At 41.9% G+C, this 72,089-nt stretch overlaps 3 protein-coding genes across 5 annotated transcripts in view; all 3 read right to left on the bottom strand.

Moving 5' to 3' along the window:
* Window positions 1-1,959: 1,959 nt before the first annotated feature.
* On the bottom strand, window positions 1,960-31,207 carry mapkapk2a (MAPK activated protein kinase 2a). Its single transcript, XM_084348760.1, has 10 exons — window positions 30,351-31,207; window positions 12,782-12,921; window positions 6,507-6,571; window positions 6,200-6,279; window positions 5,931-6,057; window positions 5,751-5,826; window positions 5,531-5,655; window positions 4,788-4,873; window positions 4,587-4,667; window positions 1,960-3,816 (listed from the first exon to the last, which is right to left on the bottom strand). Exons 1-10 carry the CDS (start codon window positions 30,588-30,590, stop codon window positions 3,667-3,669), a joined length of 1,170 nt encoding a protein of 389 aa, XP_084204886.1. The 5' UTR covers window positions 30,591-31,207; the 3' UTR covers window positions 1,960-3,666.
* Window positions 31,208-52,165: 20,958 nt separating this feature from the next.
* Window positions 52,166-62,242, bottom strand: dyrk3 (dual specificity tyrosine phosphorylation regulated kinase 3). Of its 3 annotated transcripts, none has more exons than XM_084348420.1 (6): window positions 62,094-62,242; window positions 59,205-59,314; window positions 55,950-56,155; window positions 55,548-55,851; window positions 55,017-55,433; window positions 52,166-54,923 (listed from the first exon to the last, which is right to left on the bottom strand). In XM_084348420.1, exons 2-6 carry the CDS (start codon window positions 59,280-59,282, stop codon window positions 54,192-54,194), a joined length of 1,737 nt encoding a protein of 578 aa, XP_084204546.1. In that variant the 5' UTR covers window positions 59,283-59,314; window positions 62,094-62,242; the 3' UTR covers window positions 52,166-54,191. The 3 variants fall into 3 exon arrangements, with proteins under 3 accessions (XP_084204546.1, XP_084204545.1, XP_084204547.1); XM_084348419.1 differs by having other exon boundaries at window positions 61,294-62,242; XM_084348421.1 differs by lacking the exon at window positions 62,094-62,242 and adding an exon at window positions 59,509-59,865.
* A 3,330-nt stretch (window positions 62,243-65,572) lies between these two features.
* rassf5 (Ras association domain family member 5) overlaps window positions 65,573-72,089 on the bottom strand; it is a 28,879-nt gene continuing 22,362 nt past the window's right edge. Inside the window, exons 3-6 of the mRNA XM_084348767.1 lie at window positions 69,615-69,728; window positions 68,780-69,116; window positions 68,568-68,683; window positions 65,573-67,969 (exon numbers count right to left, since the gene is read on the bottom strand). Of these exons, the coding sequence (XP_084204893.1) occupies window positions 67,826-67,969; window positions 68,568-68,683; window positions 68,780-69,116; window positions 69,615-69,728 (711 nt within the window). The 3' untranslated portion in view covers window positions 65,573-67,825. The remainder of the gene's footprint in view (window positions 67,970-68,567; window positions 68,684-68,779; window positions 69,117-69,614; window positions 69,729-72,089) is intronic.

Consider the following 72,089-nt stretch of genomic DNA (forward strand, 5'->3'; position numbering starts at 1 on the left):
TGAAGAGGGGCGTACATGGTAATGACATGCTGGCATGTTTACGCTGACATGCTTCAGTTTCCGACCAAGAGAAATGAATTCATCACTTGTTTTCATGTTTGTGAATTATTGAATATTTTCTCCATGATGATGGAAATCCTCTGATGATGCTGAACTTTTGAGTCGATGACATGATTGCGATTACATCACTATCTTAAGCTTTTACCTCTAACCTTTCTGAGGTTTTTACCATGCATTGTTACCCACCTATATGACAATAAAATGCCCAAGGGTTCCTTTTGAGAAGAACATGTTGGGTGGGTGCACTGAGGTTTGCTGTAGGCGGGGTAAGGGGGTAGAACCTCCAAGAGACTATGATGAGAAACTCCCCCTTGGACCCATTTTAAACCCTGTCTCACTTACCTGCCAGACGAGAGAGATGACTGTAGTGTTTCGTGACACTCAAAGCTGGAAGCCCAGGGCCGCCTGATACCTGAAGAGAAATAACCTTGTGCGATGGTGGGAAATTGCTCTAAACACCCCAGTGTTGGCAAATGTCCATGTTGACTCAGTGCCACCACTGTTTTGCGACGCAAATTCGTATATTCCAGGAGTCACTCATGCTAGCAAGTATGCTCATCACGAGTTGAGTCTGTGCACTCCGTGTCGAAGCCACAAATCCCAAAACATCCTGACAACCTGAGTCATAGTTGGAGACATGACTGACGAGACAGATTTTCTAAATGTGAAGGCAGAGGTCAAAAATGGAGGAAATAATTAAAATTTTAGATTTGTCTCTTTTGGAGTTTAAACAAGATATTAAGTTAATGAGAAACTGGACCAACAACCCAGAACAGTAACACACATGTAATAAGTGGACAAGTTGGCTATTAAAAGCCAAGCGCTTGCTTTGCAATACAGATCCATAACAGCCAGACAACTTTCACAAATGATCAGTCAAAAGAGATATGACTGCTAATAAATGTCACTTTAATTCATACTACATTAATTTGCTTTCCTTATACAGTAGAAATGCTGAATTGTCTTGGTTTTAACTATTTAAAGAATATAGGTCAATGAGACAGCTCTACCAAATGCTTAAAGTTAAACAAAATTCTATAATAAGAGTTTCTGAAATCTTTGAGCCCATTTGATAGAAAATCACATTCATCACATTGTTTACATGATAGTACCAAGTGCTACTGAAGTCCTGGACTTTGTTTCTTTTTAAATATAATCCACTAAAATACTTTGAGAGCTTTAGATCAACACCCCAGTAATGAGAATTAGTGAACAGGTAATAAAGGCCTTATAAAGTCCTTAATAGTTGCTTATTAAAAATATGTGTGGATAAAACTGGCTTAAAAATAGCATCATAAATACATTTATTGTTAGATTATGATTTATAAGCACTTAATAAGTTTCAGTTTATGTGTACTGTTCAAGAACTTTAATAAAGGTGTTACAAGTTTCTTATAATTGTTCATAATACTATTATAAACAAAATTTGAGTTTAACTAGCTTACCTATTACTGTTAAACCTTTACTAAGCTTTCTTTTAATTATTTATTAAGATTGATACTTACATCATTATGCATTAGCAGTTAAACAAGCACCTAATAACAGTTAACTATGATTTTGGCAGGTACTGGATATAAAGCGAGAACAGTACCTGAACAAAGAAAACAATTAAAAGAAACATTTATAACATTATATCAGGTTTCTTGCAATTGCTTACAAATGTCTTGTATAATCCAACAATAAATATGTTTATGATGCTATTATTAAAACTAAGGTCATATTACAATATATTAATGAGCATCTTATATCGACGTATAAAGGCCTTGTCACCTACTAACTAATGCTAAACACAATCTAATGCTTATTACAAACATCTTTTATTGTCTGTTTTTCCTATACTGTTAAAAGTTTTTTAGTATTAAAAAAAAATGGACAAGAGAGCTTTTTTTTTTTATGTGTTTTTTAATCCAAAGCTGAAGCAGACAAAAGTACGGCGGGTGGAGCTGAACAGACTCAATGACAAGAAAAAAAAGACATACACATCTGTGCTTCCACTACAAAAAGTGTCAAGAGGGACAAAAAGAAAAAAAAACATTGTCACAAACATTCAATGAACATTTTTACAGTGAGAGATTTATAGGTGCCATGTGATGGGTAATGTGGATGTGATTTTACAAAGTGAAGTGGACCAAATTGACAACAAAATTAACACAATCATTTCCCATAATCCCAAGTGAGCTGGGAAGTGTCCTGTTGCATAAACAGAACATTGAAGAGGAACCAACCATCACACTCTGTATAAATGTGATGACAGCTTGCTGGTGGTATGTCAGATTCTGCTCCGGGACCAGGAGCAGCTCTTAAGTACTTTCTACTTCTTATCAATCCTCCAGGAAGTGTGGAGGACAAGTGTTGGAGAATACTGGCAATTCACCAGATCAGGCCCAATAAGCCTCCTGACAGTTACAGTAAGCTGGTGCAACCAACAGTGATGCAAAGTGATCGTTTCAGAAAGACCTCCAGAGCTCAACCAGTCTGTCCAAACCATGCATTCCTTAGAGGGTGTTACTGCTTACACAAAAACACACACAAACGATCCCTATAGTTGCTCAACATCTCTCCCAACACACTTGCAAACAGAAATCAACACTAAAAGGTCCTAGCGGTACTTCATGCTGACAAACACATCTGCATAGCATTAACCTGAAATATAATCTGGCAATGTTATAAATTCTGAAGCATAACATTGGTAAAAGCCTGAACAGAATGGTAGGTAGGGGTTAAAAGTAATTGGCTGCTTTAGCAACACTCAGTAAGGCCTATGCTAACATGTTCATAAAATCCATGAAAAAATACAGTATCCGTTGGCTCCTACTCTCCTATTAGCTACATGCAGGAGAAAGGTGGAGCCAGTTTTATGTTGCATGGCATCCGTCTCTGCCCTAAACCTACATACCTGAAACACAAGCGTAGATCAAAGGTAGGAGAGAGGGGCCAAGAGTGAGGTGCTCTGTCAGAATGGCACACGGCCCTTGTGAGTGCATAGGCCTCTGTTCGACATTCACAAAGACAAACTGAGCTGACAGACACTCCCAGGTCATGTCCCAGAAATGAGCGACTATCTCCAGCTACTTCCAACAGGCAGGGACAGAGTCCTTACATTCCACTCGTCAGTTCAAAATACATCTGCTTACTTTGCATTAACGTTAATAGAAACCTTCCCTTGCTTTTATTTTTGGGATTTAGCCATTTGATTTAACATTCACAGGTTTGGGGCTAGAGCTAGAACAGGGCTGTGGGGTGAAACAGAACTACTGCTAATGCTAAGGCTTCATGTCCTATCCCACCGTTTGAACCCCTCTGAATACACAACCTGATATTTGGGAAAGGAGAGGAGGGAGATCTCACCGATTCCCTCTCCTCTCCTTTTCTAGAATTCATAATCTCTTCACTGGTGTAAAAACACAGATAAACACCCTCTCTGTCAGAACAGAGTGGTGTGCTTGTTAAAATGGTAGAGTAATAAAAACAAACACTTCTACAAAACATTAGAATTTGCCATGAAAAATAAAACACTGAGAAAATCCATGCAATGCGACTCGTGTCGACAAATTATTGCTTCCTTTTTACAACCTGTGTTTGTATGTGCATGCATACGTGCATCTTTCAGTGGGCAGCAGACTGCGGGTCGTCCATGGTGTTATTGGCTTTCTTCCTCCGTTTCGTTAGCAGTGGATTGGACGAGTCCTCAATGGTCTTGATCTTGATTTGCTCATAGTCAACCCTCATTGTTGCCAAGGCACTGGTCATTTCCTCCTAAAAACAAATGACAAAAAGAAGCTCATTAGAGTTTGCTGTTTTTATATAGACGTAATTAGGCCTGGCACAGTTATTTGAGCTAACCATGATCATTTCACATAATCGCTTCCATTCATCTGTATAAAAACAGCTGGATAAAAAAGAACAGAACATAGAAATGTCATGTTTACGTCACTACTATAATGTTCCACCATTTGAAGTTTGACTAGTGCTCCCCATCCTCTGCTATGGTTTAATGGCACCTGAGTGAAGAACTATCATCACCAACTCTTCAGCTCATGTTAGACCATATATTTTTTGCTCTAGAGCTGCATAAAATGATCATGACAGCCAAAAACATCATGAACGTTTGCTCGGCAAGCAAAGCAGGTGCCAGATTGTAACTTCTGTCCAAAGGGAAGCTAATCAGGTTAATTTCAATTAAGAAGTTCTATGGCATAAGCAAAACCTCAGATATTTCTACAGGGAAATTGTTGATGACAGAAAAGATAAATTAACACCAACCTTATCCTTTTAAGAGTAAATAACAAATCAGTAAATGTAGTCACTAACCAGCATGGCATATGTAATGTGATTTCTGAAGTTAATGAAAGGTATTTTTTCTGATATAATTGGCTGGATTCATTTATCAATCAAGCATCAAGGATTAAAGCATGATAAGTGAAAGGTGAGAACTAACAATTAATGTAGCCATGATACAGGCACAGCGGTCTTTTCCAATATTTTCAGGCGAGCAAAACTGATGCAAAGTGAACCAGGCGTCTAACCTTGACATCCTCCCATGCATCCTTCTCTTCCTTTAGCACCCGGCTGGTGTGAAGTGGGGTCTGGGGAACCTCCATCGATTGCTTCAGGGAGACACGCAGATACACATCAACATCTTACTCCAATAGAAGGATTGTCAGCTAAAACAACTGAGTTGAAAGATGGCGAGAAAGTGAGCTAGAAATATGCCTGACTGTGCTTACATTGATCCATGGATGATTCATGAACTCTGTGATGGTCATCCTTTGTGTCGGCTCGGTCTTAAGGAGGGTCCTAATCAGTTGTTTAGCTGCAAAAACAATTATTATTTAAATCATTAAAAAGAAAAAAAGGCTCAACTATTACAGCCGCTAAACTTAAATTTAAAATCACACACTAAGAAAACACAGGTTGGTCCTGAGTGATGGTGCCAGATTTATTTAATATACTTTTGTTATATTTAGATTGACTGGCATATCATGAGGCATATAAAGTGTGTGTAAGTATAAGGAAGTGTGTCACGCAGAGTACAACCAATGCTTCCACACCCTTCTGTTACAGTTAGATATTGGTTAGCTATCAGTCGTCATGTTAGCTTCTCTTTTCTCTCTTAAACCTTTATATTACTCAGGAAATACATCATCACTTTCAATTGTAGTGAATCTGACTGCTGGTATCAAATAGGAGGTGAAACACCTGCATCAGTTTCAATTTCTTGATAAGACAAAAAAGCTTGTTTGACACGTTTGAGCAGATGTTTTATGAAGCGTGCATGAGAGAAACTGTGAAACTATGCTGACATGATATGAAGCAGGTGCTCCTTGGTTTGTCAAGCAGATAACTGACGTTTGAATTTTGTATGTATTACTCTTAAAGAGTAATACATTTCTCTATAAATTATATAATCCTTCACATAACTTGGGTTTTGAATCTCACACAATTGTCCAAGTTTACTCTTTTTACTGACCTTCCTCTGATACATCAGACCATTCAGGGTTGGGAAACTCATACTGGCCCATCCTGATCCTCTTCTTCATCCCCGGAGAGATGGCTAGACCATGGTTAGAATAAAAAGGAGGGTACCCACACAACCTGTTGAAGGTTAAAAAAGGCAACATTAGTTACAGCAACCAAAAAATAATCTTATGTGATAAAGGCTTTAGAAATACTAGAAAAAACAGGCTTACAGGATATACATAATGACACCCAACGACCACATGTCACATGACTTGTCATATTTCTCTGGGCCCAGAACCTCTGGAGCTGCAGACAGAAAAGTGAGGGTCAGAAGAGATAGTAGAGAAATGCGTCATGTGTGTTTATCAATACGAAACAAGTGTAGAAAATGAGAGAGTACAGATCCTTACCAACATAGTAGGGTGTATAGCAGGGAGTAGCTAAAGAGTTATGTGAAGTGGTCTCCTTGGCAAAGCCAAAGTCTGTGAGTTTAAGCAGGGCACTGGACCTCTTCGTGGAATAAAGTAAATTCTCTGGCTGCAGGGAGGAAATGGGAGGAGAACCACAAGAAATTACAGCAAGGCGTTATTTATCATCCTTTAAACCCTTCTAGCAGAGTGCTGAAATTTCACAAGAAAGAGCAAGAAAATGTGTCATCATAGGAAGTTATTGCACAAACCTTGACGTCTCTGTGTGCAATGTTGATCGCATGCAGGAACTGGATGGCCTCTCCTATGCTCTTCATGATGTCAGATGCCTCTAAAGTAAAGACATATAGGGCTGTGTCAGGAGCAGCAAATGTACAAAAATCACTTATAGGGGTTGCTTGATGTGGATCTTAGGGTGTCTGCTGCTTTATACGGTATTCAACAGGTGCCTGGATTTGTATGTGGATGCAGTGGTATATCCGAACCAGTGTTATGTAATGGTGTAATACAGTGCAGCAGTAGCAAGACTAAGAAAGGAAGTCAACAAAAGCTTATTACCTCTCTCTGTGAAGGCCTGGTCTCCTCTGTCCTGGATTCGACTAAAAAGCTCACCACCGTCCATGCTGCAAAAAAATAACATTTTAGGAACTGTTTTTTGTAGGCAGATCAACTTCGGATGTTCTCATTACTAACCTCAACCTTGATTCTTTTCTAGTGATGCACGATCTGTTATGACCCTGGGTCATTATTTTGTGTATACTGTGTATACTGATATGTCCCTCCTCCTCCTAAGGTGTGAGCAGTCTCCTCTGAGTGTGTGTGTGTGTGTGTGTGTGTGGGTGGGTGTTTGTGTGTGATTGATAGCAGGTTGGACCTGCTGATTGGCTAGATCTGGCTGATTGCCGACCCAGGATTGGTCAGAGACAGGAGAGGAGCCTTTTTGAAGCACCGGCTGACTGCAGTCTTCCCTCTCTCCACCTATTCGCCCACATCCAACTTGGACTGGTGTCTAGCTTGCCTGTTAGTTTTTTGTGAGATCCAGTATAAGTCAATCATCTGACTGTTGAAAATGTTGTACATAGAGAACTGTGTGTGGTAGCCGAGTAGGAGGGAGAAGCCTTTTATTTAACCCTTTTTCTCCTTCTTTAGGAGTTAGGTAAGAATTTGTCTTTTTGTTACTATTTTTGATTTGTGTTAGGAAGGTAGGGAGATAGACTCTTTTGTTTGTTGTGTTGGCTTTTGTCTCCCTCTGAAGCAGAATAAAAATGCTATCTTAAACATAAATGACCTGTGACACTGGCCTTCTTGGGAGTGGGAAGAATGGGGGAGAAGCACTTCATGTTATGTCTCTGTTTCCCCTAGACCAGGGGTGTAACAGATCACATTACATATTGACCCATCAACCTGATAATAGTAAATTGATATTAACAGTTATATATTGGCATCGGTTAAAAGTATTGCTGATAAATGGACATAATAATATGAAGCCAAATTGCTCTCAACAACTTAACAAGCACAGCATTTACAAACTTTGATACGGTGGCACGTTGAGTAGACTAGAGAGCCAAATAATATTAAATCATCCGTTTTTGCTCACTTTATCCGACCCCTCCTCACCCTCAGGTGTAAATAAGCTACAGGTTAATAACTTTGTGTTCACTCATTCTGTTAACATTTGAGGCTGTTTCTAGACCTACCATTTATGAAGTGCTTTTGAGGATAAAAAATCTGATATTATTTAAAGGCCATGTCGCCTAGTCTCAACAGGCCAATCGAGGATCAGAAACAACCAACAAACACACATTTGCATTAACATGCCACTGACTCATGTCTGGGCTATATGAGGCGCTGTCATGTGTGGTTGGGCTACAGTGACCCGGTCAGCCAGACACACTCATGGTCAATTGCAGGAAAGAAGACAGAAATAATGTGACTGAAGTCAATTTTTCCCCTTCTTCTGAGTGTGAGAACTAAAATTAGCGGAAAAAGGCTCTGGGTGCAACATAAATATCACTATACTGTAACCACCGGAACTACTGTAAGATCAAATGCGAAGGCAACATGACGTACTAAGCAAAAATAACTGTATGCCATGATGTAAGATCTTGCCTAATTGTGCAGCAGCTGTATGAAACACATCCGCCCTGCCAGTTGATTCAATGCAAGGAGGATGCACACTTTTATCTCTCTATGACTGGTTGCTGGTAAGCCGTATGTTTTCTTTTGGTTGACCAACACAGGTGATAGCTGTGCGAAACCAATTGAATGACTGGTTCATACCTTTGGCCCACTAACACGACTATGTCACAGGCCAGGTCAGCAATCTGCTTGCCATTTTAAAAAGCTACACAGAACAAAGTCACACCTTTTTTAAAGGGGGTTCTTAGTGGTGATTAATCAGCATCAGTATGCTAGTACAGTTCAGTAAAGACTGCACTACAATCAACCTGCTGCACACAAGTTCACGCTTTCACCAGGCGCATGACACATTATGTCGTCTGTATTTTGATGACTAAAGCTTGGTAATTCGCACTGCTACTCAGTTTTTCCAACAGTACTGAAAATTTGATGTGTGATGCAACTGATGGTTTGTGGGCGTGTTTTTGTGTGTGTGGAGAGACACATCAGCGTTAATTAAAGTAAATATGTTTTGGACATGAGAGAATGTGAAGAGTACAATTCTGAATATGTTTAAAAGCAAAGCGTGGGTATTTGTTGGCCTGAGAATAAGACTAAAAAATAAACCAACCATTTCAGATTCGCTTTCAAAGTTTGCCGACATGGTGTTGCTTTATTTGTCCGCTTTAATGCACAGTCACTAGCTTGCTTCACCTTTCTGTTTCTCTCTCTCTGTATGTCCACTCTGCTGACTTTCTTCTTCAGCAGTATGCTGTACAAAGTCACTGAAAAAACACACCTCGCATTTTTTATTTTTCCATACATGTTTTCGTTTTCACAACAGCAGATGAGACGCAAGTGGAGAAACCTTGTCATTAATTATGCAGCCTATCGAAACTTCTGAACCCAATGTGTTAGCGAAAGACATCGCAACAACCGGGCACGCTTACAAGCTGCAACGGCATAAGTAGTCCTACATTAAATAGGAGAGGTCACATCACAATCATTGTGTTTACAGGAGCGATGTTACAACAGAGAACAACTCTCTCTGTGTTTCTTTGCAGAGCATGTGCTAATGTGCGTAGACACGAAGGGTAGAGCAAAGGTGGATTGTCCACTAGTTTACTGACTGGGGAAGGCTTTGTTCTCTTGAACAGATAAATAAATTAAAGTAAAAAATGCTAAAATATTCTTGGGTGGCCATTCATGATCGACCTGCCAGAGTAAAGTCTATGTGTGGGAAACACAGAGGCACCTTTGGGAGAAAGGGCAACCACAGAAAAAGTTTTGAGTGCAAGTGTTTGTTTATGTTCTTTCTTTCTTTCTTTCTTGTAAGGACGACAGTATCACAACCATGTAAGATACAGTTGTGAAACTTTATAGGTGTGTAGTTGAGAGTGAAATGAAGGCCAGGTTTGAGGATGATTGTGGCCTCATGAGCTAATGTAAAAATGAATACTGAGTTATCATGGGTCAGAACGTACCTATCTTAAAAGGTCATTGCAGTTGATGTGATCCAAGCTTTCAGGGGGCGCGCCAGGTTTTGAAGCCAACTTTCATAGTGGCCAAACCGCGTAAAGGTCACGTGATGCACTGGGGCCCAAAAAATACTTTTTGCCATAAGCTTACATTGTGAAAGAAGGGTCTGTAAAGTTGTGTCAAAACCTCCATGAAATGACTCGTTTGACTATCGTATAGGAAGCCGCTCGGTCCAATGAAATTTGCAAAGTCTAGAAGAGTCACAAGATCAAATCATTTTATTTCTAGCAGGGCACTAAACCAGAGGTTAGCTGGCTTTGTCGGCGGAAGTCTCTAGTGCTCATGCTCTACGGACCCCACAATGTGGAAGATCTAGGTCATTTTAAAGCTGAGAAGTCGAGCCATTTTGGCTTAAAATGCCACTGAGCAGCTTTCATAGGAATGAATGGGGCTTTGCCTTCATAGCCATGTCAAGATCTTAATGCAACATCCTTGATGTGATCACATCGCAAGATGGTGTCTAGTTAATTTTTCAATTTTGACCTCAAAAAATGCACAAGTTGCATTTTTTGAATGCCATGTTTTAAGATGTAAACAAACCAGTATATAGCAAATTAAGAGCACACAACCTTTAGTTACAGTTAAGAGAAGACAGAATGGCTCATTATTGTAATTCTAGGATTAATATCCAGTATTCCCTCGATCCACTAAAAGCGTTTATTTGTAGCCAGATATTTACTAACATAGCACATAAACAACGAGTTACAGAAAAAATTCAAAGTCAAACAAAAAACTAATGGTTGTTCAGTGGAGTAACAGAGTTCAACTGAGTATGAGAAAATTCATACTCGATGCACTTCTTAAGTTTCATTTAATCCGTTTGCTCAGTATGACTGTGAGTTTCAATCATCAATGCCAATTTTGTGCGTGCGTGTGTGCGCATGAAAGCACAGACCGATTCTTCAGGCATACGAACGTTAAGGACCCGCCGACTCAGAGGCACGGGACGGCCCTGCTAAACCACAGCACACTTCAACTTCTCTAGATCACTCACTCACATGTTGAATTCTGCTGACAACGGACAGCACTTCGAGCCATATCTTTTGATTTTATGATGATCACGTGTGAGAAACCGCCAGCAGTGAGAAAACCCTCAGTTGTGCACACACTTCCTCACACTGGTCCCACAGTTTTTCTTCAGTGGTTGAAGGTAGAGAGGAACTTGAGGTCTCTTGACCCCACCCTCGCCCTCTTTGTTTCTGAAAATGCCTTGAGGTTGAGTGTGCATTCGCAGCAGAATAGATACTTAATGGAAGTGCTAAGAGTGCTCATCTAACACCATCACAGCAGAAACTCTGTAACACCCTGTCTTTCACATCTCAAGTACAGTGCGGAAACGACTCATGGGGAGGAAGGATGTAATGTGCTCACTGGACCGCTTAGAAAAAAAAACAATACACGAGGTGTTTTTGTATTTCGAAACCAACTGTTGTTCAATCTAATTTGTGAAATGTAACTACTGTTGCTCTCATTAGTAGAGCAGAGAGAGGCACTAAGATGAAGCACTAGAGAACATGCATCAAGTGACATCTTTCGGACTGTCGCGGAAAATCTGAACCGAGTCCTTCTCAAAGAAATTCATAGTCCAGCAGCTGCCCTATCATATTACTGAATTTCCTAAATTACAAAGGTGTCTTGACATAATGACATGGTGACCCTTTACACAATGTGGGAGAATACTTGAACAGCAGAATATAGGTCATCACTGGTCTCGATTTATGCAGTGTCAAAAGGAAAGGAGCTTGAATAGTTAAATCTCAAATTTGCTGTGTTTCCTCATGCAAAGTTCTACGAAATGTTTTAGTTTCAACAGAACTACTTGTTTCTTTATTGGCATTTCATGCTGAGTTTTCTCAAGGAAATTACTCATCAGCTGCAGCATTTCTGCAGGAGTGTGGAGGCAGATAGGTCAACTACCTCTGCAATGTAAAAGGTAACCACAAACCCTTAATGCCTGCACGTGTGTGAAGTTGATGCAGCTAAACGGAAATATAGCAGCAAGGAAAGGACTCATTTAGAAGAAATGGGTCATTTTCTCTTACAATAATCAACATGGCTGAAATGTGTATAGAACTATTGAGAAGGCAGGATACTCATCATTTAACCTTTGCTCAGGATAAGAGAGGCTTTCTCGCACGTGCCTTCCCAAGTCTGGGAACTGCACACTAATTACCAAAATATTTGATTCAATGTAGAGTTTTGTAAAACGAAAATGTACTGATTTAAATATTTGAATCTAAATAATGGTTTTAGCTCTATGCAAGTCCCTGCACTTTTTGGAACAACACGGTCAATTCAAACCATATAGACTAACCCAGGTTGAGGGTTTAAGTAAAGCCGTAACAGCTGTGGTATCTCACTTGTAAGCCAGCACAGTAACACTGATATATGTAAAGGATTTTACTTTTTGAAACAGTTGTGTTGTGGGTTTTAAGCCAAAAAATATGTCTAGGACATCCTTAACAGCCCTTCACATGTCAAAAATATAGCAATTAAAATGTTGTTTAACATTTTGTATACTTAAAAACAGACAACTAGGCACCTTTAACATGAAAATCATAAAAAACCACACTGAATGGGTTCTGCGGTTATCAGATGCTCCAACAGTGAACTTTGGAATTAAAAAGGGAAGCAAAATCCACAAGCCTCCACCATAGATCAGTATGCCAGCTGGAAAGGGGCACTCTGCATATGAATTGGACGTAATTACAACACAAGAAATCCGACACTTGGTGCTTTTCAGTCATGAGCGAGCAAGAAAATGCCAGCTGGGGTCAATAACTTACAACTTCAACATCCAGACTGTGGCGTGTGGACAAAAGTAGCACATTCCTTTTAAGCCCCTGTCCAACTAATTGCTCACTACTGTTACGAGGCTGAACTTCCACATCCACAAGAGCATTTCCAACTGTGACCAAACAAACTACATCTGCTCTTAATTCCAGTGAAATGCCCCAAAACCAGCAAGAGAATAATCAGCTGCATTCATTTATGCTAATATTATTCATCATTATTTGTGATGTGTGTACGTGTGTAAGTGTGTGTGTTTGTGTGTGTCTGGAGAGACACACATCTGTACACAAGTTAATTTGTTTTGGAAAGGAGTGTGTGTGTGTGTGTGTGTGTGTGTGTGTGTGTGTGTGTGTGTGTGTGTGTGTGTGTGTGTGTTCACTCACCACTCCATGACAATAAGCAGACACTTCCTGCCCTGATAGAGGTTCTCATACACATCAATGATGCGCACAATGTTGGAACAAGGTGACGCCCTCCAGTGGAGCTCCACTTCTCTACGGGCCTTGGTACAATCCTGCAGCATCTGGAAGGAAGGACAGGGACAAGGAGGGTGAGGCTGATTAACAATCATGGTTAACATCATCATCAGCTGTTCCATCATAAAAGATAGTACAGGTTAACATTATTAAGGTGAACAAGTGACATGAAACCTATTACAGACCAACTGGATACCACTACTTATTCACATCAGTAGTTAACACATAAGGCAAAGGTGCAGTGCTGCCATCAGCTGGTTGAAAACATGTTAAGTTTTTACACTCCAGTTTTGTGTGAATGTAGCACCCTCTCTGTGTCACTTGGTTATTGCACCATTCAACAAAAGCACCTGCAATTTCGATGATTTTGTGTCATAAGAAAACAGTTTAGCTACTCATTGCTGCTAAATTATTAATCCATGACAACAAAATGTTACTCTGACTCACCGCCTTACACCAGGAAGTCAAACTAGAGTGTCAGTGTAAGTGTTTGAACACTTATCTGCAGGAGAAGTGTTTCTCAAACACTTACAAATTCAGCATGCTGCTCAAGGACACTCAGGATCCCTGGCCTTATGGTACCTGGCATGACTCAGGCCTTATGGCAAGGTGTAATTAGATTCAGCATCCCGCTTCTTGCAATACTGAATTTTAAACAAGCAATTTTCAGGTGTGCACATTGTTTATTACCCCAGTAGAATCTAAAATTATTATATTCATCAACATAAAGCCGTGGTCATCTTAGGACAGTCATTTCCACAGCTGTCTTTTCTATAAAATATGATCCGAGGGTGCACACAAATCAATTTCTTTGTTTGATGTAAGAGGTATGATTATTGAATACACATTTAATTTTATATTTCGCCATAATCCCTATTTGCTCCTTTTCTTTTTCTTTTTTTTTGGTGAAGCACTTTGAGCTGCAAGGTTTTTTTTTCCTTTAAGGTCATGAGACAAAACAGAATAAGCAAGGATTTCATGCCATATCTTGACTATAACTACAGACATTCTGTGCACAAAACCAGCCATTAATATGCAGGGGGTAAGCTGTCTTTTATACAAATAAATGTTTAAGCTGTCATTTATACAAATGACAGCTTAGGACATGTTTAGGGCATGTATGACATGTATATAACATAATTACAAAATTCGATACCTAATAATGTTCATGTCAGTAAAAACAGTCAACAAGTTACTAAGAATGAGTTTTCAAATTGGTACCCCTTTTCAGTAAGCAGAAGAACTTACTCATGACAGGGTCACGAATTATTGCCAGTTGTAAATAACACAGCTAATGCCATGTAGACTGTTACGGGAAACTAGCAGACTCCTTTTCAGTAGTAAAAAGAGTGGCTCGGTCAAATGTAGGCTTGAACATCTGAACCATTAGCTCCAGCCCGTCTCAAAGAGTAAATACAAGATAATCATCAGGAGGCAGCATTGATTACACAGCTAAACCTTAAAAACAAGACTGAAATGAGATTGTATCTGAATTGAAAAACTATAATGCAACGAATCTGGCATGCAATTTTCCATATATTTTTTTGTAAAATGTTTTCCCTATTTTTTGGTGTTGTTTAGATCACCAGCAGAAAGCAGCAGCCAGAGGTTTTCTTTCCTAAACTACATATCAAAACACAAAAGAAACCAGAATTTTGACACCAAGTATGAAGAAAGTGATTTTTTACAACTTTTCAATCATACAACTGCTTAAAGTAAAAGTTAAATATAAAGTTAAATAAGCGCTAGTGTTTGTTTACAGATTTAATTATAGGATATACAATAGTGCAAGTAAAACCCTAAAATATCCTTGTCAGTCAATGGAAAGAATTTGGCCTTCTGTAGCTTCGACAATGAGCCATCGTCTGTCCATCTCATGCTGGATTACATTCCAGCCATGCCCACGATCACAACACAACAGTGGGCTTCGTTCCAGCGGGCAATAAGAGTCGGGAGAGACAGACTCTCCAGACTGCTGTCTGACCTGGCACACAAGACTGTCAGGTTACACAAAAAAATTGCACAATACACACAGTACAGTGTTGTAGCCTGGTTACTGTGATGCAGCAGGTCAGTAATATGAGAGTTCTGGCAAACCTCCAACCTCATTTTTGAAAGAATTACTTTTTTATTTAATCAAAACTGTATTAGTGAAAAAGATACTGCTTCCTGATTTTGTTTGTTATGTGTGTGTGCGGTGGGCTAACAGCGCAGTAAGAGGACTCTGAATCAAATGCTCAGTGGTGCAACATAAGTTAATACTCAAATTCTAGAGGCTAAAACCCTGCGTATACAGCAGAAAAATCGTTTTTCTCAAGGAGAAATCTAACTGGGAATAGCAGGTTTCCCAATGAAGGTATTATCTAGACCTGGATATGACCGTACTGCACAGCCTTGCTTCTTTTTTTGCCCAGTGGCCAGACATCTGTAAAATTTTAGTCAGGACACCTCAAATGACAAATAAGGCCAATAATGACTCTATTACCGATTTCGAAGGTTTTATACATGTAAACCTCTCCTTGAGAGGAGAAAAGCGACTCAAAAATATGTGACATCATCATAATGTGAACTCTATGGGCAGAACAGGAACTTGTGGGCAGGGCCAGCAGTAGAAACACTACCGCTTATATTCACTGGGTCGCACGTCGGGAATTAAACCTAGAAGCTAGAAACTTTTTTGCAGTACATACTGAGCAAGCAATTTTCATTAGACTGAATAAACGCCCTCTTTGGGTCCAGTATCTAGTCCTATTGTAAATCTATGGGTTTTCCTGACCTCGATTACAGAAACCAGGTTTTTTTACAACACATTATTTAAGAAATCAGGTGACTGCAGAAAGCCCTGTAGCCTGGTTGTCCATGTAAATGCAAATGACTGTTCTGGGCCGACTCCTCTACCCAGCACCAGTTATTGTCAGATCATGTTCTTCTACTCAGTTGACTGAAAGCACTCCACCCAGTTCAACCAGGACACACTTCAACCTACAAAGTACCTGACCTCAAACCCACTTTAGCTGAAACTAGAAAGTCAACACAAGACATAAAACCCTCAAGTTCTCTGTTCTCATTTGTGTTTGTGTACCTGTTCTAATATAAAACAAACAAATACGGCTACAGCCTGTTTGTTTAAATTTAACTTAAACGCAAATAGATGACATCGATGTGAATGTGAACAACAAGTTATTGAAAAATATATTGAGATTAAAGCAGCGCATTATCATAACTGCTCAGCTCAAAACAGACAGGCCACATTAGGATACATCTGTGAGATTATTGCTTTTCAAGCAATTATTTTGAAAGATATTATGATTGTAATATGACTCCAGACTAGTGGGAATGATCATTTTTGGATCACAATTTTCTATTTTCACTGAAAAAACTATTAAAGTCATGGTTTGATATTTGTTGACTTTTGTACGAAAAAAACATGTTTTCTAACATCTAGAGAACAAGATTTTAGGACCAGGGCATCTCTGCAGCATTAAAGTACTTCATTATAATTCTGTTTAGACACATTTTACCTTTATTTAAAAATGTAAGCAGTTGCGATTTGGATATTGTGATTGTATTTCGATTAACTTTGCAGCCCCAATTTGAGAGAACAAACAATTCTGACCTATACATCAGAGTACTCTTGAACATTTTTGAAAGAATACTGGCTGCGGCTATATATAGGAGTATTGATCACTATGATTGATCAGTGTTATCTTTCCAATATAAAAGTAAAACAAGGCAAGGAGAGGGACATGTTTTTGACTAGCATATTTACATCTGAAGTATTAACTTCAGACTCCTAACCTCAGCTTCAGAGTTTCAGCAGACCTTTATGAAGCCTAAAATTAAGCCAGCAGGATCGACAGTAAAACTACAAATAAAACAAAGTTCTTAGGTTATTGAAGCTTCTGCTATAAACTAACTTCATCTTCACTACATTAATATTTGATGCAAGTGATTTTCACTGTTGCTCTGACCCAATTCCAAATTTTCATGACAATTATTCCATTTCAAGGCGAGTGAATGACACTTTACAGCTCTTTTAATGAAGCAAAGAGCATTTTTAAGTCTTTAAGTTTAAAAGACCGACGCCTCAATTCTCCAGCCTCTCTCACAGCAGTGTGAAACTCAAGCACATGTAAAGTCCAGCCAAGTTTATTTTCACATGCTTTGTTTTTACATTTATATAAAGGGCTACAAAAAGGGTCAACTCTTTGTTCCCGTCTGTCACTCTTGAATACCAGATGTTTTGAATGCTTTATCGCTTTGGCTACATTTGGTTTACGGAGTTCACAACAGGCAACACTGATCAGCTACCAAGTTGAGACAGTCAGCTTATGAACAGCATTTTTTTTTATCTCAAAAAGCCACCAAAGTGTTACTGTCCTTATGTTGGTATCCATGTTTGTTCTCAAGGTTTGATATTATGACAACTAGTGACAATAAGCTCTGCATCTCGAAGAAGTAAAATAGATACTGTTTGCTCTTTGGATGTGACCGAATACTTTATTTTGTAGTAATTTCTGTCCTTGTGCAGCTGTTAACACCTGAACTTCCCCTCTGGGTGATCAACAGAGAAAGGAAAAAACTATGACAGGAAATTACCAAAAAAGGAAATTAACTACCCATGAATGATAAGACAGGTGGACAGACAAGAAAGACAAGATTTCACAGACAAAAGATTACTTCCAGATTTGTACTTTCGTCTTTCGTCGATGAGGCTTCAGTCTAACACACATACTTCTAATCTGAGTCAGAACATCCCGTTTTACTTAATATTTAATCAATAAATGAGGTTTCTACTTATGCACTGGCATGTTGCATAATAGCTTAATTGACATTAAAACCAATGGTTTGAGGGGCGAGTGACTGACCAATAATAAGTGACTGTCTTTGTTACCAGGAAGAGTTGGCATGGCGTAGTTGAGTATTACTCTGCTTTATCTCAACAGTGAACACACAGCAGCACAGTTCAACCACCCTTTGGGACAAAACAAACAAGGGCGGGTCTTTACTTTCTGCGTCACAGCGGACTGAAAAAAACTCAAATAAACACGTGACCTTATGGACACAAACAAAGGAGGCATAGGACGGACCTGAAGGACTGTGATCCAGTCACACTTTCACCCTCTGTGATGTTTTGACATAACTTCAAGTGCCACTAGTTGGCGTATGATTATTTAAAAAAAGTTTTTTAAAGAAATAGGTCATTTAAAATTATTTTTAAAATCATAAAATCTAAATGTGATAATCCACTATAACAACATATTTTTTAACTGAAAAGATAATCATTCTGTTTAGTTGGACCTATTCAAAGTATGCTAAATCCATCATCATCACACTTACAAAACCTAAATTTATATAGTCACACAGGCATATGTAAAATTGATTAAAATATAAAAAAGAGGCTCAGTTTAACTTTTGATACAAAATTAATTTAATAATAATGGACCAACAATAGCATACTGTTTGTTTTATCTCAATCTGGTATGTAGTAGTAGTCCTTTCTTCTGAATATGCTTCTCCTGGACAGCATACGGTTTATACTTTCCGCCCCAGATCGCATTCTTTTCTCAGTCATTTGGGTTATTGATTGAGTCAATTGATTTTTAGGATCAATGCTGTCAGACTATTTTTGCGCTTCATCTATTTCAGGAAACATCTTTATCGAAATCTTATTTCGAGAAATGACAAATTGCCAGTTTTATTATATTGCCTTCAAATTTTGGCGACAGAGCGATTAAACACCAGTGTAGACATTTCCACGTCTCTCTCAGGCATTAGGGTAAAATGTCAGTATAAAAACATGCAGCTGGTATCATCTCCAGAGCGTCTAGCCTTAGGCAAAAAAAACATGTTTCAGCACACTGGTCAAAACCACAGATGCACCATGAAATAATTCAAAGGAAAATTCTAAAATCAGACTTTTGCTCATTGCAGATATACAAATCTCTGATGCATCCAATGACTCACCAAAGTTCATGTCAATTTTTCTCCTCTAAAAGGTCTGTAATTGCTCTACCTCATAGCTTGCTATCACAGGCTCATATTTGTTCAACACTTGAAGTAGTCAACAGCACCACATCAGGTCCATGTGGGGGTAGGTACCCAGACAAACTCCCTTAAACATCTGTGTGGTTAGAAGGATGGGTAGCAATGGCAAAAATACTGTTCAGATGTCTAATTGCACATTGGGTTTCTTTGACTCATGAATTAAGGCCATAAATCAACATGCTTTCGTTGAGTATCATTTGATTCAAAGTGGCTTCCAATCAATCAATGCAATGCTATTGACTCCTAATCATTGCTAGCTAATAGCCTTGTGGTCTCTGAACCAACTGTAATACTGTCTAAATAGACGTGTGACTAATAAGTAACTGTATCGTATTAATTTTGGATTTGCTGAGTTACACACGGGACGGTTTATGTTTGGAGATTCATTTGTGACCCTGATGTCAAAGAAGAACTAAAAGATAGATATATGTGCTTGCATTCACTGGAAACAAGAATCATGTGTCGGAACCAATATTAGCGCATCTAAATTTAGCAGACTTCCCTCCACAAACAAAGACTTCACACTGTCGACTCAACACATGCGCAATCGTATACGCACACGAGAAACACACCCCCGTCACCTCTCTGCTGGTGCTAGTGTGACTGCATGGCCCCCATCTGCTGTTGGCCCTTTGAGGCTAAACAGTGAAGCTTGTGGAGAAGGAGGGAGACAAGGGGGGCAGATGGGCACACAATACGCTTCCTCTAGGAAACACAAAAGCTCCCAAGCCCGGGGCAGGACAGGGGGAGGCGGGATGGGGATGGGGGTAAGCTGAAGGAGCACCCATCCTCCACCTGCCACTCGTGAGCCAAGGAAAAGTCCAGGGTTGATGTAGTAAAACTAGAAAAAAACAAAAAACAACAATCACACAGAGGGTGATAGGGCATCGAAACTCTGAGGATAGAGATTATAGTGGGGTGACAGGTTAAGCTTGGCTCAATCAGAAAAGCCTCTTAACGTGACAAAAAGGGTTAAACAACAACCTACCAGATGAGGTATCACTGTATGTGTGTGTCAATGCGAACTGATCTGATTAAAGACATCTGCTAGGCCTCACAAGACCTCCACATATACATATGTGAGTGTGTGTATACTGTGAATCAATCACATTGTGTGTGTCAGTAATGTACACAAACAACTGCAACTTTTGTCTGGTTCGATTACTGAAATTAAAATGTAATTGTGACCTTGGCTAACATGATATCTGTGTGTTCAGTTGTGCCAATCAGGCCCCTGTAGTGAAACTGTTGCACGTGGGTGCAAAATGATGAGGTTAGACAGTGCAAAAATTTAACATGAATGGAATTTTTGAGGGGGCAAGATTTCATTTATAGCTGATGCAAAGATTTAAATTCAACCTGAACTAGTCTATGCATATTAGGTATCCTGCATGTCCTCTATGATTCTATGCATGCTATGTGCTTTGGCCAGTAATTCAATTTTCTGATAGTATTTATTGCCCTACTGATCCAAAATTTGTTTCTAGTTGAGCTTCTAGTTTTACAAATGCTTTTAAATCTTATTATGGTATAATCATTGCCATTAAATTCCGCTTTATTTCTCTTGCAGTGGCAGTGCTTTCCTTGCTGTAACAGCACACTGTTAGATAAATATAGAACAACCCTGATTTCACTTCATGAACATACAGAAACAAAAGGAAAATGGAGTGAGAGGGGAGGGACTGAAGTTTCTGGTAAGTTCTGATGTCAGTCAGTCTCAGCCTACACAAACACAAACAGCTACTCTCCACACATACAGCACAGGTGGTGCTTACGCTCCTACAAAAACACTCCAGTTATTAGTTGTGCCACTAATCCTAGGTAAAATTTAGTTCCCAGCCATTTGAACACACCTTAGAGACACAAAATCATTGTATTATAAATGACCACTGCATGCTTTGAAAATATCCTGTCAGAAACAAGATCTGTTCAAGTTTTGTGAGTCCTAGCTCTCAAGACAGACAGATGTCTAGTTTGCAGGTGAGTATCTTCAGCCAGCAGGTGTCCTGGCACACAACATACATTCTTAAAAAATGAGTGTCTGACAGGGGAGTGGAAATGAGAGTGTGACATCTGTATGACACAGAAACAGCTGTCTCACTTCCTGACAAAGGCTGGAAGATTTGCTTGAAAACAAAGAAGAAGATGGAGTAGGGTCTTTTCAGAGAAACAGCAGAGAGACAAAGACAGATGAACATAATTAACTACATAAGTGAACTGGAGAGTAGAGACTAAAGGCGTTTGTCATATTTTTGACAGCCTTTACCTATCTCTGTCCCTTTGAGCTGACTTCACTAACTTCTCCCTTTTGACACCTTATGATTCATGGTGTGAATCCCCTACAGGCCCGATGCAACAGATAATGCTAGTGGCTTTACTGCAATAAATACAAGCAGACTGGTTTGTTATCAGCTGCATTGAAATGACAGGGGGTTCACACAGAGATTTGGCCTTTTGATTAGTCGTGTGTCTGTGTACAAGTACAGATTTACATAGTATGTTTTCAGACAGACTAAATACAACTGGTCTGTTACATCTACCAGGCAACCAGGTAAGAGTTCAGGAGGCTACTAGGCTGACTCATAAATTTGTCATTTTCACACTTCAGTTTTTGTCCTGATTAAACAAACAAGATAAAACAAGTTTAATTGGTAAAGGTCCGTCATACCATATGTAATATTGTCTCATCTAACTCTGGGAAAGAAAGCAAGTGAGCTTTTTTCCCAAAATGTCAAACTATTTCTTTCATGTAAAAATGTGTTCAATTGTCTTTTCCACAATCTTAGAAGCTAAGGACACGTCTGTTTTTCATACAACCAACTAAATCAATTAGGTGATCAAAGGACAATTTCAATGATCAAGTTTTGATCACACAGAGAAAACATCAAACTTTTGCTGACCACAGCTGCCAAAAAGTGAGGATTTGCTCGCTTTTCTATGCACCAACCATCAAATTTTGCTTCAAATTAGCTTACTTTTGCAGTCTAATGTTCATACAAGAGCAACAGGAGTGTAGCATGTTAAATGAATGAACTTTGGAAGAGAGAAAAACTTTCACTTCCCTTAACCGTTAACACCATTCAGCACATTGCTTCCTTATAAAGGAACAGATCATGAGACCCAGGCAAAAAAAACATACAAACAAAAAAAAAGCTGGAGTTGCTGTCCACCATATATAAAATCATGATAATATACTGTAGTTATGTCTTTTTAAACCCATTAAGGAAGTATTCTCAACCATTCATAAATAAGTGTGACAGAGTATGACAGAGTGCTGCATCCGCTTGGAAACTACTCTGTATCACAGATATAGTTGGCTGGCTAGTTCTGGGTCCATCTATCACAACCACAATACCACATCCTTCCAAATACACTACACCCAGCAAAACAGGGAGGTAACAGAGAGAGAAAAGGTCGAGGTGGGGGTGGGTGGCTAACTGCACCCAATCACAGACGATATAAATTGCAATCCAGTAACTCATATTAAGTCAAAGGAGCTTACAACACCAAGATAAATGTTTGTCAAAGGAGCTTTAACGTCAGCTAATCTGTTTGTTTGTGACAAATGTCACAAATATTTTCACAGTAATCTGAAGGGAGAAATAAGATCTTATGGCAGAAAGTGATTTGTCACAGTCTTGTCATAACAATTTAAAAAATACAGACCTGACAAGCTGTAATAGTATAATAATAATTCACTGGTCATTTAATTATAGCCAGTCCAACATGTACCAACTATAAGCACTGCAACCACTGGACAACAGAAGAAATACAGAAAGAAGACGAAAACACATAAGTAAAATGGCTTGATGGTCTCAGTCTGTATATGGCTGTAACTGTGCGCCAAATAACAAATAAGTAGTCCAGTCACTGAAGATAAGGCAAACTTTCCTCTATAAACAGACACTAAGACATGGTTGTGTAACACCTAGCCAATCAATGTGGCACTCCTTGTTCAGACATTCACATATGAAAACTGTAGTGAAAGTCTTAAGGACAATTACTGATTTTATTTCAGCTTCATACCACATCCATGTAGAAGTTCCAGTTGACCAAAGTGTTTTGTAATTTGGAAAATCATATTTGTGGTCTTTGGTTCAAATACAAACTTCGATAAGTGTATGAACTTTAAGACTTGTCCTCAGGGCAGGTGGCAAGGAACACGCTAATCCATAGTAGCCTTAAATCCATTAAACATAGTGAAGTACAATGTTAGACATTCTGTAACCGATGTTTATTTACATTATCATTGGATAATCAACTAATTATTTTCCCCAAATAATCATTTTGTCTGGAAAATATCAGAAAAAAAAGTTAGAATTTCCAACATCCAGTTGTCAAAACCCCAAAGATTCAGTTCAATCACTCACATGACAAGGAAAAGCATCAAATCGTCGCATTTGAGAGGGTGCAAATTTTGGCATTTTGCTTGAAAACACCCCAACGGCTAAACGATACCGATACTATACTACTATACGATACTAATTTGCAACTGATCTCCACATGGAGCTTCCGTACCCTGCAGAAAAGGTGTGGAAATGCATCTTGGTCTTATTGAGATATAGAAGAGTTACATATTTCGCTTTAGAGTAGGGCAGTTGTTCAAAAGTACTTTCTCTTCTATCTAAATGCTGTACCTAAAGTTCTCAATAGTGGAACATAAGTTTGTAACATATAAACTGCCACTAGTATTGCCAGTATTTTTAGGTCAAAAAACCCATTGGTCACCTACCAACATCTTTTACATCTGATTGCACACCAAATGAAAACGGGTAAAGGGCATTATGTAATAAAATTCTGAGTGGGAGCATTTCTCATGAGGGTGTAAGTACAAGCGTAGCAGAGATAACTGGTTACACAAGTGGCAAAGACCACATTAGTGAGGCAAAAACTTACTTTCCACAACAGGGTGAGATGACTGATTATCAATGAATTTTGTGATGAAAGCAGGGGGAATTTGGATCTTGCTCAAGTGGGTAATCAGTGGCATAGTGAAATAATGAGTAGGTACACTTAGAGCAATGAACAAAAGGCATCTTATGAAAAGTAAAGTTAGAAGAGAAAGAAGTCAAAGAGGGCCACCAGAGAGAGAACCTCTTCCTTCCTCCCTCCCTCCTTTTCCTTCCTTTGTCACACGATCTCATGATTAAAGCATGGGCCTGGCTCTTCCTCTGTATCTTCCTTGTAACCTTTGATCAGACATGCTGACATTTTCATTGGATTATTCTGTTCTCTAGTAGTGCAACAGGAAATTTTAGAAATCCAACTAACATGAACAAAATCCTCCACTGGAACTGGTTAATGGTTCCAGTTCCTCTTTTCTCAGCCAACCCCTGACAGGTGTGTTTACTTCACCATAGTGACTTCCACATCTTTCCAAATTTCAGGAAGCGCAACTTCAACGACTCACAAAATGTGGCCAAAGAATTTGGTCATTCTGTTTAATATTACATCACCTTAACGACACACATTTCACTGAGTTCCTTTCTGGATGAAGCAGAAACAGGCTTAAGGAGTCAGTGGTAAACCTTTACTCTTAAACAAAGACTAGAATTTGTTTTTTAAACATCTTGTTTAGTCATCACTTCAACATGTGTTTGTTTGTAAGGCAGTATCACTGCAACTTCTTTGCCTGTTGATTAGCTTTACATGTACAGTAAGCTGGTTATTGTTAGATTTTCACAGTAACTACATCATGAAAACAAGGGACTTTTTCTTAATTGAGGTAAGGGATAAGGATAAGATGAGCAATATGCTTAATTACATCCAAGTATTCAAGTTCAAAGCCTGACTAAAACTTTAAGTTTATAAGTCTTAACAGCAGCTTGTTCACATAATTAAGACACATGGAGCAAAATGAGAACTGTGGTCGCACTACAGAGTAGAGGTGTAAAGGACATGAAAAAATGATTTAGAATTTAGAGACAGATAGTTTTTACGGTAGCTGTGGGACCAATGTACAAACACTAGGAGGTCCAACTGCATAATACCTCTTTTCCACCAAAATTAGTGGGTCTACGCAGGTTTTTTAAACCCCGGTCAACCCACTAAGAATTGCCTATTGACCCTATTAACCACTACCCACAGGCAAGGCAGCCTCTGTGATTACTCCCATATGCGCCGGAAAAAGTTGTAACACGTCCCAAATTCCTTCCTTATTTACACGCCACCACCGGATGTTGAAAACGCACCATCACTGTGCATTGCGGAATTTAGCACGTTCACCCAGGTCTTACGTTAAAATCAAAGGTGAGCCGAGATGATAAAACCAGGGTCTACTGCAGGGTCAACGGACCCTGGTGTAAATGCTTTGTCATCAAGTAGTGCATGATGACAAAAAAATAACACCACTGCATCTCATCACAGAGGTTTACTCAGTATTCATTTCCAACTTAAAGGGGAATTGCCGTTTTTTTACAACCTGGTATCAACATCCAGGGTCTGTAGGTTGCTTCCACTTGAGTATTTGGGTCCATTTTCAGCGCAACTAGCCAGAGCTTGAGTAAGTCCAGGTTACGGAGAGGAAGCCTGTGGAAGCTGAACTTCGTCCAATTGGTCATTTTGTTGGGACAATTTGGAAATACGCAGTAATGAACCATAGCAGTGCCAAATTGCAGCTAAACGAGCCGACCGCTGCAGAGTGGCTGTGCTGTGGCTGCGCGCGGCGCTCAAAGATGACATCATCCAGGTCAGAGGTTAGTAGGTCAACCTACAGACCCCGGATGTTGATAACAGGCAACCCCGGACTCAGAGGGGAATAGCACTAGCGTATCATCACAAAATATTGGTGAAATGAACTAGTTTCGCGGCAGATAATGCGTTATATAGAGGCTGCGCTTTGGTGCCCGGATCACTCGCATTATATGGATATACGCGGCGCTCCACTGGATCTAATTTCGTCCAAACGACTCCAAATGACACCAAAGTTATCTGGGTGAGTAAATGATCATATTTTTATGCTAGAAATAAGGTCCAGGTTGTAAAAAACGGCAATTCCCCTTTAACTTGACAGTTCAGTCATAATGTTCAAGTAATGCTCCATGCACAATCACAGCTCATGTTGCTGTAATGAAAAAGTCTTGCAAATCTCCCTTTAAGCTGTTATTCAACAGGTACCTCCGCAGACTAATGCAAGGCATGGGCGAAAGAGACAAAAAGAGAGAGAACATGTTTTGCAATACATCATTTATCTTTCCTGAGCCCAAATATTTGCAAAACTAAACAACCCAATGTCTTCTCCACCTTCCTCAGCTACCTTTTTGCATTGATATTTGCAGCCTCCTCATTTACTGCAATGGGACCACTGTGTTGGCAAAGTGGGGGGTCCTGACACTGAGGGTTGTCACAAAAAAATGCAGTGCTGTCTGGCGAAAAAAGTTGACCACACACAGTGCTCAACACGATGCAACATTATCCATCAACGGTGTGTTGCGTTCAAGTGCAGATCCAAGGTAGAATACCTTGTAACGTGACCTGCATACCTCTACTGTTCTACTGTTTTGTCTGCCACCCAAAACTACTGCCGAGAAGATCCAAAATGAAAGGTGCAAAATCATGCAGTGATTTGGCATCTGGTAAGCCTTCAAACTTATACACATATAGTTCAAACTGGACTATATATGCATATAATGTAGCAACAGGGCCACAAAAACACACGCTTTTGTATTTATTTTTTGTATGCTATTTTCAGTCAGGATGTGGACTTAACCTGATTGCTCCAGGTAACCTGGTTTCTCACATGCATATAAATGTAGTCACTGTAAGACGATATCTGCAGATGCCTCACACCCTTTGAGAGTGTGCGTGTGGCAGGACACTTTAAAGGCAGACCAATCAACACAGTAGGGACCGTACAGCTTTGTCTCAGACAAAAGCCACAAAGTCAAAAGGTATCGATCCCCTGCGACAGGTTATAATAAGCATACACTATGAGACATGAGGGTCTCTCTGCCACAGTCTCTCTCCCACAAACACGGACGTTCCAAGTTACAAATTATTCTGCTGCACTGTTAGCACAAAACTTGGTTCAAGAGACAGGTGAAAGTTTTACAAGGTGATGTCACCTTGGGCCAGGCTGGCAGATTCCTGGTTCTGGCGTCTACTGCGGACCCTAATGAATACAATAGATGAGATGGGGCTGACTCAGCTAACGTAAATGAAGAGAACAACAAGGACATTAGTTCATTAGTTCATTCAGTGAAGGCGTCAATACATTTAGCTACAGTCTGTCTTTGAACAGCAAGAGATATATCAGTAAAGCTCGCAGATTATACGCCATGTCAAGTCCAACACGTTTTAAGAGCCATGGGGGTAATAGGAGGGGGTTGAAAGAAGTATATAGTAGCTTTGCCCAATCAAATCATCAGGTTTGTGGTGTGGGTGCATTTATACATATGCAGTTATCTGACATATAGAGACAATTCCCAGCTCTGACATCAGAGAGGGAGCTCAGAGATGCCATCTGTCCAGAAGCTCAAACACTTAAATATTTACCCCACATTCTTTGCTGCCGTTCTGTTGTTTTCTAAGTTTTGGGCATAATTCCCAGTAACTTGACTGTAGGTCGGATGCATCAGGGAATTTCTCTGCTGCGTCCCTCTCAAGACAGGAATTGTGGTTTTGAATTCACCTCTATCCACGCACATCAAGTCACCCTTTTTGTTTGTTTTATTTTGTTTTTAACTCTGTCTTTATCAGTTTTTACTGTATCTTTATTTTATTTTTTATAAATGCCACCTTTTCCACCTGAGCTAAGCTTAACTTTGTCAACTTGTAATCTTAGTAAAGCTCACCATCGTTGTCAGTATTTCATTCTGGCTTAGACTTAGGAATGAGTTCATATCTTGTACAAAAAGGGACATGGCAGGATGGCACAAGGGCATGGACATAAAGTGAAACTAATGAAACTTCCTCTACTAACCAGTATCACTAAATTCCTGCACTCACAGTGCACTCGTGATCTTAATCTAAAATTTACCAAACAGCAACCCGATTGTCAGCCTGAATATTCAGTTGCATTAATGCTAAACACACATCTTTTCACACACACCTTTGCTATACTTTTGCCCCAGTCCCACCCAATTAAATTTTGAAATGTGAATTTTGTGCATCAAACTATACACATTCTTCCACATTTAAGCCTGACATTCATTTTTGGTGTGTTTGTTTTTGTCTAGTCTTTACAAGAATTTTAAATAAAGTTCATTGAGGTTACAAGAAGCTTGGCTGAGCAAAGTCTGTTTGTGGTGTTAAACCTGCAGGATATTCTTGGAGGTTGCGGATATTACGGCAGGGAAGCACTGCATACATGTATGTAAGTTTAAATTCAATATTAGGATTTTATCATTCTAAAATGTATGGTCTATATAACAGTAAATCTTAACAGCAACAGATGCTTCATTTTGATGAATACATTTTTAAAAAAAAACCCTACATAATGTAAATGTTTTACGTGGATCACATTTGACCCACATTAGACTATTTTGTGAGACAGTTGTTACTGTCAGCAGAAACGCCAGTCTGCATTATCGGTTGATCAACTTTACTTGTCAACCATCATCGATCACATACCCTCATTAATCTATTAATTTTCCTCTTTTTAGCGAGCCAGTGAAATGTCATCTAAACTTCAATTACACTTCAATTAATTTCCATTCCTTCCAGACACAACAGTTTACAGCAGCCAGGTAGCATCCAATGACATCCTTGAATGACAACCTACAATCGCATTTTGATGTCCTTGACAAAAATTGTTGTTATTATACATTTTTTCTGGTGAGACGCATGTTTCCTTCTGGTTCTAATGTGGCCTTGAACACTCTGGACATTTGAGCAGGGATGAAATAGAGGAGAAATCTTAGGTTTTTGGCTATCTGCAAAGGATTTAAAGACATGTTGGAACGTTTAATTGTTTGACTGACAAAGACCTTTGACGTCAAAGAATTTTATCATTAAATTGTTGGAAGCTTATGATATTGAGTTAGCAGACTGCCTCTCTTTTTGCTTTGTATACTGCTACGTGTCCTGTGCCAAACTGGGGCTAAAATGTAATGACAAAAGCTCCCTTCAGGTGTCACATCTAAGTTTATCCAACACGATGCAACTTTCTACAGTTTTAAACATTAACACTGTTTAACAAAATTTGAAGAGTAGCAGACGCTCTGTGGAAAGTCACAATGATTTTATACACAGTGTAACGTGACCTTGTATGTTTCATACTAATTATACATACAAACACATGGCTCACCAACAGACAACATTAGATTAAACAGGTTTGATTAAGAGTGTGTGTATGTTTATGTTTAACATACACACACTAGCGTGCAGAAAGCTGTGACCCAGTTACTTAGTCTGAATTTCAGCTTGAAGCGCCACACAGGATGTTCCCAGGCTGTGAATCACTTGGGGAAGATTTTGTGTGATACTTATTTTTACATACTGTACACTCTACTTCACACTTCTATAATGATAAAGAAGTGATTGAATTATCATGCAGTAATAAAAGGTGTGTGCACCTATGTGTGGGTAGCTGTTGTGACGTTTGTCTTATCAATCATTGACCGATACAGAAAGCGATCTCTGGAGGTTACTTCCTGCTAACTGCAGAGTCAGTAATTTACAGGATACAAGAGGAGAGTACCTCAATTTCAAGCCGGACCGCAAACAGTGGGCTGAACATCTTTTATCTCAACACACTACGTGGACGTGGATGATACGCAGATGAACTAAGGCACATGTAAATATATTCATGATTTGCATGTGAACCACTCACGCAGGTTTTTAAATCACAGATCACCTTTCCAACATCTGATCAGCAAACAGCTGGTCATTTTTTGGTCCAGTAATCATACCTAGGGAAGATAAACAACTAAAAAGGTGGGGAGACCCTCACTCATGACCAAGACACGTTGCCTTTATCTACAAATGATTTTCTCTGTTCTCTGTTATCTATTGTTACATATTGTTATATATTAACCTGGCAATCTATAAAATGTCAGAAAACAGTGAGAAATGCTGATAACATTTTCCAAGAGCTGTGGGTGACGTCCTTAAATGTTTTGAGCTACCAACAACTCAAAATGTAAAGATAAAAATCAAAATCAATTCACTATCGTACAAGATTAAAGAAAACCAGCTAATATCCACATCAGAGAAGCCAGAACCAGGGATTTTTCAGAGGGTATTTTCACTGTCAAACGACTTATCAAGTAGTCTTTTCAGGTCTTTTTGTTTTGTTCACAGTTGTGTAAGCCTTTAAAGATGAATTGAGATAGGTTGGACGCTGACAGCTCCACAAACCCACAGCTGGAGAGTAAAAATGGGTCCCCACTTCCTCCCAGGGTGCCCAGATGTGCCGGTTATACCTCAGTTCTGCTCTGACGTCACTTTCCTGCTTACTGACCAGTGTGTTTACAAAAATATAACCTACCTTCAGCGCATACTTGTCTCCAGTCTTCTTCTGGAAGATTTCAAGCACCTTGCCATTGATGCCCAGCCCCAGCACCTGGCTGGTCACCTTGTAGTCATCTGTTATGGCGTTCTTCTTGATCTGTAAGTTGGGTCTGGCGTGGAAGGGGAGGAACTGGCCCGCGGGGTTCTGCTGCCCGGCCGGGTTCTGCTGCCCCGCCGGGTTGGGAAACAGTGGCTGGTTCTGTGCGTTGGACAGCATGCTCTTGGTCTGGGGTACGAGGCGAACAACCGCCGCCTCTCAACAATACTTTTCTGGCTCTCTCCTTTAAACACACACCGCGTCTTCTTCCTGGGTTAGCTGGCCTGTAACGAAGTGTTCGGTGTGTAGCAGCCAGGCCCGAGGAAAAAACCTTCAGCAGTTCTGACGTTACAGGTTAACAAAGTCACTTGGCTAGCCGATAAAATGCTAAGTTAGCTAGCTGTTAGCATGCTAGCTTGATCCTACTCTTGACCCGTGATTCTCGGCTAACAACTCAGCTATCGGTTAGCTTATCCATCTCCGGTGGTGTCCGCCGTCCACCGGTTCCTCAAAGAGCACTTCAGGAACTTTTCTAAAACAACCCATAAATCGTCTGCCAGACGGGGTTTCTAAAACGGTGACGAAAAAAACTCGCGAGTGAAGTTAAAAAAAAAACGAGTAAACACTCAAACGAAAGACAGACAACAGAGGGGGGAAAAGTCGGATACCAATAGCACGCCAAACACACTTCACTTTCCGACGGACAGACACCAAGGAGGAGCAGGTTTTACTGCTGACGTCATGGCGGTTTTTTTTCTGCGCTTAAAGGAGAAGTACGACAGAGGAAACCACTGCATGGACCGTGACAGCCCCGCAGACACACACATCCTGAGGCAGAGGCTGAGGGCACACTGCACAGGTACAGAGAGGAGAGATACTGTGGCCTGATTACCACAATACCATAAAAATAACCAAAACGTTTGAATGTTTTGGTTATTTTTCATGGTGTTTATGTTCCTTCAATCTGTATGTTAGGATGGACATTATGTATTTATTTACTTTAAATCCCCACACTGGTCACCTATGTGAGCAGATTAAACCTCTGCTGTGCTCAAGAGACCCACTTGCAATGTTTTAAAAGGCAGGGGGGGGGGGGTCAAAAATAGACCTACAATCTCTGACTGGAGTCCTTACAGTTTACCTCAAGGTCAAAGAGCGACAGTGTTTTTCAGCCTGCTTTTCCTAGGTAAAATTCAACCATTTCTGCCTCATTTTGATTGGCTTTCCTCTTCAGTTTTTTAGTTTGTTTCTACAGTTTAGTGGCTTTAACGCTGGCAGCCCAGAAGGTAAGATTCCATTGATGAAGTGAAACCCAGATATCGACCTCAAAGTGTGGTAAAAGATATGAAATTGTTAATTTACCATTCAATTTTATGTAGGTTAGATGTGGTAGATGTGTATCTACCAAAGGGGCATTCAAGAGGGCACTTTTTGCTGTGTTTTTTTTCAAATATGGGGGCCCCAGTGGGTCATAGTCAGGATTTTGGAAATACTGGGTTATGAGTCCAAGTACTCTTGAGGCCCCCAACTGAGACACCAAAAAGAAAGTCTCTATTTTTTTTACCAAGCGTGACAGCGTCGGCTGGCAAGGGGGCCAGAATAAGGGTGGTGGCCCCCTCAGGCTTTACGTCCCTGTCCCACATTCATTTTGATTCAGTCATTAACTTCACAGGTGTGTAGTTGAGATCTAGATGAAAGCCAAGTCTGAAGATGGGTGTGTCCTGACCCATGAGTGCTGAGCACTCATGTAGTAATGTGGTAATGACTCATGAGTTTCAACGTCAGCACATGACAGCTGGTGTGATCTCATCACAAGATGGTCTCTTGTTTATATTTTTTGTTAATTTAACTGTTAACTTTAATATTTTCTGTGAATTTCAGCCCCCATACTGAAGGTTTGTGGCAGCATGGAAGGGCTGTCTCAAAGCCCTTTCCACACAATCCCAGACAAAAAACAGTTGTGGTGGTGAAACTCTGAATCTCTTGTGTATTTATTTGTTGGCCTAAAGGTAGTCTTAAAATACTGGCATTAACATATAAAACACCCACCATGTTTTCATGTTTAATTGCTGAAATAAACTTCCCACGAGGTTGTTAAAACCACCAAAATTAGTAGGAAAATAGCAAAGACAAGAAATAAGTGTCCTCACTTGTAGCTTAGGCCCAGAGCTACGGTAAATGTGTAGACGAAATGATGGAACTTTTTGTGTCTTTTCGCCTCTAAGCTGACTGTCAATCTGTATTCAAGTGGGTACCAAAATAAAATGTCCGTTTGCTTAATTGCTGTGTGACTATGGTGATGTCTGTGATTCATGCTTAATTATAGTTGGATATTCAAATGGAAAAGACACAACCTGCTTCTGGCTTTAAATTTGAATCAAAATGTTCCTTTAGCAGTTGTCACAGGTTTAATCAGAAACACTATTCAGCATAATTCATATGTTTGGTCACATGTCTTGAGTCAATTGTCGTGTATTTTAAAGGTGCACCGTGTGGTTTTGGGAAAATACATTTTAACAAGAAGAGAAAGATCTTCATTGGCTGAAACAAACTGAATAAACAAACTGACCTTACAGGACAACCCAATTCATACTGTCTGAGAACAGCTTGTTTATTCAGTTATAGAAAGCAGAAAAATATACTTGAGTTTGTATTATTACCTCATTAATATTGTAAACATTAAAATTCTGAGTTTGAATTTCCCGTCAAACACTACATAAGGCCCCTTTTAAAGTCAAGATGACCATTACATTGACTGAGTGAGTTATGAAGCCTAAACATTAGCCACTGACAGTGAATAAATACCCAGACTCCAAAGACATAGTACCTTATTTTCTAAATGTTCATCTTGAAATAAGCCTGTAAAGGAACGCTGTCAGAGGTCAATTGTACAATGTCAGCAATCATTTTCCCCAAATCAACAGTGTGACAACAGAAATCAAAGCAATTTCATGCTGGTTTACTCCATTTCAATCTTATCTCACATCAATATGCCCACACATCTGATATTATGTGTTGTTTATTCTGATTTCTGACTTCTATGTGTATTTCTTGGACTTGTTGGCTGTGGCCCAGCTGAAACTTAAATGCAGCACTTCTTGTAACCACTAGATGGCACACCAGTCTAAGTTTTTATGAGAACCAAATCTTTGCTTTGAATGATATCAGATCTCAACTCAGTATTTGCAATGAATGTGCTTATCAACCTGAATAGTGCAGATGAATAGGGGTTAACAACACAGGATAGTACAGTGTAACTCACCTTATTACAAAAATGTTTTTAAAAATATGCTCAAAAGCAGGACATTGTTTTATCACTGACTATTTGTCATGACAATGACCTAAAGCTGTTGTCCTGGAATACACTCCAAACACCTCAATCTGGCACTCAGAATGGGGACAGTGATTTGAAAACACTCTCAGCCCTGACAGACACGTCAGACATGTCACGTGTATTGATCAAACCTTATAGCCTTGATGCCTTCATTGTTGAAATGCCTGAGTATGTAGGGCAATAACACAGTTGTGTATGAGTCAAGCTGCTGCAGGCTTAATCTGCAAAACATTTGGAAAATGTCTGAAGCCCTCGTTTCCCAACAATGCATACGCTTCGGTTTAACTTTGATGCAGTCAGTGCACCCAGCTAACCTCTGCTTATTTGTGTACGGTTGTCCTCAGTCGCACTGGATTTGTCCAAGGTCCTCGGATCAGCCAATGACACCGTTCAGAGAACTAGGAAATGTTTACAGAATTCACAGAACAGACGGAATAAAGATGTGTCCTGACATTGTCATGGGCCATCCTGTGCTCCCATATTACACTCTATAAATAGGATAGAGGGGCCGAGACCCAACCCCTCAACTCCACTTCCACCTGTGGGAACACACTTGACTCTACTCCCAGCATTTGTTCTTGACTGCTAGTTCTGAAATGTCATTAAACGAGAAGGACTTTTGCTATTAAATAAGACCAATATGTTGAACAATGATTTTATTTGATCTAACATAAGGACATCATGTTAATGGAAATCAACATCACTGTCAAAAGTGTCATTGAGATCAGAATCACATTTAAGGGCTTCCTGTTAAAGGTGCAATATGTAAGAATTGGCCACCTGTTTAATAGATACTCAAAACAAATATGGAGAGTATATTACCTGAGTAACTGCACACTGCTCCCACGTATTCTGTTACATCCTTGATCATAGCTACTGTTACCTTGTTAGCTCAATTAGCCTAAAGCAGCTAGCTCGGCAACCCAGGGGAGTGTTGGTGTTCACGCCACTAGCACAGGAGTTTTGGAGCGCTGGGAGGAACAGGTTTTTATGCCCACTGCTAGCTGGTCAGCATTATAACTGATTTTGGAATGTTTTAAACTGTAATTCTTACATATTGCACCCTTAAGATTGGATAACATTGTGCAATAATTATCAAATAAACTGTATTACAGATAGAGGCCACACCTGAAATATACAATAGATTTGCCACATCACAAAATTTAGTATTGAAAGATATATCTTACCTGACATCCATGTTACATTGACTTCTGGAGTGGCTAATGAGACAGAGGCATTTAAGTTTTTCTGCTAAAATTAAGAGAATGTCTAGACAAGTAAAATGTAATCTAGGCTTTCTCAAGGCTTTAAAAACAAGCAGTACAATCTTAAAGTCAATTCTAAAACTCACAGGTAACCAGTGAAGGGCAGCAAGGATTGGTGTAATGTGGTTGCTTGTCTTTTTATATGTTAAAAGTGCATTGCAATAGTTGAGTCTGGAAGAGATAAATGTACGGATGGCATAAAGTTTATGTGCTCATAAAAAAGAAAGTGGTCAAACTTAATGCAGCGAAGGCAGAGATATTATGACTTTTAGTCTCAAGCATTGTTCAAGCTCAAAACAATTCAAACGATGCATCTCGTCTGTAAGCCTGAGCCGAGATGGCTCCGATGACACCTTCAGGGTTATTTTCCCAGACGAGAATCTCCTCCGGAGCAGCAGAAGACGTTACACAACTGTTTTCATTAGATGAATAGTGCCTTCCTTGACGTGTAAACTGATCTTGATGTGTAAAATTGGGGGAATGCTCCTTTCATAACTTTTATCTTTAAAATGTTAATTGCTGAGATGACTGTAAAGAACTGGTTCCTATTTAGATCAAAGACTGCACTTCAGTGAATACCTGTTGAATTGCCCTGTACATGGTTTGTCAGAAAGATTTTTACGTCTGTGCTAATAACATCCATTATGTACACATAACTCGACATGAACTGATAAGTTTGAAATATAACAGCCTTTAGAAACATTATCCAACACTGGTAATCCAACATGATATCCTGATAGCAAATAATTTCCTTGATTTACAGTGTGCATCTGATACAATAATGTATTTAGGATGTTATATAACATTATAACTTCCTAACCTATAGAAAATCTCCTGGCAGAGCGTAGAGGAGTGACACGGTCCTTAAGCTTCTTTTTCACTTGGATGCATTTCACTGTTATTATCCTCAGTTATGTAAGAGAAACACATCACATGTCCTCGTGGATCCCATATAGACACTCTGAGTACACCTTTTTAAAAACACCTATGCACAAGAACATGCACACAGATACACACCCACCCACACACACACACACACACACACACAGATGGTCTATGTGAGGCGTCTGAAATTAGAAACCTGAGCTTTGACAGCTTTGTGCTGATGAATTAAGACAAGTTACATAGTTACATTTACTTTGCATAGCTCCAGGTTCACTTATAGCTGACACTCAGCACTGAGGACGACCTGTTCATTACAGCGTTCTCCCTGGGGGGATGGTGTCATGTCTCCAACCATTATTCTCTGTATTATCACAGAGGGACAAGAATGTTCACATAACACTGTACGTGGAAGATTTCTGTTGGCTTGTGCGCCATTGTCCCAAAGTTTGCCCTGGTCGCTGTACAAGCATCAGGAATGCGTGGCCTGGGCACGGAGCTGTAGAATCTGGCATGCTGACATTTTCCTTTTCTCCTCTCCTTCCCAGAATGCTCCCTCGACACTCTCTCCAGTTTCACAGCACTTCTTTTAACTTCCTGACAGGAAGGAAATCTCAGGGGCAAGAGGTGCATCTCTCCCCCCTCCCCTCCCCTCTCCTCCCCTCGCTCTGTTCTTCATTAGTGCGCGAAAGTCGGAGCTAGTTTGGATCAGTTATTTCAGGCTGGCCAGAACGCGTCTTTGTCAGAATAATCCTTCATCGCCGCCTGGGGCTGAAACCCTAGCCGGCTCTTGATATAGACCCATGGTCAGCACTGGCTCTGATATAGGATTCTAGCACCTGAACACTCACAAGCCCAACATGGGACCTGTTGAACCTGCTCACCCCTCTCATGCACGCAGACACACACGCACACACACACCCTTGTGATCCCCTCGTATGATCTCTCTCTCACACATTCATTTCTGTCTCCATCTCTCGCTATGTAGTGCACCAAGAACCCACATTTACATATGATCTCATTTCATCCCGCTTTATCGGCATCCTTCAACCACCGCTATGCATTTGTTTACACATGGCCTGTCTTAACTCAGCCTTAAAAGAGGCCCTGCAGAAACTAGAAACTTTGTCTATCAGTCAGTCTGTCTGTCAGCCTGTTTACTCGATGGTCTATTTGTGTCGTGATTTGCTCCTGGACTGGTTCACCCCAGTGAAGCATGGTAAAACTCTCTGAGGACAGGAGAGGTGGTTTCCCAGTTCTGGTTGCGCTGGAGACAGATGTAAAGTTCCTCAGAGACTCCAGTGGCTGACTAAGCTCCCTCTTCCTCTATCCTCCATTCTCTTTTCTCACACTCCCTCTCTTTCATTCATTTTCACACTCACACAAGGTTGTATAAAGTCATGGATGTTATCAGCTCCGAGGCAATCCAGTCCCGAGATGGAGCGATACAGAGTGTGTAAATGCACTTCCAATCTTAACTCAGCAACACGGGCCTCTGAAGGTGGAGTTGCACCACAGCCTCAGGGACATGATTGTGGTTTGTGCGTGTGTATGCTGCAGGAGTATATTATTTATTGATATAGCTCATATATATTTAAGCATCACTTCAACAGTGTTTCATTCACATTATTCTCATGGAACACTGCTTGCTTTTGCATTCAAGTTAAAAGCATTGAGGACCAAGAGCAAACATTCATTTCTCTTACATACACACTCACACACACATTAAAATACCTGTACATGTGAAACCAAACATTAAAAGGCGCGTGTTGCTCACGTTCTTTGCATTTCGGCAGCCAGAGAACTGGCTCTCAGCCAGGAAAACTGGTTCCAGAGCGGCACCATCATTTTGTTGGTCTAGAACAAAAAACGGCTTAAGTCAGGGGTTGTGGGCTAGGGTTATCATGATCAAGGATCAACTAAATCCACTCATGACCGCCATTTTTAAAAATTCAGAGCTAGTGTAGTGTGTTCTGACTTATCCAGAGAATAAACTGTGGACGCCAAATCAAAGCAACAGTGGTGCGAGGACCAGTCATGTTTGTGTGCCAAATGTAGGCACACAAAGCCAGGAGCAACACTTGTAAAGAGTCAGCCATAGTTGTTCGAAACAATGCTGGGAAATTGGAGACATATACAATGACTGAACGATCTGACTCTACGGTGGCTTTCATGCCCGTGGAAATGCAAACCAGCATTAGCACTAGCCCAGAACCAGAACTTTGTTCGCTTTGGTGGAAAGGAGGTAATAGGCAGAAGTGGACTGAGCTGACGGGTCTGAAAAGTGAAGCCAATGCTCAAGAGCCTTAACCCTGCATTCTGTCTAAAGGCCAGCAGGGGGCGACTCCACTGGTTGCAAAAAGAAGTCTGATGTATGTTAGCATACAGGACTGCACAGATAATCTCCTTTTTCAAATGAAACATAGGCTTTACTCACCATTTTAATTCATGTTTTACCATTACTGAACATTGGACAGTTTATCCAGCAGACACATATGATATATTTATTTTACCACGAGAGCCCTATATAACAAGCTGGGTACATTATCACGACTCAGTCGTGCTTTCAATTTTGCCCAGTGGCCACTCGCGGTATTGCAGCAAAATAAAAAAATCCTTGGTGGCCCAAAAAGCCTTATCCCCATGGAGTATTTCTGACCTTAGTAAACAGTTTCCTAATGAGTTTGTGGTCTTAATCACTAGTTTGAAATCTTCTTCAATACAGCATAATGTTTATTTCTGTAAATTATGGTCCCAGTTAGAGTACAATAGACAGTAAAGCAGTGTATGCTTTAGGGCGTAGCTACCTTGTGATCGCTACCACAGCGTGCCCTTGGGCTCTCAGTCACGTCCAATCAGGATTAAAGTGCACCAATGCATATCCTCCCCAGCTCCACCCTCTTGTCCATATTTAGTCACCTCTGGCTCAAAAACGAAAAATACCAACATGGTGATGGCCATAATCCCAAACACGTGGCTTTAAAAAGGTAGTCAATAAACCAATTGTTGACGTCACAGTTGATCCATCCACTATTTATTATTCAGTCTGTGGTGTTGCAAAGGTTGCTGTTCGCAGAAGAGCTGCACAATGCCATAGAAATCTGCACATGCACGTACACAAAGGAAACCATGTACGGCTCTTCAGCCATGAAACGGGTGGCCTCCCCTATAGCCCTGCAGGGCGCATGTGACTACCACTGGAATCCCCCTTTCATCCATGAACAGAGCCTGAACTACATGGGTCCCTGCGGAGGCATGAGGGCTCTCAGCGGTCGCATGTGTGCTGGCCTTTTCAAACTGACCCCGGGCGTGTTTTGGAGCTGAGGAGAGAGGGAAAGTTTTGGGTGACTGATAGAGAGAAATGTGGAATCAATGCCAAGACTGTAAAAATAAGATAAAAAAATTGGGTGAATAGACTGGAAACATAAGGAATGACCTGCTGTAATTTCATTCTACCTTTCGAGGTTAGTGGGACAACTACTTGTTAGCTTATGTGTGAGCAGTTGCTCTCACGTTTTAGTCACATGGACATTCCTGTCCCCCCCTCACACCCCGATAAACAAGAGACCGTTTGATGATAGGGGACGATTATTTAGCCTACTTTTGTTGCCAGCTTGTCTTCTGCTCAGCTGTAAAGAATGCCCTAATTTCATTTTCAGCCAGCTAACAAACAACCACGCACATACTACACACAGACACTCACACTTCTCTTTTTTTGCTTCTTACATACTTGTAGCTCCTCTCTGTCTCTAGTTTCTCTCTCACATTTGCGCACATGTACAGGTCCAATTCTGCTGACCCAGTGACACCGGGCAGTGGGACGCTCCAGTTCTCCTGCACAGAGAGACTCTCTGTAGAATTTGGTGCTTTGGCACAACACTGACTTCCTCACAGACACAACAATGTCATGTCATGCTGCTTTGTCTCTTCATGATTCACTCCAGGCCACTGACCCAGTCTTGGTAATAAGATACAAACGCACGCTCACTTACTCATACAGGCACTCGAATGTGTCTGTTTTGGCACTTGGACAGACACAGTGACTTGAGGGCCGCTTTGATGGCCTAGAATTCGATTGGGTTTATCAGCTGCCTTTCATAGATACAGATGAATTGTTGAATGTTTACACTGTGAAGATGACTTTCCAATCTAGGTGTGTGTGTGTGTGTGTGTGTGTGTGTGTGTGTGTGTGTGTGTGTGTGTGTGTGTGTGTGTGTGTGTGTGTGTGTTTGTGTGTAAAAATGAGTGTACATGAGTGCTCTGACATAAAGGTCACACTGGAGGTTTGCGCTTATATATTCATTTCAGAGGACATAATAAAGATATCATAGGTAATATTTCATCATTAAAATGCATTAAAACAAATAGACCTTTGTTATATATATTTTGTTGCGATGTACATTATCCCAAATGTTTCCCGCAGAATTCTGTAATTTTCTTCAAGGTAACAGTGTGTTTCATTTGGTCGCTTGTCATTATAACTTCCTTGGGAACATCAGATGATAAGTCAGTGAGTCAGACAGGAACCTACAAAAAATATCAACAGAATGTGAAGAAATAACAGTTTTGAAGGTCAAGTAAAAATTTTAAATTAAAAAGGTCAAAGTCTGAACCACAGAAAACACTGCTCCTCAAGTACCTGAAACGTCTCGTCAGTACTCCTGCCTTTAATTCCATGATTTCTCGACATCACATCACCATATCACACATTTGTATCATTCAGGCCTGGTGGCTAGTTTGGCAAGTAAGGATTCATTTAAAATAGCTGCTCTTTTGTTGTTAGCGGTGCTGGCTCAGGCTTGTGTGAGCTGACCAATCAGAGGAGATTGGGTATTCAGGAGGTGAGCCCTAAAGAGACAGGAGCTAAATAGAGTGTTTCAGCAGAGGGAGAATACAGAGCTGCAGCACTGGACAGTGTGAGAAAACTGTTTATGAGCATGTAAACCTGTTCTACAAGTAACCCATAATAAAATTATGAACCTGAAAATTAGCATAATATGTCTCCTTTAAAGGGAACTACACAATAAATATAAACTCACATAGACAAGATCACAAAGACAATTGAAATATAATAATACATTCTTTTCATTTTTCATTCCCCAAGTTTCAGCTATATGTATATATATATATATATTTATCTCCGTCTGTCTGTCTCTCTCCCTGTGGAGGCCCTTGTAATCCAATAATCCATCCTAATCCAAACTGAGATTACATGAGGTGAAAGAGCCACTTTGTGCATAAGATTATCCTCCAATTTAAATCACTCCCATAGTTTATGTGTATTGAATGTATGCACACACTGTATATGTTTATATGTGCACATGTTTTAATGTGTCTGCATTTGTCCCTGTGCGTGGAGGATGTATAGTGATCTTTTTTAATGAGCAGCTGTTCCTGAAGCCTCCCCTCGGTTCTTCATCCCTTCCCTCTGTTCTGTGCATTAGCAGAGGTCAGCGCAGTGCTCTTTAATCCTACCAGTCTGATCCCCATCACGTTCCACCTCCTACACTCAGCCCACTGCCCCACTGCCCCTGCATGTCTGCTCCACAGACTCCACACCGTTCAGCTTACTGCCCCTGTGACACCTATAACACAGCCCTACCTGACACACCTGTAACATTGCCCCTAATCTGCCAGCAGCACACTCGCTTCGCTTCTCCAGTCATTTAAAGCAGACAGCTGCGATAGGGCTCTATACGACAACTCAGTTTAATCATCATCCTCTCTTGTCTCGTCTGTCATCACAAAGCTGAGAGAAATCCGCTGTGAATTACTATCGGACTGGCAGTCATGAGTTCCTAGAGTCCCGTGCAGTTGCAGTGCTCCGCTGTGCACTATATTTAAGCTGCCCAGCTGGCACTACCACCTCCTCACCCCTCCTTCTCCCCGCCACAGATGCACACACCCACATAGATGTGTGTGCATGTGCGGGGTTGGTATGACTATCCTCTGCCTCTGCTATGCCCTTGTACGGTTGTATGACCCACAGACCAGCATGCCCCACTGGTGTGGATTTCCATTCCTGGAGCTCACTCCTCAAACATATATTCCCCTCAGCCAATATCACGTCCTGTCACGTCTTACGCCGACTGGCTGTCCTACTGCTGACATGCATATACAGTAACATCCACGTGGATATGTGGCACAAACACACACACTACTGCTTATCTATAAGTTGTGACCCCATGCCATTTTCACATAAGCGACATATATAGACGGCATTATGGCTCCTCAGTCCATACTGCCCATACAGTACATACACAGTACTGCGAGGCCTGCCTCACGTTTTCAGTGTACATTTCACCAACCGACCGGATTAGTAACATTAAGCTCTGAACTCTTGAACTCGGGACTTAATGCACTCAGAGAACATAGAGGGCAGACTACCGCTGTTCAATCCAGTAGGCCTCACACTGTTTTGTTGTGTATTTATCTGCGAGTGTGTGTATTTGTGTCTGAGCCGGGTCTTGAGTATGACCTTGACTGTGAGCAGCATCAAACCACCATGTGTAAAGTTTCACTCCTCTAATACCTACACAAGTACCAGTATGGGTGTAAAGCAAAAGTTGGAAAAGTTGCTCTCATTCGCTTTGACACATTGTTGTTTGTTTTTTTTACGAATTAAACAAACAAAATATGATTTGTTAATGAGTTAGCTTCAGAGGGTTTAGCAGTTTTGTTACTCTGAACTGCTAACCCTTCTAGAGGGTCTAGAGAGCCAGGGTTAGCCGACCAGCTAACCAGCTGCTAGTTGTAGCCCTGTATTTAATGGACAAATATGCGGGTGGCATCAATCTTCTCATCTTGCTTTTGGCCAGAAATGAAACGAGAACATTTCACAAAATGTTGAACTACTTCAACAGCAAACCAAAAACATAAAAAGCCATTGTGTCCCGCACATGTACCCCTTATTCTTTCAGCACTTCTGAAACATTTCTCCCTGTAGATTTCTCAGTAGTTCTGTGATGTTTTACAAAGTGCTCCAGGTCTTAATATAGCACAGAGCTCCTGCGTTCTGCCACCAGTGAAACATAAACGTTAATGCTGTGCAGAATGACTGAATTATTGATGCCAAGCTGATGGGCTGTGTGTTCAAAGATTTCCTCTGTTTCCTTCAGACTGTATGCGGGGGTGTACGTGCCAGACAGAAAGCCAGACGTGGAGATAAAGGAAAAGGAGAATCCACCATGCAAAGTGTGATCATCATGTTGGCTGCCAAAGGAAACCTTCCTCTCCTCTCCTCTCCTCTCCTCTCCTCTCCTCTCCAGGTCAGCATGTTTCCTGTCAGAAGCAGACGGAAACTGGCACTCCACACTCTGCCATGGAAAAAGCACTTAGGACAACAATTCACCCAGCAGCTGCTATGAAGGAGAGAGAAAGAGGACATCGGAGAGAATGAGGCCAGCAGGGCTCCCCCTAACACACACAAACATATAAACATATATATAGATATCTACTGTGTACACTGCTGGTGCCACCCTGTCCTGCAAACATTGCCATATAATGTACTGTTTAATGCCTTCAGGGAACATTTCAATGGAGCATTTGTCCCTTGAAACAAAGCAATGCAGTGTGTCGTCTTCAAACTAGATTAACTGTAATCAGCATTGAATTGACTTACCAAGTAGCCACTGCTGGTGAAGCTGTTATGAGAGCATTCAAAGTACAGACGGCCCGACTGGAGCACACTAAATTGTTGTTCTTGTTGACCGACAGTGACACAAAATGGCGATTTCACAGAACACTTTGGTCTACTTGAATAACACCGGCTTTTATTGAATTTCATACTCGGAAAGCAGTTTCAGTAAAAGGACAAACAAGACGAAGCATGTGACAGAAACTGCTGAGTCTCTGTTTACTCTGTGCATCTACTGATACAAGCACAGGCACAGCACACGAGCTTGTGTCGTGTGCATACACACATGCAACCACAAACTCAGAGGGGCAGACTAGAACCAGGCATGTGCGTTTTATTTCTGCTTTACGAATGCATTTCTCCTGATTTATAAATCACCAAAATTAGGTCAAATAATGTGGAGCCACCTGACTGTCTGTATCAGCCTGAGCCCCAAGAGGGAGAGATAAACTAAAGGTAGCTTAGCGACAGCGGCCAAGGTTCACGCCAGCAGATGACTGTCTCCCAAACTCCAAAAATTCCCCGCTAAAGGTTATCCTGTTTTCCCTGTGAAACCTGAAACCAACCATAAATATCCCATTCACCCAGCAACAGAACACTTGTGACAACAGCGCCTGGACTGTAGGTGCCTTACAAGACAATAGGAGTCCTCAGCTTCACATCAGATAGCTACACATCCAACATTGGAGCATCACAGTGACATGTGTAAAGAGCACAATCTTGGGCCATCCCGCTCATCAGAACGTACTGTAACCGTGGGAGTGTGGGAGTGCATGTGTAGAAGAAGAAAGTGGGAGATTAACATGTAGATAGAAGAGGAGATGGGGTCATACTGTGTATCATACTGTGAACTGTGATTTAAGAAGTCTTCTGAGGACAGTGAGGTACCACTGGATGAAGTAGCGGTTTATTCTTCCAGAAGTAATGAGTACATATAAGGACATACACTGTATCTCCAGCTCGCTTTCAACACAGAGGTTAGGATAAGAGCACGAGTACTGGCAGAGAAACACAATACAGACAGCTTAAATTTATAAAACCTTGGCTTATTTTTCATTTTTACTCTTTTAAAGGTCCGGTGTCTAGGATTTATTGGCATCATCATGTCCTTTAGGCAAGTTTTGCTTTTAGTTCACTTTTAGTTGTCACCAGGACATACAAATTGCATTAATAGGATCACCAGTCAAATCTGATTAATAAAAAAAAAAAAAAACAACTTTGACTTTGCCCCAAAATAAGGTTTAACAAGTATTTTCCAAGACACTGACTTCTTTTACAGGTCAATACAGAATGCCACAGTGTGATACCGTCAGGTCGTCAATTAGATATTGCTGTCTAATGTTTGAATCACCTCACCTTTCACGATAATCTTGTGCATTAACGTGATATCATCCTCTTGCATCCCTGTCAGAAGTCCATCTGCAGCCAAACCAAATCAGAAACTGTTGTGAATCTCAACCCTGCACTCGCATCAATGCAAAAAACACAGCTGGCTGATATATTTCCTGGTTTGGCTGTGATAAAGCAGACGATTGGCGTTTGGGGGGAAGGGGCTGGATGTGTCACCATCTCTGGCATTACAGACTTTTTTTTTATTCAAAATGCTGTAAGTGGTTAGTCTCTTCTGTATAACGTCTCTGGCATCTGGTGTGTAGATTGCAACCAATTCTCACTCTTCGTCTCACCCTCCCCTACAAGGACCACTAAAAATGCAAAATGCCCTCTTTAGAGACAGTGTTTGGTTTGTCCTTTTTGGACTACGATAGAAACATGGCGGTACAACATGGCGGACCCCGTGGAAGAGGACCTGCTCCCTCTGTAGATATGAAACACTGAATTCAAGATAACAAAACCACAATGATTCATAGTTTCAGGTGACTATACACTAACACAATGCATTTTAAATATTGCTTTGTATTTCTTTTACATCTCGTCTCAATGTCTTTTTATGTGTTATGTAAAGCACTTTGAGCTGCCATGTTGGTGAAAGGTGCAATAAAAATAAATGTACCTTATATTCTGGAGACGATAGAAGACAAATGGTGGCACACAGTGTGAAGATGTAGAAAGAGAACATCATGTGAATTCAGTGGAGTGTTTATTTCTGTTTGGCTCAGAAAGTAATAAAAAGGTCTAAATGGCTGTGTTGTTTTTGTACAGCGCGGTAGGATATTAATATATGTGCAAAATGCAGTCATGAGTTATTATGAAACATTTTATCACAAGAAAAAAAAAACTGTGAACTACATGTTTCATAATAAATAAATTCACCCGCCTCTTCATCTTTAACAGCGGGTGAGACTGGAAAATAACCTCCACAGAGCTTTTGAGTAGGTGGGTTTGCAGATACTGCACAATGATTGCTTTGAAGTGCCCTTGGAGCTTCTTGCCAGAGTGTTGCTGTGCAGACCTGCTACCTTCAGGCTATAACAGAACTGGAAAGACAAAACCATAAAAACACATGCAAACTCACACACACATAAACGCACGCACATATAGAGAAACAGACAGACAGTCAGATTCATCTCTGTAGACGGGGGATGAGTCATCCTCTATTCCAGGCCCCGACTGTGACCCGGCCGGGTCATGTAAACAAGACAAGGGAACTGAAAACCTAAATATGGGGGCCGCAAATACAGTAACTGTAGGAAGAGACGGGCAGCTGAGGTTTCAACCAGTGAGACGAAGTTAAAGGTCTCGACAAAATGCCTGTTGCGAAGGAAAAGAAAAATGCCACAACATGCACACATGCCCTGCAGTCTGTGTGGAATGTAGATTGGTGGGATGGGTGGGCAAATGTTACTGGAGCACAACCCCACCTCTCCCAACGATCTGCATCTGTTCAGCCTGTATAGACATGTGCTCAGCTGTGCATTTGTGAGTGTGACTGGTGTGCGCTCAGCTGTGAGTGTGTCATTGTGTGCATGTGAGTAAGGAACAGTAGGCTGTGGTCTGCTTTTGTGCATGTGGGGACATGTGTTGTCTCTCTTTCTGTGTATGTGTGTGTGTGTGTGTGTGTGTTTGTGAGTGTATTGGCCCAACAGCGGGGGGACTAATGTGGCATTCTCCTGCTGCCTCCATCGCCTGGTTCGTACCTCAGCTGTCCCAGTGGACCGAAGCCAGACGACACTCATAGCTCTGGTGTGTGTCTGCACTCTGTGACCCAGGACTGTGTGTGTTTATAGTTGAATGTGCGTGTGTGGGTGACCGTATTGTCCGTTCCAAGCACAAAAAAAAAAGAGGCTTGTGTAAATGAAGGAGTGAAGTACAGAGGACCCTGCGTCGGAGCGCTGTGCAGTGGTGAGTCACAGTTCTGGTTGAATCTTCAGTCCAGACAGCACGAGTTCTTCTGGTGGATCACGACACAGCTTGCAGTGACATCAAACGAACCACATGAAGAATTCTTTTATAACATGCAAATATGTGAACAACAAAACATCATAGAAGTACTGCCAGCCCTCAGGGGGAACAGAGGGTTTTCCAAGACACATCAGTCACTCTGTCACCGGCCTAAATACAGGTTGAGTCAGTGTGCTGTCACATAATGTACAGCATGAACGAAGAAAAGTACAAAGTTCAAGTTAGAGTATATTTTGACAGACCCTTCCAGGCCGTTGTGGTACAAGCAGAATCGACTTGACATATCTGCATAATGCAATGATACAGGAGCCTTCATGTTTTGTTCTGTTTTGTTGAAGAGCCTACAGAGGCTCTTTAATATATCGATCAATTCATTTCACGGGCGTAATGATCCGAATCATAGCCAAAACTTAAAGCCAATAGTTTAGGTAGACTACTACAAATATATACAATAACAAAACAACAGTTGTTTCACCTAAGCCCTCAGGACCCACAGACCATATTCAGATGGCAGCCATTTTGCCTCTAACACCATGGGTGGGAAGTTCAAGTGTGGTACCAGACCCCGAGGCTGTGTCCAGAATCATTCACTACCCACTACATAGTGGTCTATATAGTGAGTTCGCCATTTTGTAGTGCTGTCCAAATGAATAGTGAGATTTATTGTACCCAGTATAGTTGACTCAGTGTCTCCCACAATGCATCGTAAAAAGTAGTGTACAACTGATGGTCACCAACTAGACAGGAAAAAACAATGACTCAAGCCATGTCCAAAAGTGTTTTTTCAATTGACTGATGAGCTCACTACACAGTCCTCTATATGGAACAGCCTGTGTAGTGAATAGGGAGCAGTGAATGGGGTGAATGAGGTGATTTCAGACACAACCCAAATCCTGTAAGCATAGAAGAATCTGTCAAATTGTCGTAACTTCACCACTTTCCGATCAACACCTGGAAAGACAATAGGAGAGACATCGGGCCACATGTCAAGGTAAACAACTATATGCAAACAGCTAACATTAGCATTCAACCACTTCCTAGCTAACATCGCCATTAATTCTAAAATATCAACACATATCTTGGACACATTTATTTAAGCCTGAGTGAAACACACTGGATCCAATTAAAGTCATGCTAGCAAGGAAATGATTGAATGCTAATGTTAGCTACAGGGTTATCATCTATGTGCATATCTCTTTATCTTTTTATATTGGTTTTATTTGTGTGTGTTATGGCATGCCCATGCTTTGTAATTTTAAACTTTCGAATTTCTTTTAACTATTGAAGTTTTTAAAGGCGTTACTCAAAACAAGGAGGGGAAGTTTATCACTATGGTAACCACTAACAGTTGCTAACTGTAGCAGCTGTTCACTAGTTAGCTCAGTTTCGTGTGCAGCTAGTGGATCTGACTAGGAGCTCAGGAAGTGTTGGTGTTTACACCGCTAGAACAAGAGCTTTTGACAGGGACGGGACAGGACTAGCTGGTTAGCATGCTAACTTCAGTAGATATCTCTGCAACAATACACAACAATAAACTATCTTCACATTCTGTTACTGATTTTGGTCAATTTTGAATATTTCCGACTAAAATTCTTAGATACTGCACATTTAAATGCAAGCTGAAATCTATTTACAGCATCTTTTAATGGAGTGGAGGCAGAAGTCTCAGCGTACCTCAACAACTGGGCTCATCAACTAGCACTAAAAGTGGCCTGCCTCTAACCTAAACCTAACCCTTAGATCCAAAAAATGTCTATACAAATGGGTATCAACTGACTCCAAATGGCTGAAATGTGCACTTAAACACTTTCTGGAGGAACAATTTTGGCCCTGACAGTTGGTCAGATTTCACCTCTGATCCATCCCATTCACTTTGCAAGCCTGCCTCTAACCAAACCCTAAACCTAGATCCAAGAAAATGTCAATACAGATAGGTACCAGCCAACTCCAGATGGCCTGAAACATGCTCCTAAACACTTTCTGGAGGAACAATTTTGGCCCATTCACTTTGCAGGCCTGCCTCCAACCCTGACCCCAGATCTGAAAAAGTGTCCGTACAGAGGGGCGCCAGCACGCTCCAAACGGCCCGAAACACGCTCCTAAACACCCCCTGGAGGAACGATGTTGGCCCTGACACTTCAGTTTCACCTCTGATCCATCCCATTCACTTTGCAAGCCCACATACTGAAAATAGAGTTTTTGCTGTTCAGACTGGCCCATGATTCGTCTCAAAGTGTCTTGACAACAGCTGACTGCAGGTTCAGTATTTAACTTATCACATCTGGTCACAGGTATCCATGTGACAACGACAACAACAACATTGAGGGAATAGACCGACATATAGTTAGATGTTTACGCTTTGAGACAAACATGGAGCAACAAGCAGGTCGAGATGTCTTAACCACCTCGGTAATCAGAGAGCTGTCACCACTCAGCCCCTCCTCGCCCTCGCTCACAGCCAGAGATCCTGCTGTGGCTCCATATGGTCTGAAGGCTTAGACTGGTTCTCATAGGAGAGAGGCGACGAAGAGGAGAAGGGAAACGCCATCGTACTTCAGAGAATAGAAGTCAGTGTGCCAGAGGGGATGTAGGGACGTATGAGCTTTAGACCATATGGTCAGAAGGTGACTGGATTGGTGTCTAATGGGATTGATCTAATCTGCTTTTACATTAGGAGAAGGAGAGAGAAAGACAGGCATTTTAATCTTGATGACAACTAACTGTAGTGTAGTTAGAAGGCAACTTGACAATTTATAGGACAAATGGATCATTGTTTAAACATCTTTTTTATGACACCAGTTCTAATGATATAAACGGCCTTAGAACAGCGTCACTACTGTATGGAGACAGATCAGTAGAATGAAATAAAGTCACAGCTACTTTACTTTAAGGCTCACCAGACAGGACGATATCGGCCTCCTCTCACATGTTGTTTACTTGCTTGTTTCAATCTGATCTCACAGTAATTTGAATAAACATGCTGCTGTTGGAAACAGTGAGGAGCCCATCCCAGGCTGATGATGAATAACCATACCCACGTCATTTAACACCAACGTCCTTCATACTTTTGAGATCAGCTGGCGTTAAACAGCTGGCCTAAATTCCCCAACACACTCCCAAACCACCCTCATCTACCTCTCTCTCGTCTTCCTCAGCAGGCGATGTTGCCGAACCGGTTCCTCCTCCCTTCTCCTCCTCCTTTTGCGTGTTACCTGAGTTTTTCTTCCCTCAGGGCACCGGTGTGCAAGTGTAAACATCGATGAATCATCAGTGTCACAGGAGATGATCAGTCTACCGTCAGTAACACCACCTGAAAGTCAATCTTCTCTTGCTCCTTTATTGCTGGTAATGTTCTCTTAGATGTACATCAGTTCGGTTACTCATAGAGAGGACGCAGGGCTGATAGGGTGGTATAAGGGGAAGGAGCATTCAAAGTACTTCCACTGAAATCATCTTGAAAACAAGACAAATATGGCAGGTGCAAGGGCAGGAAACTAGACTTGTTAAGTTGTCTTTAAGTCCCCACAAAAAGTACCAGATATGTCGCAATAGATCTCTCGGAAACCTTCCTAGGATGACAACACTGAGCACCTGAGCTCACTTACTGACTGGAAGTGACATCATTACACACCCAACAGCAGGGTAGACGCAGCTGCAGCTATAAATTAACAACAATAGCAACTATTGTCAACCCTTGCTCATTAGCTCGCTGTAAACAAACCTATACCCATCATTAATTCTATCAGCTGCAGCTGTGTCGACCCCGCCGTGACACTTTCAGTCAGAAAATCCAATCAGCAGGAGAACAAATCAGAATTACTGTTACATATCGTGTCTGATAACTGTTTACAGTTATCAGACACTTGAGTGTATTGCTTTTTAAGACTATATCTAGATCATTTTAAAACAAATGTATGACTGATTTTTGGATGATAGGTCTTTTTGGTATGTAAAGGTATGTAGTATGTATATGGGTACCTTTCCAAATATATACTGTCTCCGGGTACCAGACTCTTAAAGTGAATCCTTTTTAAAAGGGCACTATGTAGTTAAGACCTTTTTTAAACAAACTTAAGAGTGATTTTTGTCATTCAAGCATTGCAGGTAAGTATAAAGGCATGTAGTGTATGTGGTTTTTAGTACATTTTAGTACTGAGTAAAAAGGCAGCATTGGGTTCAGTGGTAGCCTTAAAGGGGCACTATGTAGTTTGAGAAGAAAATCAAACTCAGAATTTGAATATTTACAGTATTAATGAGGTAATAATACAAACTCAGAAATATTCATTTTTTCCATAACTGGATAAACAAGCTGTTCTCAGAGGAAAAAAAGGTCCCCAGAAAAATGTTTGAAGCTAGAAAGGCGGCAGGGTCCGCCAAATATAAACAACAGTATGAAACTGTGTTGTCCTTTAAGGTCAGTTTGTTTATTCAGCTTATTCAGTCATGAAAACAAAGAGAGTTTGTTTATTTAGAAATAAAAAAAATCAGTCAAAGATCTTCTTTTCACACAGAAGAGCTTGACTCATTTTGACAAAAGAAATAAAAATGTTTGTGGCAATAAGGACCTCACAAATTAAAATTTAAGACTGTTTGATCACTTTAAAAGGTCTAATGTTTATAAAATTAAATTGAGCTGCTGTATCTATGTTTCACTGTCTGGGAGTGTTAAGTCTGCTGTGGCCTAATTAGCACTTCTAGATGTACTTAACTTGGATGTTTGAGAGTTTTCACACGTACGTTACACACTTTGTTCAGTCTATCCTTTACTTTTCACAACTTCCATGGAAGTGCATAATAACAAGGCAGTGTCAGTATCACACGCTGCCTTGAAGTTGTGTCACAGGCCACTGACTCATCAGCCTCCAAGTCAGTGTTCACTGAAACCTTATCGCAGACTGAAATCCAATTCACTTTAGGGTGATTCACTGTACAGACTAAAGCAGGGGCAGTTTGGAGACAGACTGCTGTTTCATAACACAAGCCCCAGGTGTCAAGTAGCACAAACAACACTGTAACCGCTGGTTACAGGAGCTTCAGGTTGGACGGTAAATGAGGAACAATGACCTGAGTTAAAGTTTCTTTTTAACTGTCGTCTCAGCAAATCTCAGTTTTCCTCAGGACTGAACTCAGAATCAGATTAAAAGAATTATTTTGAATCTTATCTGGCTCTCTGTTGACAGTACATAACAGATTTGGAAGATATGGTACATAAAGGCAGTTTTATCATCATCAAAAAAGATGTGTGTGGCAAAACGGAAATCAGCAGCAAGGCAGCAAGTTTCAGTTAATAATCATTTTTATTTTCTTTAGAAAAAGAAACTATCACAACTTTATTTGGTTACTGTACAGTTTCTCTTCTCATAGTCACTCAGTCTGATAACAGGTTGTGATTTCATGCTGGAACACCAAACACCCTCCTACTAACGCACACCACTAGTACAACATGACAGTATACGACTTTCTCTTTTTCCACTTTTGCATTTTACATCCTCTGATATTCTGGACTGGATCGCAATAGAAACCACTCCTATATTTAAAAAAAAAAAAAATTGGAGACAGAGTAGAAATCCCTGACATTTTCACTTCAGAAACGCGGGACAAATGAAAGAACTCTTCGAGCGGTGTGGTCCGTACAACATGCACCTGACGTGTTTTTCTGTGTGCGTGTCTGTGTGTGTGTGTGCGCGCACGCGTTTAGGACAGCACCATAATTCACTATAAATGTGTGTGTGAGTTTAAGAGGTTCCCTGCCCTACATGAGAGAAACGAGAGAGAGACCGTGGGGGGAGGAGAGAGAATCTAGGTCAGATTGTGGAGCATGCAGACCCCCTTCGCACAAACGCTCGTATACGCATTCTCTCGCTCTCGGTGGACAGAACTCGCATGCATGTTCATCCATACTCGGGACAGAGGACTGGAAGTGGAACACAGTTAATATAAGATTAAGGGATGTATCAAGTATGTCTCCCTGAGAAACACTTCTTTCTTCAGTACCATAAAAACCCTCCGTTGTCACTGGCACGTCCTGTCAACACTTCTACACCGCCCCCTGAAAGAAAAGAAGAACTTGGCTCATATTAAACATACCGCCCTTCATTTTACCCCATGATCTTTCTCACCTTCCTTCCATCGGATTAATGCACCACTGCCAACAATCACAGCAGCCAATAAAAGGGGCGTGGGCGGGTGACAAACTTTTACTTTCCAAAGCTAACTTTCCACCCCACAGGTGCTCGTGTGCAATGACTTGCAGCTCCTCCTAAACATATATATCAGTCAATGTGAGCCAGCCTCACGCAAGCCAGTCTGTGAAGTACCGAGTGTGATGGTGACACCTTTGTGACAGTTCGAATGGAGCTACTGTCCTCCTCACCCCCGTCCGCTTTTCACCCAAATGGCGGAGCTGGGGGGAGGAGGGGAGGCTGTAAATAGGTTGTCCTACGCCCTCTTAACGTCTCTCACAGTAGCACCACAGAGCTAAAGCACACACACATACTAATGTCACATATTGAGCTGACATGCACGCACCAGGGAAGGTAGAAAAAGAGCGCCATTAGAAAAGACAAAGAAGTGAAGACTTATTGCTAAAGAAAAGTTTTCCTCATTTGTCACAACATAATGCCAATCCCTCATTATCACCTGTGTGAAGGCCTGTATTTATGTTGTACATGTGAGGGATAACTGTCAGTGTGCAGGGCCCAAACACTCGAGCTTGATTCTTTTGTTTCCTAATAAATTATGTCAGCTGAACAAATCTTTCCTTGCTAACCTGGTAAGAGTAATCTCTGTAGCCCTTTTCAAGTTTCACTCATATAAACACGTCCCAAGGAAGGGTGGCGTCCTCTGAGTGTTAAGAAAGAGTGCGAAGTGAGGCAAGTGACAGTGCAGGTGTGCTTGAGTGTGTTTGACAAAAAAAACACAACGCTCACGTGAGAACACACGCCGGTTAAAAACATTTGCTCATTTACGAAGCTGTCCACTCACACAAGCATGTTTTCAAAAAGCATTATCTAAATCAAACCTCATCAATGGCTGTTTATAGAAATTCTACAGCCGCTCAAGGAAATCCTCTGTATAAAAACATTTTTTTTAGAGTGTTTTTAATTGTCTCTCTCTCTCTGTTCAGCTAATAATAAAAACCAGGAACTGGGGTGTCGACACCTCTCAGTAGAAAACAAATAAAAAGCAACCAAACAAGTTTTAAAACCTAGGCTCCACTTACTCCTGTACTCTGACTCCTCCTGAGGAGTTCAGAGGAGGAGGAGGAAGTGGAAGGAGAGAGGAGATTACAGGACTCTCTCTCTCTAAGAGACAAGTTTGGGTAGGACCGTGCGAAGAGGTATGGCCTCCCCAGAATCTCCCATCATGTTGCTCCTCAGTTTGTTGTTGGCAGCTGTGGTGCCTAAGCCAGGCCCTCCTTTGGCCAGGATAGAGGGGAACGAGGTGCTGTGGTGCTCGGGGAGCCGTTTCACCGTGGCCCCTGGGCTCTTATCGGTCCCAGGTAGGGGCTTGGGTAGGCGGCGATACAGCCAAGGGTGTCTGAGGGCCTGGCTGGGGGTGAGCCGAGACGAGGGGTCCCAGTCCAAACACTTCTTTATGAAGTCAGAAAAGGTGGGGTCCTCGCAGCCCTTGAGCGCGGCGCTCCACTCCTTGCTACCTGGAGGACCTCTCATCTTCCCACGCCGTGAGCGAGACCCCGTCAGCACAGTGGCCCCTGTGGGCAGGGTGTTGGCTCCGCAGTAGCGAGGATGGCCCTTGGAGTTGATGAAGTTCTTTGCCCTTTTGGCCTGCTCCAGGACCTTCTGCGGAGGCATGCCCAGCAGCTCCATGACACAGGCCAGCTGGTCGCCCTCGTCCTCACCAGGGAACAGGGGGTAACCAGTCAGCAACTCAGCCAGTATGCAGCCGAAGCTCCACATGTCAATAGGAAGGCCATAACGTGAACCGAGGATCACCTCCGGAGCTCGATAGAAACGAGACTGGATGTAGGTGTACACCCGCTGGTGTTCAAAACAGCTGGAGCCAAAGTCAATCACCTGGACAGGAGAGGAAAGAATTGTACGAATGAACTTCAGATGTACAAACCATGTTACAGGGCTTGTACACAATGAATGTGCGAGGTGTCCTACCTTGATGCCGCTGCGTCCCTGCTGTTTGAGCAGGATGTTCTCTGGCTTGAGGTCACAGTGGATGATTCTGTGCCTGCTCAGGGCTTCCAGGCACTGCAGGATAGAGTGTGCAAACTTTCTGACCAGCGGCAGGCTGAAGCCCTGGAACTTGTTGCGCTTGATCAGCTCATACAGGTTCATGCTCAGCAGCTCAAAGGTCATGCAGATGTGGTTGCGGAAGGTGAAGTTTTCAAGCATGTGCACGACATTCATGGTGCCGTTACGATCCTGCTTGCGCAGGTGCTCCAGGATGCGGATCTCCTCCTGCGCCTGCCGGTGGAAGCGCTTCTCGTTGCGCACCATTTTCAGAGCCAGGTGCTGCTGCAGTTTATGGTCGTATACCTTCGCCACCTGGCCGAAGCTTCCTTTACCAATAATCTAAGGAGGGAAAGAAAGAGGGAGATAAAAGCCGAGTTAGCAACAAATCAGATACATTATTAGTTTTACATGCACATAACTGTGATTGTGATAGCCTACAATCACGTCTCTGACCTTGAGGAACTCGTAGCGGTAAGCCAGGTGGTCATGGGGGACATGAATGTATCCGCCCTGTTCATCATCATAACCACAGTTGTTGTTGCCTCCAGCTACAGCAGGCCTCTTCTTGGCATTGGGTCCCACAAAGTAGACATCTGGGTAGGAGTGGATCTCTGTGTGCTCCAGGGTGGTCAGCTGAGATCGGTACAGTCTCAGGGCCTGGTCAGGAGTGAGAGGTCCACACAGCTTCCCACTGTTCCCTCCATTCACAACACCGTGTGAGCCTGAAGATTCACTGGAGCCCTTACTGGATTCAGTGCTGTGGCAAACCAGTATGACAGAAACATGGTGATGAACAACTCAAGCTTTTGAGCCACACATCTTGCTCCGAAAGACGTTTTAAGAAGACGTTCTCACCTGTCTACACTGCGCTCCTTGGACAGGCTGGAGACCGGGGCAGGTTTACTGGGCGTCTGACCAGTGGTCCCACTGTTCTGAGTGGTTGCTGTGGTTATGGCGTTGATCTTTCGGTTGTTGGTGGAGTCTTCATACAGGTACTTGACCTTCAGCTGGCCACCTCGCACGGTCACCTGATCCCTCATTACAGTCTTGTTACTGACAACCTGTTAGAGAAAATGGTAGAAAAGAAATTCTTTAGAAAATCCTGTCAGTAAACACGCCACTGAAGCTTACTCAGTGTGTGAACAAGGTGTGTATGTTTACACAAGACTTGTCGCTTATTGTGTTGTATGAATGTATTCAATAGAATGAAGAGAGGGCACATATCAGGGTCTACTTAATATAATATATAATAATTAAAAAAAATAATTAGGTGAAGGAAATGTGGAAAACATATCACCTCCTGGATGCATCTAATCACACATCACCACTACACACTGCCATGGAATGAGTGCTGAGACAAGTTCATGATTCATGCCACAAACAAAAAGTAGTCTGCAAATAAGAGATCTAGGTGAGGTTGTGTTTGATGCTGGCCTAATATCAACAGCTAACATCAGGGCAGAGATGAGACTAGCAGGAGGTGAACCAGCAGAACTAGATCTAGAGCCGGTTAGGTAGGAAATTCAGAACAACAGGCCCACCCCCAAAATGTAACTCATGCAAAACGACCCACATCCGCTGCCTGCTTGCACAAATTACTTCTGATTGCATTTCTTTCTGAACTAAACAATCACAGTACATTTTGTTGTTCCTTTTAAACATATTTGCCCACAAACTTTCAAAGTGACAGATCCACCTCTCCATGGGACGACCCGTTAGGTTAAAAGAGTTTCAGGAAATCTCTACAGAGACTTGCTCTCGCCTGCCAATAAACAGCTTCGTTTCAGCAACCCCAGGAATTCATTCCTCCTCGCTCTCCGTCTCTCCCTCTCTTCTCTCGCTTACCAGCGGAAAGAACCCTCCACAAGATTATGGAGCACAAGGGAAATGACAGTCATTAAAGTTAGATTATACTCTTAAACTGCAGAAGCAATGTGGCTCTTAATAACTCAGCGCGGCCTTCCTATATACAGACACACTGAAGAGGCATATTTACAGTCTAGCTGTCTCTGTCGTATTTTAATGGCAGTGTAGCGAGGGGACATTTTCCCTGATGTTTTCTTTTCTCCCATTAGATCGCTATGCTGCCCCGTGGAGCTTCTGGCTTCGGCTCGTACACACAGCTGAGCAAGTCAACGGCTGAAACCGTGTCAGCTGATAAAGACGACACAACTAGGAAATGTTCATTAAAAGTAGGTGTTGACACGTTGCACTGAAAGAGGACTCAGCTCAGAGTGTGTTTGTGTTGTAAGTTTGAGTCCTAAAATAGAAGAGGAATGTAGGATGGGTTTCCATACATGTAACCATATAGTCTTTACTTATTACAACAGCCCTGCTGCTGACCCAGGGTCTCATGCAGCTGTTGTCCCGAAGCTGGACTACAAACACACTGAATGTCATTGATTGAGCCCCTTCACCCACAGACACAACTGCGGGCATAAAAAAATAAATCAAAGCTTCCTACATGTGGAGCAACAACTGTGATGGATTATTGAGTGACCGGGCAGGGGGCGTGGTTAGAAAAAAACAATGAAAACAGTGACCGATGATGGAAATGAAAACCAGAGAGTTTGAATCTTCTTAACCACCAGGTAATACCGAGGGTGGAGAGTCCTCTGTGAGCAAATCTGCATGGTGCAACAGATGGAGAGGAGCTAATCTCTTTGCTGTCAGAGGAACACATAAGCGTGCTTCTCTACAGCACACGCTCACAGAGTTGCACAACTCAACACATGTAGACACACATCAGCAAATCACAATCATGCATGGATATAAGTTGGGTCACAGACTCAACTAAATCGATGTCTGCAGTAGTGTTGACCCGAACTTTCCACTCTCTGACTCTTTAATGCTGTATTATGACACGTATCTAAGTGCTATTACAACTTATTTTATCAGGTTGTCCCTTCCTGTAACAGAGAACAGGGATGACCTCAGTTTATTACTTTAATAGAGCACAAAGCAAGCTGCAGAACAAGCTGAACTGGGGCGAGCACGTTCAACAGAGGATATTACCTCTGTGAGCATGACAGAAAATACAAAAGGAAAAGGGACAAGACTAGAATAGAAAACTAGGCCTAACCTCTGTGCGAGCCCACTGATGGCGGATTACAATGAGACAGAGGAAGGGGAGGAAGGGGAGGGGGAGAATGTTGATTGGCGATTTTGTTTGTGGGTCACATTTTCAAGCCCAATAAATCTTTACAATATATCAAACCGGCCTTTTTTTCCCCTCTGCTGGTGGAGTGTCATTGTCTGTGTGTGCGCATTTTCTGCCAAAGGGGCTTTTCAGAGAGGGAAACGTGGCAGAAAGGTACCTCACCAGAGCTGCCGCTCATATCTTTTAGATGTTGATAAATCTATTCATCCTTTAACTTAAAGAGTTCAAAGAAAAACATGCCCATCACAAGATGTTACCAGATCTCAAAGTGATGTCGTAACCATGCAGATCTTGTCTGACCAGTCTAAAGTGCTATTTAAATGATATGAAAGTAATAAAGCAGCAGCTACATGATCAGGAATTTATATCTGGGTCAATCTAGTGAAGCATATGACCTGCATATCATCACTGGTATTCCCGTGAATGTGCATGACTACACACAGACCTGCAGATGAAAGTGGTTTGTGACTGGTTCCACTGTCGAATCTTTGATCCGAGCAGATGAGGTTAAATGGGTTAATCATATATCAAGCAAATGAAGACTTTAACATACATCAATAAACTGCAACATCACGTTAACTGTATGTAAGGCTGGTTGGACGTCTGTATTAACTTTGTCGGGAGACACAAAATGGCTACAGACAGTCTTGTATCTCCTCGGGCAGTCAATCAATATTACTCACGTGACCACATGTTATTCTTAGGGGCATAAAACTTGACTGAATTACAAAGGTTGGAGATAAGAGATAAGAGACAAGCTACCCACTCTGCCAAAAAAGGCTGACGGCGAGAGGGAGGGGTGCAGATGTGATGAATGGGAACAAGGCTGTGAGGGGAATCTCTCTCTGAGGAACAGGATGTCTGGAGACAGAGTGTGCTTCAGCACAGGAAGTACGGCTTTACTGGCTCCGTGCACGCGCATGTGTGTGTGTGTTTGTGTGTATACTTACTGTGTGTTTGGGCATGGGGGGCAGCCCAGACGGACTGTTTGTATCCGCTTCGTCTTTAAGGATGTGGTCCGTCCTCATGTACGAGTCATACAGGCCGTCACCATGCCGTGCTGAAGGAGACAAAGATGGACAAGATAAATCAGCGTGATAATGTGGAATTATCAAATCTGCGACAGAGACGCGCTCTGGGATAAAGGCCGAGGATGACGGCTAAAGAATGCAATCTAATCTGCACACAGGCGCACAATTGTTTGTTTGTTCAATCCAGGTAAAGTCCCATTGATTATTTCATCAATCAACCCACCGCTGGTTCTCTTGAGACTGACACAGTCTGGTATGATCCAGCCTCAGAGAGACCGCCCCACAACACTGGGCTCTGTCGCCCAGTGGGGATGCACATCGTCATCCACAACATCCTTACCCACATTTACTATGAAGAGGCTGTTATAAGCAGATACATCTATTGTATCTATTGTGTCCAATGCATTGTATCCGAGGCCAGAGCTCCAACCTGACCAGCTTAGATGGGGCTTAGGGCCGCAGATCGCTAGCGCTGCAAGTGGTATTATTGGCCTAATAGGGGCAACAGATGCCCGTGTGACGACAGCATCTTTCCGCCTGCCCATCTGTCCATTCAGGTCGAGTCATGTCGTGCGCACACCAGGTGTGCTCAGAAATAGAGCTCATATGGAAGGATGCGGGTGCTTGTCATTCAATAGTGCTGCTTGTGGGTGCTCACCTCCATGGCATCGGGCCAAACACCTAATGTGAGATGACATGGAGAGTAGATGGACGAGGGGAGCATTCGGGACTGTAGGAGGAAGCCAGTTACTCAAATGACAACCCTCCATCGGCCGGCTGTTCTGCTCATTTAGCTTACCCACTAGTTGCTACTTCAATAGAAGTAAGCTGCCAGTATTAATCTCCGATAGCCTGAAGAGTAGCCTGTTAGCATAAGCCATTTAGAGAGCTATTGTGTTGGGTTAGCTCATTAGCAAAAGCCCAAAACTGTGGCAGGTTTGGTGTTCTCTCCGATTAGCCCCTGAGAGTGTTGTAACCACGAGCAGGTGCGTCAGAGCCCGTGTCCCCAGCTCGTCAACAGAGCAGCGCCGGGACAGATTAGACCTGCTGCCTGGAAACAGATGCATTAGACCTGCACAGCACAGCAAACAGAGGCATTAGGGCTCCACACACACACACACACACAACACTAGCAAGCACAGACCCCCATTAGCCCTCTGCAAACTCCTAATGACTCAGTGGGGGCTCTGCACTTTCTGTACTCTCCTGGAAAGCTTTCCTGCAGAGGAAAGAAATTAAACAGAGCCCAAAACCCGTGTGTGACCAAACATCCAGCTGGAGTTCAGCTCTCCACGGCCGAGGGGAGAGAACAAGGTTCAAGCAAACAGACATACATGAGATCATGTGTCATAAAACGTGTGAGGGGGGGTGAAGTCACAGCCTTTTGCCCTCCTCTTCCGGATGTACACCACAGGGTGTATTTGACAAAGGCTTGGAGCAACTCAAACTTTTCCTACACCTTCTTGCTAGTAACCCAAACACACAACACTGAGGGGAAACTAAGACGAGGTCAGCAACAGCAAAGACAACAACAAAGAGGACAGTCACGGTCCAAACTCCACAATTAAAAGTTATTAATAGCCTACATGGCTTTGATTGCTTATCAGACTTTGATAAGAGGATAAATGATTAGGGGGAAGACATTATAAAAAAACAGCACACAGCTTCCTGGATCGTGCTCCAAAACACAAGGCTCGTGACTGAAATGGAGAGTTGCAGAAAGGAAAACAAGTTTACAGCCGACAGTCCCGAGACACGAGCCTCATCCGTCTGCTGTCCACACGGTGACACGACCTGACATTTAAACCAGGCCAGGACAGAAATGTGTCAGTCCAAGCCATTTCAGTCACAAGAGGATATTTATGTGAATGCCATGAGCTGCTGGAGGACGAAAAGCTAAAGCCACAAACAAATACGTGCTGGGGGACAGGGTTTCATTTCAACGTCTAATTTGCATTTAACAAAAAGACTGGGAGACAAACAGTCAGCGACACTTTGTTGTGGTTACCTGTTGCTATTGGGCCCTCTGGTTTTCTGCTTATTATCATCATGGTTGCAATTAAAATGTGATGCCAGCATCCGAAGTGGAAAAAATCCAAGAATTAAAAAAAAAAAAAAAGTGTAAAACAAGAGGTTCAAACTGGAGTCACGTTGCAAACTTAGCTAACAGCATTTACAACTTGGCTGTGCAGCGTTAGCAAAAAAAAACCAAAACAACAAAAGAGTCCGAGCAGCCTTGAGTTGTGGTTTCGGTTCAACTCACTCAAGCTGCTTTCTTCTCGGCTTTGACTGTAATTTATCCTCGCTTTATTAAAACCACGGGGTTGTGTGCTCGGTGTGCTTGCTCACACACTCGCCCCGGCTAACATTAGCCTTGGCTGCAGTTTGAAAAACCTGAGCAGGCGGTGGGGGGTCGTCTCCCTCGGTTTTAGCTAGCCAGCTAGCTCGAACAGCCACAAAAACACCCGTCCGCCGGAGAGCCGCTCCCTCTGTTAAAAATAGTTTGAGTCCAAATATTACAGCTTGGTGGTCTGAGCCGTGTGCCCCTCGCCTTTCTCTGTCGGTTCAGTGAGTCGATCCAGAGCACCATTCCCGTGCTTATTCCCGGTTAGCTGACTTTGTGGTTAGCAAACAACGATGCGAGCACTCGTCGAACCCCCAGGATCTCGTCCTCCGTCGGGACAGCTTGGGGCTGCTTCGCTCGTCTTCGGGGACGGCTAGCCAGAATAGGCTAGCTCGCTAGCTGCGCTCAAGTCCCATGTTGAGTGCTCGGACAGTCGGTGCATCGTGTTTGCAGCGGAGCTTCACCTGTACTCAGCGGAATAAAGCAGCAGTGTTTAATCCGTCTTCTCCGCGGTAGGAGTATCTTATTCGACGCAGCTGTGTGTTGTTGCTAAGGGCGTCTTCACTGAGGCTGGAGTCAGCAGCAGGCGAGCGGAGGGAGGGAGGGAGCGGGGCGGCGCTTAGCGAGCATCCAGACCAGACACACAGGCAGCGGGCAGGAGGCAGGAGGGCGCCCCGCAGCGTCCAGCTGGAGCTCTGCATGGGAGCCAGCGTCAGTGTGCTCAAGCAACATACTGTAAATCTCCTCTGAGTGGTAAAGAAAGGATCCCAAAGGCCATAAAAAGTGAAGGTATAGTGTACAAGTATTACTGTTGTAAAAGTGAAGGTCACACATACAAATAGTACTTGAATAAAAGTCTCAAAGTAGTAGTTTTTTTTATCCAGTTGAAGATAAATTGATTTAAAAATGCTACTTTGGCTCTGATGCAGCATGCAATCTGCAAAGTAACTAATAACTGAAGCTATCAGATAAATGTAGTGGAGTGGAAATGAAGTGCCAGAAAAGGGAAATACATAAGTAAATAAGTAAAAGTACCTCAAATGTACTTAAAGTCAGTAAAGACTGTAAAGTCATATTTGAGTAAAAGTAAAGATATAGTGTTGAAATATTACTTAGGTAAAAGTGAGAGTCATCAACATGAATGGTAGTTGAGTAAAAGTCTTATCTGATATCAGCTATCAAAAGTCATTATCTGGCAATAAATGTACTAAATATCAAAAGTAAAAGTAAAATGATGCATATATTTACATGCATGTATATGCTGAATACTATGGGTCAATCGATAATAGGCCTGGACGATCCAATTTTCTCATTATTGGAATCAGTTGTTTATTTATCTGATTGCCAATCAAATAAATGGATATAAAATGTAATACTTTGACTCTGGTAACTAGAGAAATAAATAAGTTAAGTTATCGAATAAATGTAATTGGGTTAAAAGTACAACGTTTGCCTCCAAAATGTAGAGGAATGGAAGATTAAAGTAGCGGAAAAGTGTGAATTATATACCAGGTTATGAAAAGTCTTCCTGGCTGTCAACTCATTGAAAGTAATTTCTGAAAAGTAATAAATGATTGCATCGTCAGTTATGTAGGCCTGTGTTGGTGAACCATAAAATCTGTAGTTATAAATCTTCATGATCAACACAGGGTAATAATCATTAAGCCTGCAGATGTAATTGTGGGAAATTATAAAAGTAGTCTAAGTCTGAAGTCGTAAATGTTGATCATTTGTTTTTCCATGCCCTGTGTTTCCCAAAGGATCAGGGGTCAAACAATGCATTAAAGGAAGTCTTCCTGGTGAATTCTGAGTAGTTTATGAGTGGCTCAAAGCTGTTCTGTAAAGCATTAGTTAATTATTTATCAACCATTAATGAGAAAAACAAGACCAAGACAGCACTGCATATTGATCTTTTAACATTGCCACACCGATTTGGGCAAGATGCCCTCGTACAGTGTGTCTTCTATTTCATTTTACTGAGAGACAAACAGGGTGTAGGTACGCACATCCCAAAAGACCTCTGCAGGTGCTCGACCAAAGAGCGAGCTAAAGGCAAGAATTAAATAATTGTTATTTTATTGATCTTTGATGGTTCCATTCGTCCGTTCTTTTTGTGGAAAAGTACAAAAAACTAACTAGACATGACTTCTTGGAGGTGGTTGGTGGTTTTGGACTGCTGGTCAGGCTGGAAAGGCCCTTGTAAGACATTAGCTTTACCTTTGGGTGATTGTGATGGACAATTTTCCAAATGTTTGGCATTTTATTGACTGAACAATGCATTGATAAATAATGAGCAGATAAAATCTGCTTATCCTCCGACACAGTGCTGTTGGTCATTCACTTTGCATACCCTGTGAGGAAAGCTGAGCTGGTGGACTGAAACTGGAGAGGGTATGGAGAGATCTATACAGGGCTGGATATAGTTAGGGGCAGGGCAGAGGACAGACGGAGTGAGAAGAGGAACGGGCTAAATTCAGACAGTGATACATGCTGGCCAGAGGGTGATGCTAATCTTAGCTCTTTCTCAGAGGTGAGAAGAGGGGTCTGTCTATATTTGCTGCCATAAATAAGCATACTGACACAGTTTCAGATGGCCCCCTGGGCAGCGTCCGGCCTTTACCGCCAGCTCGGCCACGCTGATTATTCTTAGATGGTGGTGTATAGAGAGAGTAGGGTGACAATGCCTATAAACCGATCTGCTTATTGCACTTTCCTCTCAAAAGGGTTCAACGTGTAAGTGTGTGTCTAATCACAGCCAATGAATTTACAACCACAGCAAGAGATGGGACCAGGTGCAGAACTACCTATAGGTCCATGCGGGGGTTGGGGGTTCAGGCTGTATTTGGTCTGAGAGCCTCTGACAGACACTGACACCTGTGGGTTTACTGGCCTAACACTTTATTTTGAATGCCCTTTGAAAGCAGGATCTGCCTGAAAGCGACCATATCAGGGAAAGTGTTGTGTAAAGCTGAGTGTCACTGCAACATGTTTTATCATGTTAAGCACATCACAGCATATGAAACACCATCACACACACACATGCATCTGTGCTTTCACACACACACAGCTTACACGTTGCATGTATTTGCACTTTAGATGACACATCGCCACCTGCTGGTGATTTGAAAGCAATGCATGCTGTCAAAGAACACGAGATGCAAAGCTCAGCATTTGGTACTTGGATCATGTCTGGACAACACGTCCTGTTCAGGTCACTGACGCACTAAATGGTGCACATCCGACTGTCCCAAACAAATCCCACAAACACTCAAATCTTGAATTAACCGTCTATAATATGACAGTGATGTGCACGGAGCAGCAATAACTGCAAAGTATTTATTCTGTTGGAGCAACCCTCACGCCTTCGGTCTGTTGGAGTTCATTGTCTAGCTCAAAGAAACTTTTGTTGTACAGACCGACACAGAGAAGTGCAACCAGTGCAAGTTCTCTATTTCTATTGTAACTGTTATCAGTCAAGGTAACGGAGAGGCATCTCTTCCACCCTGTGGTTTAAAACTTCCTGAGAAATATATTATACATGTGTGTAATGTGATTAAAGGAGACCTATTATGCTTTTTTTGTTTTTTTCCTTCCCTTCAGTGTGTTGTTTTGGTTCTTGTGCATGTAAAAGGTCTGAAATTTAAAAAGCCCAAAGTCCAACCAGAGGTCCTGTCTCCTACAGAAGAAACGCCTTTAATTCTGTGACTTCTTGATGTCACACTACATCAGCATGTCACACATTTGCATAATTTATGCCTATATTCACAGTAGAAGTGAGGCTAACAGGAAGCTGAAAACAAAGACTGGATTGACCTGTGACACAGGGAACCATTTTGGGCCTCGTGATTTAAAAACACACAATATGAGACAACTTAAATGCAGAAGAGGTAAAACCCGTTTCTGCGTGCCATCAGTGAAACTCAGTCGAACTCAGAGACATGAGAACATTTCAATAAAGGGATGACCTTTTTATTTCATTTTGTTATTCTGTACAGTTCTACTGCTATATTTATACACACTTCTTCAATTAAAACAAAATAAATGGCAAAAAAAAAGCATCAAGTCTCAACATCCTCAACATTATATCATATGGATGAGGTGGACCATGAAATAAATAACACGCATTTCACACACACACAAACCCACTCACACACACAGAGGGTTTGTTGGAAAGACAAATGTGTTAAAGTTAAGGGGAAGAAAGAAAAGTAACATATACCGCACCACCCGAGAAACACAGATTTGCACACTATGCAAAAGAACCCAGACATACACTCTCAGGCACCTGTGTGCTCACACACACCTTACATTGAAACACAGGGGCACATGAAACAAAAGGCACTGCCAGCAGGAACAGCCTGGGTTTTGGGTGGCGGTGTTAAAAAATGAAGTAGGTTTGGGTTTACTGAGAAGCATGTGCTTATGGACAGGGGCCTCATTTATCAGCATTTATGTCATATTAAATAAAGTGTGTGTGTGTGGAAGATGTTGACAGTAAATGCTTTGGTTAAATGCACTCATTTTATGATGCATGCACGCCAAATATCTTTTCCGAAACAACCCCATTTGTAGTTGTAATGAACTATATTACATGTGCAGTCGCTGCTTGTTTTAATACTGAATAAGTGAGGCCCGATGAGGGAGCGCTGATGACACACTCAGTATAAAACACTATTCACATCATCCTCACAGTCCTAGATGAGCGCGCACACACACACACACGCATTAACCAGTAGGAATGATACCAAAAGAATATTATTATTCATCGTAATAACAACAAAGTTAAACCTTGTCACTCTTTTTCCAGTGTCTACATAATACATATGCATGGCAAACACATCATTGGTACATCATAGCCATTATCATGAGTTTTCATATATATAGTTTTCTTTTCATGGGTGGAAAGTTGAAGGGGGGGTAAAAGAGCCATTTAGTGACCTGCATCTACATGTGCAAAAACAGAAGCTGCTCATTTTTTTTTTTCTTTTTTTTTTTAACATACACCACCTTTAATTCAATAAACTTTCACATCCCTTTAAAATCCTCTCAACAGATCTGTCCCTCTAAGCTTTGGTGTAAAAACCCTCTCACATTCAAACGCAGCCCATATACAATAACAGCGTACTTTACAATTAAGTGTAAAATCTGTAAAGGTATATGGATTGTCTAACTCAGTGGGCTTCATCTGCAAGTAGAGTCCATGCAAGGGAGGGAGGATGAAATCACAGTTCACATTTGAGAAGAAGTTAGGTTTGATAACTGGGTCAGATTGAAGTTTCTGTCAGTGAAGCACCTGACAGCATCTTTTCACGGGCGTTAAAGGAGGAAAACTGAATGATTGGAGCTAATTAAAAGGTTGAGATTTTGGACGAGGAGGGCTCAGATGTTGTGGTGTAAAGGTGGGATTCTGTTGGTTTTCCTCCTTTAGGTTTTATCTCTGCTCAACACGTGCTCCCTGAGAGAAATCAGAGAATGGATCTCGCTTTCTTATCTTTTCCGTTCCTTCTGGTCCTAGCAGCCTTCTGCCTCCAACCCTAAACTCTTTCCTCACAAATCAACACATCTTATATTTCAGCAGAAATAAATAATACATCTGGTGATAACCTTACACATCAATTCCAAGAAAAAAGAGTATGATTGTCCTTCCATCCCAAAGAGATGCTGAGAAAAGTAATCATGCCTTCTGTTTTACTTCTAACTCTATGTGCGGGGGGGATGAGCTGAGAGAGACTCATGCATAAGTAACACTTGCAGTAGCAGCAGCAGCAGTAGCAGAAGAAGAAGGAATCTTTAAAAACACCATTGGTTAATATCAGTCCTAAGATTTCAAGTCAGAGTTTCAGATCTTGCTGTGATCTTTCTTTGTGTGTGTGTCCTTGGCAATGAAAACACTACTCGTCCAATCAGCTAGCAGACCACACACCCTGTAGCCTTTCATGTCGCTTTCAAAACCCCCTGATTCTCTCCTCAGGGAGTGGATGTATGGAGGGTGCTTGTGGAGGGTGGGTGGGGCTCGTATGCGTCCTGAGAAAGGGTATGCATCTGTGTGTGGGTGTACTGTATGTTTGGGTGTACATGTGGAGGGTGGAGACAAGTTCAGCTCCGGCTCCAGTCTCTGATTGGATCACGGGTCTTGAGGGGGGTCGAAGGGTCAGTCTCTCCCTGGGTTGAGGTTGTAAGGTAACAGGTGAGGGGGTCAAGGGTCATGTTGTTGTAAAGCCTGTTGGAGTTTCTTTCGGTACATGGTGTATTTATGCTCCACTGCCCGGACACGCTCCGCCTCCTCTTTCCCCAGGATTACCAGGAAGTTTTGTAGCTCGGGGACAGAGAATGCATGCCACTGTCAGAGGAAGAGTGAAAAACAGATTATTAGTGTTTTACTGCTAGCATCCTATCTATCAAAAATAAGGATATTGCCTCAGCAGCCTGCATAATTCACATTTCATGGCAAATTAAAGCATGTAAACATTTAATTGTGTAACAAGGGTACAACTGGAATTAATTCCCAGGTCAAGTGACACTACTGTAGTCACGGGTGTTTATTCAGCTCCAGCTTCGATTGGCTATGATTGAAACATGCAAACGTGTGGACACTCCAATGGTACATGTCCACAGGAGCGTGACTCGCTGCCTCTGGAAAATTCTGAAAAACTATAAAGTGTTGTCGAGTTTAAATGAAGACAGATTCAGCAGCTGCGTGGTTCATTTCTACCTAAATGTCTTCAGAAACACGTTTCAGTGAGCTACTGTCATAAGAGAACAGGTTTCGATATGAACCGTCACACGTTCTACTGTTTCCTATATCCTGTTTATGATGTTGAACTTGGCACACTGCTACTGAGTCAACAGCCTATTTTTAGCAGGTTTGTTTGTGTTTAAAAAACTTCCATATACACTCTAATTTAGCTTTAAAATTGTTATATGTTATATATTCTCACCTCCACCTCTCCAGTCTCATTTTCCTTAAGGACAAAGCTGAGGTGGTCTGGGTCAGGCCCTGCTATCAACCTCAGAAGAAGAGGTCGCTCACACAGAGGAAGCTTCTGGAACAAATCTGGATTCAACAAAGCACAAAGAAACATTTAATTCAATGTTGTCTATTACATATGTTCTCAGGAAAATAACTCGTCAGAAGGGTTTTTTTCCTCACCCTGTCCGTCACGGTGCGTTTGCCTGTACAACGCAAACTTGCGGGGATTGTCCAACACCATGAACTTTTTCAGCAAGCCCTGGATGACCTCTCTGGTGGTGGTCAGAGAGCTGATGTGGATCTGCTTCACACAGTCGCATGGTAGGTAGAAGGACGTTCTCTTTTCGCTCGGCCCACAGTCCGTCACTGCCTGGCACTCTGACAGTGCTTGGTTGTGGCTTCCCGTTGGCCTGGACGCTCCCTCTGAGCCCGCCGCCTCGGGGACAGCGGGGACTGTGACTGGTCGACTGAGCCTCAGGTGGACCTTAATGAAGCCTGTGTAGGATCCATCTGTAGCCTATAACACAGGAAAAGATGGAGTCAGTAAGAGAGTGGAGACACATTTCCAGCACTGCGGTGGTTGCAAAGACCCAAACAGAACTGATGCGTAAACACAGTGACCGGTGCCGGCTCAGGCCTGTGAGAGCCGACCAATCAGAATAGATTGGGCATTTCGGGAGAGAGGCAGGAGCTAAAACTGAACATTCAGACAGAGGGCGAATAGAGGTGCTGCAGCAATGGACAGTATGAGAAAAATAAAGTGTTTTTAAACATGAAAGCCCGTCTTGTGTATATCAAAGTTACTTTGATGTCATCATGCATCTTTAATGATTACTTCACTCATGTCTTTCACGCTGATGTCCAACTTTTGTTAAAGCTCGCCACCTTACGTCCGGGCTCAGTTTCCTGTTTCTAGGCCTCATCTATTCATGACAGTTATAAAACTCTAGTTTCATTGTGAGTTTGACATTATACATCAGAGTACATTCACTAGCACCAAGTATTCAAAACTCACCAGTTTCATGCCATTTTCAGAGATTTGAGCGTTATATTCTTTTATCCTTTTCCGCACTTCCTCCTCTGACAGGTCCTTTGTTCCTTCATTATCTTCCTCCTTTGCTTCATTCTTCTGTAAGGCAAAGAGAGAGCGAAGGGGGGGGTCAGTATTAATGAATATCAGAGTTCTGGTAGTAGCAGTGTTTTATTTTAACCAGCAGATGGTGCTGCCTTCATCAACAATCCTTTAAAAACCAAGTCATCTGTGTCGCTTTGCTCAAGTTTATGAATAGAGATCAGAACCAAGAGAAACCCTTCCACCCTTTAAAGAAGCATGACGATTGACTGGCCTGCAGGCATCATCTAGGTCGCTTCCTGCATTTCAGGGTCTCCCCCTCGAGTGCGACTGCTTGTCACAACACCTCCCTCTCCTATCCTCCATCTTTGTCAACCTCAAGAAGAAAAGCTGCTTCTGTGATTGCGGGGATTCTTGCAGACACTACACTACCTCGTCCTCCTCAGCTGTTTACACATCTCTGCATCTCTACATGGGGACAGGAAATGTTGTGAATGGAGCCAATCACGCATTCAGCCTCACAGCATGAGAATATTGACAGCGCGGCCAGCCTCTCACTCTTACTCACTTCCCTCTGTGATGAGGAGAGTGAGTGAGTGAGGGAAGACGCAATGAACGGAGGAGGAGAGGGAGGCAAAGAGGGGGAGGCAGCGAGAGAGAGGCGAGTAAGGGGTAAGGAATGATGAAAGAGCGGCTGCTGAGCCAGCCTTAGCAACACAGAGTTTGACTGGGTTATTTATAGTACAGTGGGATGCATCCTCTCTATCTCACAATAGCATTTTTTTTCCCTTGTCCTGTTCGTTTGCATTTTCTGGGGCACAGAGGGAGAGAGAGAGACAGTGTGTGTGTGTGTGTGTGTGTGTGTGTGTGTGTGTGTGAGAAAGAGAGAGAGAGAGAGAGAGAGAGAATGCAGGGCAGGAATTATCTCTGTAGGGGAGTCCTCAGGTTGTGTCACTGTTTCATTCAACACAGATGCAGTGTGCAAGTGCATGTGGGTCTCTGCGTGTGTGTGCACTCATATACACTAAGGAGCCTTGTGGTAATAAACACACACACAGGAACACACACATAGCACAAGTGTAGCTTACCTCATGCTGGCTGGCATTTAGCAAAAAGAGGTGATAACATTTAACATTTCAAGGCTGATGTTTGGAGAAGGATGCTGGGATAGGACTGTGTGTGTCTCTGTCTCTCTCTCTCTCTCTCTCTGTGTCTCTGTGTGTGTGTGTGTGTGTGTGTGTGTGTGTGTGTGTGTGTGTGCGTCTGTGTGGGTGTGTCTGTGTTCTTTTTGTTGATGCCTTTATCTCCATACTTATCATCAGCCACTCCTCTGGGCAATTATGCTCTTCCTATCTTGGTAAATGTCCACGTCCTGTGAAGCAGCAGTAAGAGCTGATGCTTTGATGGTAACTACACGCCACAAATTCAATTACTGAAATCCCTTTTCATTCTGATGACACGCTTCAATATCAAGAGTTTAGAGGCATGGCTCTGGTCTCCACAGACTCCAAAAGAGTCACCAAGTGGACTCATCTAATCACATGTAGATGAGAACAAAAAACAAACTCTGGTGGATAAACATTAAGTGTCCAGGGCTAAGCAATGAATCTGAGGGATACGGAGGAGTTGACTTGCATCTAAAATTCCTCAGAGTGCAAAGAACCTCGCAGGAATTCCTGCGTTTGTACGAGAGTTTCTAAATGTATCAGGGGCAGCGCCCTGCCCTCCCAGTCTGCATACCAGTGAGAGTGGACAGGGGACAATGGATCGGGACAATGAAGCAGTTTCCGCCTCTGAGAGTTCCACAAGGTCCTGGGACGCTGCCCTGACTGGACCTGGTCATGAGGGAGCCAGTGACCGGCAAGGCATAGAAACAGAGGAATGTGAACCATGAGAAGGCTTCACTGTGGTTACAAGAAAACACAAACACTTTGCGTGACTAGCACTTTGGAAGTGATGAAAAATATGATACGGGAATCATTTATAGAGAAGTACTTTATTGGTTTAAGAGCTTTATTTTAAGTGGTTAGTATAAGATGAGTGGTACTAAATAATGCTGGTGGTGAGATGGTAAGAGCTCTGATGTTTTTAATGTAACATAAAACACATGATTGATTCAGTGAACATTATGCAGCCAAGTTTATCTTAAGAACTGTTCGGGCTGCTGTAAAATCTTCCACATGCTCACATCTTATGGAAACATAAGTCATCTGATCGCAGGTTAAAGAAGCGCCTAAACTTTTGATTTCATATCTAAACTGGTCCAAATTTGATACACCAGACTGTCAGAGTTTGCTGCATTTAGTGCTTTTGGAAGTGGAGCGGTGAGCATGCCATAACAATGTACTGTACCTGATGACACAGGTGATAAAATGCGACAACTTAAAGTCAATTTTACCTAGCAAACACCAGCACACG

The sequence above is a fragment of the Pagrus pagrus genome (assembly GCF_965226575.1).
Source record: "Pagrus pagrus genome assembly, chromosome: 3".
Classification (NCBI taxonomy): Eukaryota; Metazoa; Chordata; class Actinopteri; order Spariformes; family Sparidae; genus Pagrus; species Pagrus pagrus.

Coding starts and splice junctions, on each gene's coding strand:
- mapkapk2a (XM_084348760.1), bottom strand. CDS start 30,590: ATGCTGTCCAACGCACAGAACCAGCCACTGTTTCCCAACCCGGCGGGG. Junction 6,058..6,199: donor TTGCACACAGAGACGTCAAG/GTTTGTGCAATA, acceptor TCCTCCCTGCAG/CCAGAGAATTTACTTTATTC. Junction 5,656..5,750: donor GGTGTCATTATGTATATCCT/GTAAGCCTGTTT, acceptor AACCTTCAACAG/GTTGTGTGGGTACCCTCCTT.
- dyrk3 (XM_084348419.1), bottom strand. CDS start 61,336: ATGATGATAATAAGCAGAAAACCAGAGGGCCCAATAGCAACAG. Junction 55,434..55,547: donor ACCGCTACGAGTTCCTCAAG/GTCAGAGACGTG, acceptor TTCCCTCCTTAG/ATTATTGGTAAAGGAAGCTT. Junction 54,924..55,016: donor AGGGACGCAGCGGCATCAAG/GTAGGACACCTC, acceptor TCTCCTGTCCAG/GTGATTGACTTTGGCTCCAG.